Source organism: Thermobia domestica, chromosome 8 (assembly GCF_964235325.1).
Source record: "Thermobia domestica chromosome 8, izTheDome1.hap1.1, whole genome shotgun sequence".
Classification (NCBI taxonomy): Eukaryota; Metazoa; Arthropoda; class Insecta; order Zygentoma; family Lepismatidae; genus Thermobia; species Thermobia domestica.
In genome coordinates, this window is record NC_137461.1 from 147396785 (window position 1) to 147468873 (window position 72089).

The 72089-nt window shown below is 36.0% G+C and overlaps 1 protein-coding gene across 1 annotated transcript; it reads left to right on the forward strand.

Annotated features, from left to right (window-relative positions):
* The first annotated feature begins 6817 nt into the window (after positions 1 to 6817).
* Positions 6818 to 43403, forward strand: LOC145692333 (retinol-binding protein pinta-like). Its single transcript, XM_081767629.1, has 6 exons — positions 6818 to 6974; positions 7651 to 7810; positions 8571 to 8820; positions 12968 to 13078; positions 37780 to 37885; positions 43252 to 43403. Exons 1-6 carry the CDS (start codon positions 6818 to 6820, stop codon positions 43401 to 43403), a joined length of 936 nt encoding a protein of 311 aa, XP_081623755.1.
* The last annotated feature ends 28686 nt before the right edge of the window (positions 43404 to 72089 follow it).

Genomic DNA, 72089 nt, shown 5'->3' on the forward strand with positions numbered 1-72089 from the left:
GTGTTCTTGATACTCTCTAGAACGGCGGGAGTGGGTCAAAAATGACCCATTCCATTTTTATTAAATATTCGTATTCTAAACCGCTAATATCTATTGGATAATAAAACGTGACTTTCATTCAGTAAAACAAAAAAAACTTCTTTGAACTCTAGCTTAATATTTATTGATCAATGTGTTTTTTGATAATAATACAAATTTAAGAAACACTATTTTTTATGAATATATTATTACATTGGTATTATTGAATGTATTATATACAATATCAGTTTATTATATAGTAATGTTATATATCATTCTAATTCCTAGATAGGTATTATTCTTAGATAGTTTGTTCAAGCGCATGACCTAACTGAACTAAATTAACCTAATCTACACACATCTAAACTTGAAGTCTTACACAGAACAAAGTTCAGTCACTACTCTACAAGGAGAAGGGTCATACAAAAACATTGTTCACCAATAAAAACGTGACGTATTACACAAAAAATATTTTACTAAGATTGTTGTAATACGCATCTATGCATTTCTATAACTTTCCTCTCCCTATTTAGAATTTGTGGAAACACATAACCTGACATAACCTAAAATAGCATGCACAGTCGTAAACTAGCAGTAGTTCAAACCAGAAAAAGTCAGTATATAGTGATTGTTTTGTAAATAAGATTTGCTAGGTTCTAATCATGAAAGCTCTGACATGAAAAGAATGGTAAACTACCTGTTCTTTCAAACAACTCCTTTAGAGATTCTACTTCTTTGGTTGAAATATAGTTTATACAAACATAAGAGAAAGTAAGTTGTCTCCCATTTAGACCTCTAAACTTTTTGGTTTCGGCAGCTTTGAAATTTCTGTTTACGCCACAGGCTAGTAGTCAAAGAATTCTTGGTAGCGCCGGAAATTGAACTCGGGATCCCTCAATCCGTACTCAGCCGCGTTCACCACTAGACCAGCGGGGGGTCATACAGTGGCGATCACAATAAGAGCTTCGGATTTCTTCTCGCAACCCGTCTGGTATATAGGAACCTTGTCCCAACCCGTCTGATCAGCGTGGGAGCAGTAGACCAAGTTCTCCCTCCGGGGTGAGTCCTCATCCAATAGTGGATCGAATATGGCTCTGGTTTATTTATTATTATTTATTTGTGTTATAAACGTCTTCTCATGAAACATTTCAACATAGTTATACCAACACAAAAACACACTAGCTATATATTTTTACAATAGCATGGAAATTGTTTGCAAATTTTTTTGTTAAAATGATTGAAGTTATTATGAATATTTTGTTACGATGTAAGACATATAATTTGTGTTTAGTAATAATAATAATAATAATAATAATAATAATAATAATAATAATAATAATAATAATAATAATAATAATAATAATAATACCTATTTTACGACGCTTATTTGCAGAAGTATAGTTTACTGTGCTTATCTCTTCCTCTTTCAATGTTTTATCCGAATCATCATATTCGTTGTTATTCGGCAGGTACTCTTCATCTGAAGAAATATCAAGGCATTGAGCGTCAGACTCGGCCTCACTTATGTCATTGAAATTTGCAAGTATTTCATCCAGTTCCATCAGTGTCTTGCTCATAATGAGTGTTTGAAATAGCACATCAGTACGAAAATAATGAGATTCTCTTAATCAACAGACTTTCTAAAGTATTACTAAGTCCAAGTAAACTGAGAAAATTGCCGAGAAGCTGGTCTAGAACACGAGGTGGCATGGGAGAGTGTTAGGAGAAAGAACGGTCGCAAGATAAAGACGCTAGCCAGCAGTGTTGCTACAATGCAACAAAATATCACTAACAAAAGATTTGGGTCAAAATTGACCCACGCCGCCGTTCTAGTATAATTGTTTGTTATTTCAAAAATCAGAGTGTGGATAAGAGTGATACTTAGTACAAATATTTCTTCAAGAGAACGAGTAAAAGTCACAAAAATTCGATCCGATACGTAAGAAAATAGAAAAGTTGTTAAAACGTAAAGTTTGAAATGGGTCAAAAATGACCCAGCCGCCGTTCTAGTGTTAAGCGTGAATAAGTCACAAAAAGAGTCACTTTTATTTTTACTTTTTCTACATATATCTCCTGTGAATAAGTCACAAAAAGAGTCACTTTTATTTTTACTTTTTCTACATATATCTCCTCCTCCCCCTCCCCTTCGTTGCACTGTGAAAGGGAAATGAAGAAAACATCCCAGGCCCGAACGTTATCTATGTTGAAAGTTTAATCGAGATCGGTCAGGTGGTTCAAGAGTTATTAAGTTTTATGTATTTGTATAGATTTCTCCCCTCCCCGCCCCCACCCCTTAAGCTCTAGAGTTAACGTGATATAAAAATAATCTCGTATATGTTGGAAACTTGGTTAAGATCGGTCGGGTGGTTCAAAAGTAAGTAATTCACGAACATAGTCACTTTTATTTTTATATTTATTGATTTTTGTATATCTTCCCCTCCATCCCCTTTCCTACGTTGCTCCCTCAAAGTGAAATGATGAAAGTCATCCTAGTCCAAAAGCTCATTACATTGAAAATTTGATCAAGATCGGTCTTCTGGCTCAAGAGTTATTAACTTTTATTTGCTTTTTATGTCCCCATCCTCCCCCCTACCCTACGTTCTACTGTCAAAGCAAATAGCTAAAAGCACATCCAGGTCAGAACCGCATCTACGTTGAAAATTTGATTGAGATCGGTCGGGCGGTTCAAGAGATTAAGAGTCACAAACATAGTCACTTTCAATCTTTTAATATAGATTATTATTATTATTATTATTATTATTATTATTATTATTATTATTATTATTATTATTATTATTATTATTTCTGAAGATCTGATAGTTTAAATATTCAAACATTCAACTATTCAAATATCTGAAGATAATTAAACGTCATTCATCGCCGATCAATCGCCACCAAAAATTCTAAAGTAAAAAAAAAAAAAATACTTGTCCTCTATGGATCCGATTCGAGGACCTTCAGATTACTGTCCGAGTGCCTTGACCACTGAATCACGATCAATACGCGATAAAAGATTCGTCCTTAGTGTGTTCACGTAAGGTTTCTTTGCCTCCGCTTACAAAGTTCTACGTAATTTTCATTCTTTTCAAAACGTCTTTCGTATTTATTTTAAGATGATATAAGTCATAAATCTTTGGCATAGTTTATATTAACAACTCGAGTTCTTCTTATAACTTTGGTCCTCAATTTTGTTTCTTCTCCACACCCAACTACAGATATGATATTAAATGCTCATATTCTGCATTTGGTTTCAAGGCAGTTGCCATTAGATGGTCAAGGACTTATGTCCGCCACTAGACAAACGTTTGCTCGACATAGTATTGAAGCACGGGGATCACGTGGTCAGCTACAAATGGAAATGATTGAAGTGTTACCTTCTATTTATGGTTCTTTTTTAAAACAAGCATTAGAAAAAAGATCTAATGCTAAACCAGGTGTAGCGGAGATTCCAACCCAAGATACCTAATGGCTACCTCAAACGTAAGTACGATAGCCACTCACCCAACAGCACACAACACAAGTTTTTGTAACAAATGTAATAAATGGGACAAGTGGTAATACTTTTGATGTATTAACGTTAAGTGCTAAGCTATGAAGATTTATTCTGATTTCTTTCTTTATCTTTTTGCTGCTTGTTATGTGAAATGAAACAATAAAATAAATGTAAATATATACTTTATTCATACTTGCTACTTGAATAGCTTTGTTAAACATAATTAAATTACGAAGTGGATGCGTACAATATGGACTCATTTTTCATAACATCGATTCCAAGAAGGGTTAACAATGTAGACCAACGACAAAAACCTTTTTGATAGATAGTAACGTATTATTTTAGCACACAAGACGCTCCTTTTAGGTTTCAGCGTAATTTATTGAATACCTACCAAGACACACAAGTTTCTATGCCAGAAAAAATATTGTGTCAATCAAGATTTCTTTAAAAGGGTTGTCCTCACCTAGACTTGGCTATTTAAGCCTTCGTTCGGTAAACCGAAAGTTTCTATGTTTATTTTCTTTTTTTATATAAAAAAAATCAAACTTTTGTTTCCGTTCTTTCTCCCTCCGAATATCATTTCATAACACAACTCTCAAGTTAGGAAATATCGACAGTCGTGAAAGAATAGTCGAGCTTTTATAGGAACTAGGTTAGAAATCGTGGGGTCGTCAGTTCAAATCTCCTGTGAGTCAATTTAACACTTTTGAATTTAATTTGTTCTTGCAAGGTGTGTGATGACTTCTCTTTACTCAAAGTTCTCCATCTAGAGATGAGATGCAAGAATCGTGCACATGCTGACCGAGAGAAAAAGAGAGTGGAGATATCTAAAATTGAAATATAGATATTATCCGAAACATTCATCGATATTCATATTTATTTATTTATGTTTTAGTTCATTGTTTGTTTAATTTTCTTTACGAAATTAGAGTTCTGGATTACTTAGAATATAGGAAGGGATAATGAATGATATATTATGGCGTGTTACAAGAAAGAACTCGTATTCTTTTGATATTGTATATGCTTCTAATAAAAATATGCTTCTAATAAAAATATGCTTCTATACTTAATTAAGGATTAAATTATACAAACCCACGTTATGTGCAAACAAAATATGACTATTTGTCACATTTAAAACAAATGACATGTTTTCTATTGATGCAATCGTTTTCGCAAGTTGAAGCGACACACATTTCATATTTTGTTTTTTACTTTCTTAGATTATCTTTCTTTTTCTTTTTCAATTTTTCTTTTCTTTTTTTGTTTCATTTTCCAAACACACTGAAAACTAGTAATATATTCTTCAGAAAATGTTCTTATTAGCTTTTGTGTAAATGAATAATAGTAATAATGAAAATACATTTTAAAAAATAAAACTAATTTGTTGATAAAAATATTATCTCAAAACGAAAATGGATGTTAAAACACCTCGACCTGATGTTTTTTTTCATAAAGTTATACTAGAGATATTAAAACTGATAACTAACAAAAGTGAAGGTAACGTTGAAACGAATAATGTAAAAGATTCAGAGATTTTATAAAATACTGTAACCTGTAAAATAAAATTAATGTTTCACCAACATTGAATTTTCCTTGCTACGTATAATGTTAAATAGGACCTCTTTTGTGACTTTGGCATGATATCAATCGCTCTGTAAATACTAAACAACTTATTCTACCTGCTTTTCTTCGTCGCAGAGGCATAGATATTTTTCAATTTTTTTTTTTTTTTTTTTTTTTTGCTGTTTGCTACACTGCCATGTTTGGAACAAATTATTGCACTTGTAGAACGCCTTATGTAGTTCTGAACCAGCGAAGCTGAATAGTATTGTTGGTTATCTAACGCAGGATATAAAAAATGGAAGTGTGAATGCACTTTTGTTCGTGTGTATACAATATAAGGTTGACCGGATAACGATTTTTTCTCAGTGTAGCAGAAAACGGAAAGTCAGTCTCATTCGAGTTAGTTACAATATTTTATCATGCCATACATCTATTTGATGCAGCAATCAATAGCTGCTGCAGTAGCAGTACTTGTTTAACATTTACTCAAAGAACTTATTAGTGCAACTTGTTAAAGCAATGCATCAATATCATGTGATACTCGTTGGAGATTCGTCTTGTTTCAAGATTGGAATGACCAAAGGCTTAAGCTGTCGAGGAGGAACTGTCTCTTCCGTGAAGATACGATTAAACAGCCCAAATGGCTTTAAAATTTTCAGTTCCTGGAGTAGTATTGGATGACTTACGTAAGGGAAAATCAAACTCGAAAGACGGAAGGGAAAGGTTATAATTTGAATATTAATCTTGAGCTTTGCTCATTATGAGTACGAAATCATCTAAACTCGTCGAAATACTGCAGAAACCAGATTCAGAAATGGATGATAGGAGTTATGCTAAAAATGTTTTTGTCTTTGTGACTTGAGTCCACAGATCCGCATTTAATGTTAAAGCACGGACACAAAAAATAGTGCTATGGCTGTTAATTGAGAGAAATCGACCCTCAACAGTATTCAGAATAATGGAACCGCACATAAACTTTGCGTATTTCCACAAAATGTACTTAAACACGCAGATTAACAGGCTTTGTGGAGATTTATGTTGGAAAATTAAGATTTTAAGACAAATTCAAACATTCAAATACTAAGCTAAGAATGTAACACTTCAGAGTATACAATATAGTTAAAATAACTATTGAATTGCTCCTTCATAGAACAGCGCACAGCCATAGTATTTACTACATCTTAGGAAGCACATTTTGTTTATTTACACAGATTAAAACAAACAGTTTTATCATTTAAAAATAAGTGGTTCATTAACAATCGCGTACATTTCATTATGCACGGTACTTATTCCTTACAGAATTAAAAGGAAAAGTAATATTCAATTTTAAATTATAATATGAATCATTCAGTACAGATCGTTTCCATTGATGACACAACTGTAAACTTAAATATATAATTTAATATTTATTATTTCCTAAATTTCTTTCGGAAGGTAGAGTCCACTTATCACTAAACTATTTAATATTTTTAACTCACACATGCTACAATCCTATGGAGGATCTTTTATATTCGACAAAGTAGGTAGTTATCCTCTATATTATTTCATTTATTAGAATTCCCTTAAAAATATATTTTCCAAATTTACGAGATATTGCACCTATTAACTGTTTCGTATTTGTTTCGTGTTTAATCTTTTCTTTAACATTTCATTTAATTTAAAGCATAACCTTCCAAGTTTCCCACGTATTAACAAAATATGAATAATAAGCTTCTTCATGTATCTTTCTCTAGGACTAGAATGAGAACATTTTCAACTGTATATCCCGAACCATTACCAGAACCTACACAGCTTCGTCTTCTACGGGAAATTGGTGAGGATACGGAACAAGTGAGAAAGGATCTTGTTTACATCAAAGAATGGCTAGAGAAACAACCACATTTACCAAGCGATCTAAGTAAGTAAACTATTGATATACACAGAAACAAGACAACAAATTTGAACCCGAGCTTTGAACAGATATTTTGTCATGTACAGAAAAGAATTCAAATTGACTGTTCTGATGTTATGCAATAATATTCAGATTAATAGTGGTTAGTGCTAGTAGCATAGTAGCATGTGAAAATTGATGAAATTGTTCTCTGAAATGAGATTAGTTCATTTATCATTAATATAAGAGGTACAGAAAATTCAAAAACAATAAATAAATATGTAATTACAATATTAGCTTGATATGATAGTCTCATAGTCAACTGTAATTTGAAACGCATAAACTAAATAGTCCACCGCAGAAGAAAAATAATGGAAATGGAATTAACAGTAGATTGGATTTAGAAGAAAATGTCCCATTATATTATACGTGGCTCAAAATGTATTTTCTCTTCAAATATAATTAAATTTCCTACGTACACATTTACTGAGTCATAAATACAGTACATACACACCTCAAGTTATACTTTGATGACAATATTACAAATATTAGGTAAAGATGTATTAAATTTCGCAATTGTTCACGTATCCTTGCCACGTACTGTTCATTACTTAGATGAAATGTAGTAAAATCAAGGTTTTACCAAAGTAAAATGATTTAGTATATAATTGCAAACAAAATAAACTACTACTTTCAATTTTAGGTGACAATTTCCTGCTTACATTTATTAGACTATCAAAATATAGTCTTGAGAAAACAAAGAGAAAACTAGACTACAATTTTACAATGCGAGGATTGGCTCCTCATTTATTCAGTGCCAGGGACCTCTTTGACATTAAATTAAAGATGAACCTGGAGCACAAGTAAGTACTATAGTATTGGTCTTTTTATGTATTACTAAAGTAGCATTTAAATTGGAAAACTGAAGTTGAAAATTCAATTACACTCTTCTACTTTAGCACCTTAATTACATATCTTTGTAGTTTTAGGCATTTTCCGAGTGTTGATCCTCTTCATAATATTTTTATATTTGTAAGCTATATTATGTCAGTAATCAGAAGACTTATAGAACAGGTGTAGCGTTTGTCGACACGTATATTAGCGAAAACTGCAAAAGAAAGTCAGAATAACCTACCATTATGGGGTAAAAATGTGTTAATTTGGCCATCCTGGACATACGCGTCCTCAGAATACTTCATACTAGACTGATTGAATAACTTTACTAACTCGAGTAAAAGAACTATGTTACTTCATTAAATACATGAGTATGAATAGGAAAGCCTAAATGTTTTGATATTCACAACGACGAACTGGTTTTGAAATTCTAGGGGTGATCGATTGTCCTTCTCACTTGCCCTATCCTTCGAGCGGCCATGATTGTAGGAGTTGGTGCATACTTTTGAATTACTCTTGTAGAATCTCTATTATATTGCACAGAGTAAAGAATACTTCATATATTTTCAATATGATGTTCAACATTAAAATATGGCATAATGTTACTCTGAATATCAAAGCTAGGACCGATGACAATGTTTCATATTTTTCTGACCCTTCACGCAATTTTACTGTTAAGTTGTTTTTCTCTGTTTCAAATGTTTTAACATGGTTGTACTTTCGTTTCAGTTTGATACTGCCCCTGCCAAAACTAACACCAGATGGCTATTGTGTTACCATTCATAAACTAACCGATGACTTGGCTACTTTTGATCCTGTGTATTGTGGAAATTTATCATTTATGGCTTTAGATCTACTTTATGAGTTGGGAACTTTTCGAAAAGGAATGATTTGCATGTTGGATTTTTCAACTTTAACACTTTCACATATGTTGAAAGCACAATTACCTTTTATAAAAGAATATTTATCTTGTGGCCTGGTAAGAAAATTATTTTACAAGGTAAAAATTTATAAAATGCATGTAAGCTCTGTGGAGAACATAATAAGATGTGTGCATGCAATCGAGAGAGACTAAAGTAGAAATTGTCTTTTTAGAACAAGACATTTTTGTAAAAGAAAAAGTTAAATGGTAAATTGAAGTATATTCTACAAGTAATATCTGTGAGTTACTGTTAAGACTATGGGTATCACAGGTAGGAGTATGTGTGACAAACACAACAAGAATAACACAATCCTTTATTTAACAATGAATTTGTTACATATACAACACTAATTAGTAAGCAATCTGTCTCAGAAGGATAAAACTATTTATTACTATTGCCAACCAATAACAAACGTTTTGCTGTAGAAAATGGTTTTTGTCGATTTTCTCTAAAGCTATATTATATGAACATTTATCTTGAAGCATCTCATTTCGTTCAGTTCAACGGTGTCTATTAATTTACACAGGGTGTTTCAAAACAACACCGACATCGTTTGCAGGTGATTCCTGACACTAAGATAAAACGAAAAGTATGGACCAACCTGGGTGCACAAATGCTTCCTTTCGAAGTTATAGGCGGCTGAAAACATGAAAAAAATGAACTTTAAAGGTTCATAGCTCCAAAACAATAGGACGTACCGTTGTTGTTTCAAGACTTCACTTAGGAACTAATATGTGTGCTATGCAAAAATACATGTTTCAGAATCCTGCGGCATTTCCACAATAATTTTTATAGAGGTAGTTGATGAGTACTTCAAATTATATGCCCGTAGGCAAACTGTCTCTATAAAATTTGCTGCGGAAGTATCTCATGATTCTGGAACATGTATTTTTGGATAGCACACATATTAGTTTCTAAGTGAAGTCTTGACCCGCCATCGGTATGTTCTATAGTTTTGGAGCTATGGACCTTTAAAGTTCATTTTTTCATGTTTCCGGCAGCCTATAACTGCGATAGAAAGCATTTGTGCAACCTGGTTGGTCTATACTTTTCGTCTTATCTTGGTGTCAGGAATCACCTCCGAAACGTTGTCGGTGTTGTTTTGAAACACCCCGTATATGTTTCAGCTATAGACAATATTATATCGTAATTAAAGGAAAAATGTAAGTTAAAATTTAAGTTTAATTTTTGCCTCTGGATCATTATCATGTCGTGTACTGTTATCACCGTGATTTTATAATAAAAAGCTTGTTAAGTGTATATTTTAGTACTGGTTCCATTTTTATAGGAGACGTGGTTATATTTCGGCATCATTTTAAGATGCACAACAATTCATTTATCTTTCAATTTTCTTTTAAAAATTTGAAAAAATGATTTTCTCAAAACTACACATAAACGCTTACACTCATACATTTAGATTGATACAAAAGATTTATCTTTGGTATATATATCAACCTTGGGTACTTTTGTTTCTTATTAAGTGCTAATAATGTAAAATTATAAAATTTATGAGACTGAAAACCACAAAGAAAATTTCAAAATTGAATGTGGTAGATATTCATTTTAAGTGAAATTGATTAGTAATTGGTGAGAGAGCTCCTCCCTGGCTAAGCGGTTAGAGTACGCGCCTTTTGCATGGGAGACCCGGGTTCGATTCCCGGCGGCAGCTCGTATGGTTCGGATTCCACATTAATCAGTAGGTTCCGTCTTACATAGCCTCGCTGCTGAAAGAAACATTAAACTCAACTAAATGGACGAAAGCTCATTCATATTTTACTATCTTACAAAACATTATATTCTAAGTAAATTACGTACTACAGTCAACTACTTAGGTATTTGTACCGCTGACAGATATAACTCCATTAGGTTGGTCCAGTGGTTTTGCTGGTATCAGGAACGACTTCTGGACAGATAAAACTTAACTTAAACATAGCACCATAAACAAGCAACGAATTTTGATAAACCTGTGGAATACTGATTCAGGCTTTTACTGTGCAATTGAAGCACGAAAAATTTCTCCGTTTAAGATAAATCTATATTGTTTGAAGCGCAACCTTTAGTGAGCAGCTTATATCAAAGACATAATAGCTGCTTGTGTCACTACATACTATTTATGAAAAGTAAAATAAAACATTTATCATTTATGAGGTACATAAAAGTTGATACAAACTGAAACTAACAAATCTGGAACTATTCAATGAAATAAGTTTGTAAATTTTTGTCTCCTTAGTAGAACTAATCTTATTCTACGTCATTCTAATATCGAAGATTTTATTCATAACGAAAAGTAGAGTGTTGTCAAAGTTCATAAGCGTTGTTCCGTGTAAATACTTGCCACTATATTGAATAGGACGTTTATACTACTGTGTGTATTGGACAATAGCAAATAGATTACCTGTATTGTCCTCGTTGATTGTGATTACTGTTATTGGTGTAGTGTTACTGTTGATTAGTGTCGAGTAGAGTTACTGTCTCAAACAGTTTATGAAAGTCATAGAATTTGGAAAGGATTTAGAAACCAAATGTATATCTGGAGGCTGATTTAGACAACTGGGGCTGATTCGTTAGTAGTTCACACCTACATTTCCGTATGCTTTGACAACATTACTGCATTAAAGTTGAATACTGATAAGTATTGCATATACGTGAAATATAAAGATATCAATGTATACTAACAACTTTTAACTATAGTCCTTAATTTGACATATTTTACACATCGAGAAAATATTAGTTGGGTGATCATAGCAGCTGTAACTGAAGGAGTATTTTCAAGTACGTAGCGTGGTACGTAACTGAAACCTCAGTTATAAAGTGCACCTTTTCCTGCTATAATTCATAATGGAATTCTAGTAGTGCATATGTAACTTCAGAAGCATATTCCCTCTCGCATTATAGTGCATGTTTATCGGCTGATTGTTGTGTATGACGGGAAATCCATTAGCTGCATTCGGGGTGAATCAAAGTTTCATACTTTATGAAACTGCTTCTGTAACAAATCCAGCACTCAGTCAGCATCTGAAGTTCGATTACCACATCCCAAATGACTGAGATAAGTAAAGTGCAAAGTAAGACCTATTTTACGGTGTCTCTAAAGCACCAAGTAAAATATGTCAAGTCCTAAACTAAGCACCTCCCATATACCAACCTTAAACGGTCGGCAGCAGTTTCTCGTTTTATCATCTTTGCCGAAGGCAATTACTCTGCTATCATGAGTAGTCCAGCTACTTGCAGCAACGGAATATCCAGGATTGAATAACGGGACTTTGCTGTAAAATGGAGACGCGTTGGAAAGGTTTAGTTGAATCACAAGAGGAAGTTAGTGGACTATAAATGAAGGATGAGATTTAAAAAAAATGAACTTTGAAGTTTTTGATTCAATCTAATCCAAATGTTATTATACTTGTAAGTTTGTTTCATCATTTTAAGCTTTGTAATTAAATACATTTTGTGGAGGAACGTATGTGTTTAGTTGGCCACAGAACGCTGTTAAAAATGTAAATTCCCTTCTTTCTATAAATTTCCCTACTTTGGGATGCATTGTAGTAAGATCTTTAATTTTTTGACACAGCTTTCTATCGAGAATATCTTCCATTTTCTTATGGTTTCTTCTGTAATTTGATATTTTCAAGTAGTTTTTGGAAACACTTTCAGTATGCAATCATCCAATCGAAGGAACGCATCAAGCACTGTAAGCTGGATGCATATACGTACATGCACTAGTGCATGTACTATGTTTGTGAGTATCCGTGTGTTAACTGTAAGTGCAACTGGATTTTGGAGAGTTATTGATATATTCATTTATTACCACTGAGATGTTGAGAATAGTTTTGTATTTTATGTAATATTGAGATAATATTCTTTTACTTTATTTAAATATAACAATACATTCATTTCACGTGAAATGTTGTAACTCATTCCTGGCGTGGAATGATTGTATGGCAATGATGATTATAGAGGGTGGCCCAAGGTGAACTCCCCTTTAAGCTACCGAATTTTCCCTATAGTGTTTTTCCAATAGTGCTCAACATGGTTTGCCAGTACTTGCGAAGTACTTACTTTCACCCTGTATGTTCAAACTTCTTCCCACCACCAGTGTTGTATATTATTAATCAGATGTTGAGGATAGTTTTTTATTTTATGAAATATTGAGATAATATTCTTTTACTTTATTTAAATATAACAGATATTTTTTCTCTATTGTAGAATGGTTATGCTGAAAGACACAAATACCTTATTGGTTTCAACTTTAAATCATCGCAGATGCACATCTTAGATTTAATCCTTAAACTGGCACCAACAAAATTGAAAGACAAGGTACAGTATAAGTATCTCGCAAAGTGTTTCCTCAACTACGTTATTGTCAAGCACGGAAATATGGGATAGTTTCTCAAGCACCCTATCTTCCTATTTTTTTATTAACTAAGAATCCATGACAGATGTAAAAGTCTTGGTTAACATCCAGAGTGGAGGGATTTAATTTTCATATGTGATAAAATAAACGGAGTATTGCCACACATTAGCTAAAACTTTAGTATGAAATTCTAAGAATAAAGTTTGGTTCATGAGTCATTTATGTCAAAATAGCACTAAATGCTTCTCAACTATATACATACGCTTTCAATTTTGAATTTAATCATTGCTGTTTTGTTCTCGGTACTCCATTTTTGGATTATGAGGAGATAAAAGCTGAGGAGATAAAACTTTTACAAACACCCATGTAAAAGAGAGTAAATAATTGTAGGGAATATTTCATTAAAAAAAGAATATGTTGTACTTTTGTACGCATAACTAGTTCAGCAAAACACATTAAATCCTTAGGTTGTTCGTTGGTTGATTGAATCGGAGTTTATTGTCTCCTTCAGCACGGAGGCTGTAAGAGACGAGAATTTACTAAAGCATCTGGAAGCAGGAAATTATAGTAAATTCTTAATCATTGAAATAAAACAAAATGATATTTTGGGATCTCAACATAACTGAGGCATAATATTATTTTTAAAATTACTTATCTTTCTTTTGACTAAGGTCAAATCTAAATAAGGTAAATGTATTATAAGGAGGCTTTTTGGTTTTAATGACAATTAAGAAAATAAAATCATCTGATTATTTCCGTAATTATAGTGTGAAGTGCATTAGCATTTTTGCTCTTGAGTTTATATATAACATTCATTTCAGTTAAGTGCATAGCAGGTTAAAAACATGTATCAAGTACTTGAGAAAAGGTAGGCATATGAAATGCTTGGCAAATAAATCTTTAAAAATTCTATTTTACGATGCACATAATACATATTTATATTGCTGAGTGGAATTACTACAGCATTACTGATCTCAAGCTGGACTTGTTTTCTTTCCATTAATAAGTTCCGCTGAGTCCAACTCTAGCTTCAGATTGAAAGTATCAACATGCTTGATTTCAAGGCTACAGTATATTTTGAACTAAGGTATATACGTATTATGCCCCTTTTTCAAATGATTTAGTGTCTCCTTCTGTCTTACATAAATTTTGTCATCTGACTTATTACTGATGATAGAAGAAAGAAAGGAAAGAAGAACATTTTTTTTACACTTATGGTTACGAAAACTTAGATTTCTTTCCAAGACTGACAACAGAAAATTCCCTAAATATTTACAAATTCCCTTCATGTCTCGTGCATTTTCCCAATATTTTCGCCACAGTAAGAGATGGAAATTGCACAATAGTGCTTTAAGTTTGTATAGAAGGAATTCATTGTAGATGAACAAAATAGCTACAACACAGGAAATTACAGTAACTCTAAGTAGCAAATTGAATACATTAAATTTATATTTTTAATCTGGAACGACTAAAACAGAGATAGAAGTAGAGGAGATATCATAACACTTCACACAATTTCCTAGTTTTTTCATTGACAATTCGAGTGACTCTAAAACATAGTTTTGTTCGGTTATTTTCTTTGGAGCGGAAACTAATATTACATTGCTATTTATTTGTACGTTTGTACATACGTTTATTAGTATTATAGGCAACCTGAAAATATAGATAATCATTCCACAAGAATGTAGGAGATGTTTTCTCCACCACCAGTATTTAAATACGGGAAATATGAACGATAGACATATCTCGAAAACTGCTAGCTATAATTAAATTGATACATAATTATGATTGAAATGTACAAAATCCAGTTTCAAATAGATACTGGAGCAGATACGTGCACTGAGAAAAAAATTGTAGGTGGCGTACTTAAAAAGATAGGTTACAGCGTAATTCCTGTAGGTTTTTGACTTAACGTATAACTGAAAACGCATGTTTTATAATACTTTCTATATAAGTGTTCCGTCTATACGTACTTTCTGTACGAAACAATATAGGCGGTCAGGATCTCACAAACAAATGGAGGTATATGACATATAGCTAACGAAGATAGCATAAGTATATGTATGTGATATACGGAAAACTGTTAGATATCAGACATCCTGCAACGGCATGATGTAACATCTAAAGGCAGTGCCTATGTAGCATACGGATAACGTATGCTCCGTACTGATTTCTATAGTAAGCAAGAGAATACCGTATATTTGTACAATATACCGATATCCGGAGAACGGATTTTTCTCTGCGGCGTTATTCCATTATAAAACGTCAAACAGTTCCCAGATGACCATCTGGGATTTTGATGAAATTTGGCACACAAGTACCTACATCCTGCGTAAGAAAGTGTGTAATGTTTTATTTTCCTGCCACTACCTGTTTCTGAGAAATTGACCTAGAAGTTTGGCAGTCCGCATCGTGACTTGCTGAACACACTGGTTTTTGTAAGTTTGTAAAGAGCAAGAACTCGGTTACTAATTACGTTCCATGGGTCAAGCTTTTTCTGCTATAAATATACACATCGTTGTAATGCAGTAATATGTCGAAAGCGGTATTACCATTTTATATTCTGATATATATATATAAACTGTCAAAGTCAGCACTTTTTTACATTACCGTTTATAAAGATCAATTTTTTTTTTTAGCATGTCACAGATTTCCTACATAAAACAACAAATATCTGTGTTTGTGCGCAGAACCTTACAGGGTAGTGAACTATATGCACCAGTAATGATGAGTTGTTTACACTTTATTTACAGGATTTATGGGAAGTTAAAATTGGTATCATTGTTAAAACACCAACTTTTTTGCATATTTTCAGAACCCTGTTTAACTATGTTGACAGTAAAATATGAGTATGATATTTTGGATGAATATTGGTACATATGTAGCAAATAACTTGTGTGAATTTCAAAACCCTGATGTATTTTCTTCAATTTTAAATCATCGCCTTTGTCAACAGGTGTCGGTAGTCGTTTAGGTTTAGAACGGATATGAAGAATGGAAGTACAGAAGTACGTATGCGCCAGAGAATATCATTTACACTGATTGAGCACTTGAAAACGTGTATTGTAAAACTATAAGAAGAACCATTGTGCCAGATAATCAAATCAATTGTTACAAAATAGTAGAATTCTGTGGTTCAAAATTACAGTTCAGTATTAGTAATAAGAAATTGAGCGTTTAAATAAATAAAGAAACATGCACACAAAGTGAAAACGAACATAATAAACCTGTGGAATAGGATAGCCCCTATAGTCTCCCCTTGCGTAGGCTACTGCAATGCAGGGTTCCATTATCATTATAGTACACCACGAAAGGATGCACAATTGCCTGGGATTTCTCCCAATGGTGCCCGTGAACCTCGTCATGTATAACGAAAGTGTAATTTTTGGCAAAATCCAGCAAAACAATTAGCTCTGCTTTCTGAAGTGAAGTTTGTATATTACTCAGTTATGCAGCTTGAACCTTGGCTATATAATAGTGCTGTCTAAGACTATCAATTCCCTGAGTCAATGTGTCACAAAACTCATTCACAGAGAGCTGTAGAATTTATATTGTCAACCGGTCTATGTGAACCTAGTTTTTAAATTTAACACAGTCATCACCTTCAAGTAAGTGATCATCAAAACGTTTTACTAAATAATCTTGCACAGCATTCTTCCTTCCACAGTTGCCACAGTAATGTAACCTACACTGTCTGCTCGTTGCATCACACACTGCAACTTTCAGCAGTGTCTTGTAGCAGTGTCCTGATCCAAGAAGGGCATCGACCATCAGTTTCATGTTTTGATGATATTGACACACACACACACACACACTGAATGAGTGTCATTTGCCTTAACTGTAATGCACCACTTTGGCCTTAAAGCACAAAACTTTGCAAACCCAATTTGAAACTGGGTTTCTGTTAGCAGAATTCAACATATGTTTCACGTATATTCATTAGTAGTAGCCTTTTTTGAATTTGAACTGTACCTTTATCTGTATGCACATACATACATTCTTTCATTCCAGGACAGATTTGGAACACCCATCGCTATCATAAATGAAACTACGTCATTCACTGTTACCTGGGGAATTATTTTCCGAGGCTTCTGTTCTTGAAGTGATAGGATTCCTTTCTCATCTTAAGTTCTTTGCTCTTCGGACTAAATAATCTGAGACCCTAAAATTCTACACAGTTTTTCTTATACTCCAAGTTGCAGGAGTAATTGTTAAGATTTCGACTTTCTGTTTATAAGAAAATGTTTTGTGATATTTTTCTACAAGCTGCTGTATGAGCATAGACAATTTAGCATATCTGTCACATGTCCTTTTAGTAGAGAACCGTAGTGCTCGGTATTCCAAGAGCATCTTCTCCTGTACGACATTTGTTATCTGCTTCACTTTTCTCTTTGCTGTGTCCTTGTCTGTCTCTCTTACTTACATTCTTCAGTGGTAAGCAGCCTACAGATATGAGAGACACGTTTAGTTGCTCCTGGTGAACAGTGTGTGCTGTGTAGCTAGGATCATACTTATAATCATTATCACTGCTGTTTCTGGAACTGGCACATCTAACACATGTTTAGCACAACTTCTGCTCTGGCACGAGGTTAACACGAAGCTCATTGATTTTGTCCTCATCCAGAGTGGAGAGGGACTCTGAAAGTAAAATTACTTCCATTCTCCATATCCGTTCTAAACCTGAAAGACTACCGACACCTGTTGACGAAGGCGATGATTTAAAGTGGAAGAAAATACATCAGGGTTTTGAAATTCACACAAGTTATTTGTTACATAAGTAGCAATATTCATCCAAAATATCACATTCATATTCAACTCTCAACATAGATAAATAGAGCTCTGAAAATAAGCAAAAAGTTTGTTTTTTGGAATAATACCAACTTTAACCTCCCATAAATCCCGTAAATAAAATGTAAACAGCTCTGTATTACTGGTGCATATAGTTCACTACCCTGTAAGGTACTGCAAACAAACACAGGCATTTGTTGTTTTATGTAGGAAATCTGTGACATGCTAAAAAAAATGAGCTTTATAAACTTTAATGTAAAAAAAGTGCTGACTTTGATAGTTTATATATCCGAACGTGAAACGGTCATGCCACTTTCAACATACTACTTCATTACAACGATGCATATGCTTATTGCAGAAAAAGTTTGACCTATGTAACGTAATTAGTAACCGAGTTCTTGCTCATTAAAAACTTAAACAATCAGCGTGTTCGGCAAGTCATGATGCGGACTGCCTCGCTTCTAAGTTAATTTCTCAGGAGCTGGTAGAGACAGGAGAATAAAAAATTACAGGCTTTTTTACGAGGGATGTAGGTACCTGTGTGTCAAACTTCATCAAAATCCCTGATGGTCGACTGGGGATTTTTTTCTAATTTCGGTGATTATATTTCGGTCTGACCCAGCGTAGGTAAAGTAGAATATGTTTTGACTGTAAAGTATCTTAATATGTCAGATTATAGCACCGTACTTTGGTGTTAAGTTAAAGGTCCATGGCTAGTTCGATCTGCACGAAACGCCTCCTCCTAAAGTCTCAATCCTAGTTTTTCCTTCGATTTTAGAGTCGGTTCTTTTGTTCAGAGAGACTTCAACCAGACCCGTACCCTTTGTTACCTCATTTCCATATTTGGTAAAGGATTAAGGTGTTCATAAACACCACATTGTCGTGACGTCAATCGGAAGTTCTGGAAAGCACGTGTCATGTATTTCTGGCTACAGGCGAGTGCTTATCTTTTATTTCCATAATCTAATCCTTACTCTTTTCACCTCATTTTTCAAATTACTTTTTTCTTTTTTCTTTTCTTTTTTTCTTTCTTTCTTTTTTTTTCTTTTTTTTTTTTACAAAATTAAATTCTTTGAATTTTATTTACATTCAAATATAACCCTTGACAATTAAGTTCCCTGCAGGACATCGGTTTTCATCCCCATGTTTTACAACCCTAAATTTGATGTTTACTACTTGCAATGAGAGATATTAGCTAATTTTCCCTCCACGGTACACTTCTAAGGACGTAGATTTCAGAAAGGTTGATCAGAAAGGACCTCTCTTGAGGTAGTCATCTGATGTAGTATTTTATTTCAGCAGAATCGAAGTAGAAAATGAGATTTGGAATGTGGAAATGTTTAGGTAGAAAGCATCAGGACCGAACATCTTCCTGCTGAAATCAAGAGCTGGCATTGTTTATGAATGAAATAATGAATTACTCGACGATAGCTGATTCAAAACTATACAATCACTGACACATGAGGAAATACAAGGTGATATGCGTAATGTTAAGTAAAACAGGAAAAAATAAGATACCTTAAAAAATAAGAAATGCAGATCAATTATCAGGATTAATTCATTGCGGATCAAGAAATATAAAATTCTTAATTTTCACTAAATTGTTATAAAGTTTTTTTTTAAGAAAAGAAAAATATGGTTTAATTGATATGAAATTACCTAATCATAGACGACAGAAGGTGTGGCAGGAGTAAAAAATAATTGCAAAGGGTTTCTAACTGTCAGATCTCAGAAAAGTACAAAGGGTTTTAATCTTTACTTGTTCGTGTCTGCATAATCTTATAGCGTCCCATTCTCGCTAGTTGAGATGGAGGGATAGAAATGATTGACTTTCAGCACATATTTTAATTACACGAGTGTCAAATTACAGAGACGATTCATATCTAATTATGTTGATTGTCGTATCTATGACGTTCTTGAAGTCTATAAAATGATTTAATCTAGCATTACGAATTGATTGGAGACAAAGTGATTGAAGTATATGCATGTAGCAAATGAAGGAAAGACGGTGATCGTAAGTAAGGGCGTCTATCCAAAGGGTCTGGGGGTCCAGAGGACGACGAAAACAAGCTATTCCAAACATGGAAAGTAGTTTGTGTAGAAACAAGGTACTGCGTCTTCAGTGTCCCTTGGAAAACCATCCTGGTGCAATAAAGGATAGAAGTCGTAGGTGTCACACACAAACACAGAAGAGATGAAATTATACATTCGTCAGATATCTAGGAGGAGATACAAGTAAGCGTTCATGGTGTATCTTTTAGAATCAATCTAAGCGTATTATAGCGTAGTAGTTATTATAGATGGAGGTGATGGGGTAAGAAGGAGGTTTCATAGAACAAAATGTAAATGATCATGTATGGCGCTAAAAAAAATAATTAAATATAGAACGTCGTTCTGTGTGAACAGTCTATTACCTTTCTCTTGCGAAACTCTTCCTATATCTTTTCAATGTACTTATGTAAACACTCAATTCTCGTTTCAGTGTACCTTCCTATTCTGTTATATGTTTATTGTGTTCTTCGTGCCCAACATGTATATTTGCTTTGCTGAAAATTTTGGCCATGTGGTTTATTAATTGTTTGCATCTATCATCTAGTTTGTATTGGTTTATGCTTCCTATGCCTCTTCTTATTTTCTCCATGTTTTTGTTAAGCATTTTTCCCATGTGTATTTCCTATAGGTTTTATTAATTTATTTCTCCGGTTCATCTTCGCCCTTGTTTCTCTTCTCTGTTATTTGTAGTGCCGCGCAGTATATCATTGCGTGCATTTCGTTAAAAGTTTTTGCTTTTTCCGTTTCCTCTGATAGTATATTATTAATTCCCTAGGTAAATTGTCTTAGTTTTCCTGATAGTCTTGGTTTCTGTATTAAATGGTTTTTTACCTGGTCTGTTTCCCAAAATTTTGGTTTTACTTTCTCATATTCTGTTTTAAGTTAGTCCTGGTCTCTGTTCTCTATGTACTTGACATTAGTTGAGTTTCTAATAGGAATGTCCACATTTTCCGGAAAAACGGAAAACGGAAAATATATATTCCGGAAACCGCAAAATTGAAAACGGAAGACGAAAAATTTTCCGGAAAAGCGGAAGACCGAAATTTTTCCGGAAAACAGAAAATGAAAATTTAAGGGAAAACAAGGGCATAAAATTATCTTACGAAAATCAATCCAAACATGTCACATATATGTGAATCTAAGATCTACAAATAAAAATGAATGGTATGATGCATGTTCGCACATCATGCTTAAACGCCTGTGCCAATCATGTTCTTCTTTGGTACATAATTAGACCTTTATCTCAAAGAGGTTTATTACATTTTACTTTGAACACACAAGTATCTACTTTGTCAGTGTTGGCAACCTAATTATATTTTTAAATGGTTTCTGTACCATTGGAGGTATATACACCAACTTGGCATAAACATAATTCAACACTATAGGAAACATACTGTAGATGCACCCGTCTTCGAAACACCCAGGTTCGTCAGTATTGCCAAGCACTTTAAAATACATTTTTCCTGCATAATTATATAACCATTTGTTTAATTTCAACTAAACTTAGTACATACGTGACTTACAATTAATATTTTCAGATTGGGTACGATTTTTAAAGATCCCTCGTTACCAAAATTTCAAATTCGATGACACGTTACTTTTGGGCTGCTTTTAATTATCTGCAAGTTATAACTACGGGGAAGGAAACAAAAATCAGCAGTTAGGGACAGGGTTTTTCGTTCATAAACGTATATTACCAGCAACTAAACGGGTTGAATTTGTCACTGACAGACTTTCTTTTATTACTCTTAAGGGACGGTGGTGTGATATTATTGTTTTAAATGTACATGCCCCAACTGAAGATAAGGATGACGATATAAAAGACATTTTTTACGAAGAAGTGGAACGGATATTTGACCAACTCCCGCGATACCATATGAAAATTCTATTAGGGGATTTCAAAGCGAAGGTAGGACGAGAGGATATTTTCAAACCGATTATAGGGAACGAAAGTCTGCATAAGGAAAGTAATGACAACGGTGTTAGACTCGTAAATTTTGCAACATCCAAAAACCTAATCGTGAAGAGAACAAAATTCCCACATCGCGACATTCATAAATACACTTGGACATCACCAGACGGGAAAACACACAATCAAATTGATCACGTTTTAGTAGATAGAAGAAGGCAATCTAGCATAATTGATGTCCGGTCGTTTAGAGGGGCTGATTGCGACACCGACCACTACCTGGTAGCAGCGATAATACGAGAGAGGTTATCGTTGAATAAAGGTAATATTCATTGTCCGAAAACGGAGAGATTCAATTTAAAGAAATTAGAAGAGAGCCAGGTAAGAGAGCAATACCAGATTGAAGTTTCGAATAGATTCTCGGCTTTAGAAGATTCGGAGTGCACTAGTGTTGAGGATACCTGGATTGAAATTAGAGATAGCATTAATATTTCAGCAAAAGAAAAATTGGGACACGCGGAAATACGTAGGAACAAACCATGGTTCGACCAGGAATGCATAAAATTAGCAGAAAAGAGAAAACAGGCAAAATTACGCTGGCTACAAAATCCGAATGAAACAACAACACAAAATTTCGCAGATATCAGGCGGGAAACTTCCAAAACTTTTAGAACAAAGAAACGCGATTTTCTGAAAGCTAAAATTAAGGAACTTGAAGATAATAGTAAAAATAAAAACATCCGGGACATGTATAAGGGAATCAACGAATTTAAGAAAGGCTATCAACCTCGTGCTTATATAGTAAAGAAATCTGACGGTACAGTTATCACTGACACGAATAGTATCTTAAATAGATGGAAAGATTTCTTTGACGATTTGCTTAACACTCAACCGAAAACTAGTGTGCGTGGAGAAAAGGAGATACACGCCGCAGAACCGTATATTCCAGAACCCAACCGAATAGAAGTACAAACCGCTATAAAGAAATTAAAGAAACACAAATCTCCGGGTGTAGATGAAATTCCGGCTGAGTTAATTTTAGCTGGAGGCGAAAAATTGTGGAACAATATACACAAACTCATTCTCCTTATCTGGAACAAGGAAGAATTGCCACAAGAGTGGAAAGAATCAATCATTGTTCCAATTCACAAGAAAGGCGACAAAACTGACTGTAATAATTATCGAGGCATCTCTCTTCTGTCAACATCCTATAAAATTCTTTCAAATATTCTATTAGCAAGACTGACCCCATACGCAGATGAAATTATTGAAGATTATCAATGCGGATTTAGACGGAATCGATCAACTATCGACCAAATATTTACCATTCGCCAAATACTCGAAAAAAAGTGGGAATACAATACCCCGGTACATCAACTATTTATTGATTTTAGAAAGGCGTACGACTCGGTTAGGAGGGAAACATTATACAACGTCCTTACAGAACTTGGAATACCGAGAAAGCTAATTAGATTAATTAAGATATGTTTAAATGAATCCCAAAGTAAAGTCCGGGTAGGAAAAGTTTTGTCCACGAGCTTTCACGTCGAAAATGGACTGAAACAAGGAGATGCGTTATCGCCATTATTATTTAACTTCGTTCTGGAATACGCTATAAGGAAAATCAAACATAGCAACCAGGGCCTAGAATTGAACGGTATTCACCAGGTTATGGCATATGCTGATGACGTAAATTTAATAGGTGATGATAGAACAATAGAAAGAAATGCAGAGATCTTATTAAACGCTTGCAGGGACATGGGTTTAGAAGTAAATGCAGAGAAAACTAAATATATGGAAGTGCGTCGGGACCGAAATACAGCAAACTATGGATGCGTTAAAATATTAAATAATACTTTTGAAAAAGTGGATACTTTCAAATACCTAGGATCAATATTAACAGAAGAAAATCATATTCACGGAGAAATTAAATGTCGACTAAAAGCAGGGAATTCGTGTTATTATTCGGTTCAAAATCTCTTGTCGTCGCGAATTCTGTCGAGAAATTTGAAGCTTAAAATATACAAAACGATAATCATGCCTGTTGTTTTGTATGGCTGCGAAACATGGCCACTTACTCTGAGGGAAGAACATAGACCGAAAGTATTTGAGAACAAGATCCTGAGACGAATATTCGGACCCAAGAGGAACGGGAATGGGGAATGGCGGAAACTTCATAACGAGGAACTACATAATTTATATGGTTTACCCAACATTGTTAGGGTCGTGAAGTCTAGGAGGCTTAGGTGGGCGGGTCATGGAGCTAGAATGGAAGAAAGTAGAAACGCTTTCAAAGTCTTGACAGGAAGACCAATCGGAAAATGACCATTAGGAAGACCTAGGCGAAGATGGGAGGACAATATTAAGATGGATCTCGCAGATATTGGAATACAAAGTAGAAACTGGATGCAGTTAGCTAAGGATAGAAGTCAGTGGAGAGCTTTTGTGAACGCGGCATTGAACCTCCGGGTTCCATAGGCCATAGAGTTAGTTAGTTTTAGCAAGTTATAACTTTGTAACTCTTATGAGTGCACTATTTTCTTATTTTCATATATAAATTCAAAAATTACTAGTTTTATATAATACAATAAAAGTTTTCTTCATTGAGTTCAGTATTCTATCATAATGAACTATAGTTTTACTAAAACTAACATATTCGGAACTAGTTTAATTCTTGTTTTTATTACTATTCAGTCTTAAGATCTGACAACACTAAACATTTATTAAGTTTACAGTGTTGCATTATCACTGAACGTTGTTGCTGTCGCAATTAATGCTTAGGATTAAGTCGTTGCAAAAAACTTTTTCTCCTAGCTTTACCATCAGCAAAATCTGAAACAGTTTTTTCTATGTTTACCCTTGAAGTTTGTTTTCGTTCTACGTTTAATATAGCAACGTTTGCTAACCTTTGTTGTGAGGTACTACTTCTCAAGTAGTTCTTTACGAGTTTTAATTTCGAGAACGAACCTTCAGCAGCGTTACACATGTAGTAAGCACATCAGAAAAAGACGTAGAATACCCATTTTCCACTAAGAATAAAGCTATTTCCCGAATTGTTCGAAGGGTACCTATTTCAGCTCTATTATAATCTCTGAATACCAGTACTTGCCGTGGAAAATCTGAGCTTACATCACTACTGTATTCTGTAGCAAAGTCATATCCAGATTTCTGAATGTTTTCCTCTGATGTAGACAACAATGTTGCTAGCGTGAGAAAAGGTAAGCTATTGAGCACTTCAGATATTCCGTGAAAACGGGTGCTAAGTTGTGACACAATGCAATCCAGAACGATAAAATACAGTGACACGAAGTGTATCTTCCGATACATCTAGTCTACTATCCGTAGCCAGTTTATCAACATATTTCTTTGCAAACCTTTCGCGTTTCTCTTGGAATGTTCCAGAAGTACTCAATTTCGTGCAAAGGTTTTTTGTGGATTTTATAAGCTCGTCATACTTTCCCCGAAAATCTTTCATTTGCTGAAGTAATTCCTTCAGACTTTCTCTGCTATTTGCAGATCAATATCAGAAGAGCGCAAACTTTTGGAAGTTACATACATGGACATTAAGATATTTTCCCAAATGACTAGCATCAACACAAATTCAAATGTGTATCTTCTTCTTTAATGCCTCAGCTGTTCTCAATTCATCTGATTTCTCACTTGTCAAACAAATCGTGGTAAGGGACTTTTCAACATCAGCAATTCTCTCTTTCATGTAGCTAACAGCAGTATGTTTTGTTTCCTACCTAGTTAGGCCTATACATTTTTAAAAGAGATTTCGTCTTTAATTTTGAAGGCATTTCATCACCAAGAGCTAAAAGTGGACATCTAGGAGCACTTGGACTGAAAAAAGGAAAATATCTTGAAGAACGTTAAAAAAAAATAAATAAATAAAAAAAATGGAAACGTATGCAGCATCGGCAATAACAAGATTCAAATTATTCACACAACAATTAACGTACGGAGCGTTTGGAGTAGTATTACTAATAGTGACATGTTATCCACTATAAACTCCGCTCATTACTGATGCTTCATCATATCCCTGCCTTCTGCGCCGTTGTATGTCGATTTGGTTGCTGAATAAAATTTCACGAACGAGAAAGGCCCATGAGCCAAAATTTTCCGCTTCAATCTATCGCAAACGTTTTTTCTGAAGTACTCTCTTACTGTTGGGTAGTGAAAGGTAAGATCCAAGTTTTTCAGAAAAAGAAGAGGGTGGGTGGGTGGAAGGAGAAGTAGGTTTCAGTCAGTGTTTACAATCATCTGTTATGTTCTTTTTTGTTTCATCATGAACATAATGCAAATCAGCGAAATCAATTTTACTCTCCAACATAACTTGCACATTGACTTAGAAAGAGATTTAAAAAATAAATTTTAAAAAAATGTAATATCAAAGTTGGAATAGCAAACTAAAAATCCACAATGATTATTTCTTCCACATAGGAAATAAATGAAGAATATAAGTATTCAGTATCAAACGGGTTAGCAGAGACCACTGGGCTTGGGGGTCCCAAAAACAGAAAAGCATGTTACCAAAATTGCTATTTATAGTAATCTAGAATTTCACAATGATTATATTTCACACATACGAAATGAATAACAGAATGTAAGTACCTATTCAATACCGAGTAATAAACGTGTTCAGTGGGTCTCTAAACTTGGGGGCCCTAAAATAAAAAAAAATGTTACCAAAATTACTAATAGTCCAAAATTTCACAATGATTACTTCTTCCAGATAAGAAATAAATAACAGATCATAAATATTCAGTGCTGAATAATAAATAAGTTTAGAAGGCTCTCTGGGCTTTGGGACCCCAGAAACGAAAAGAATGTTAGGAAAGTTACTAGTAATCTAGAATTTCAGCACAGCAATTATTTCTCATTCATAAGAAGTGGTCTTAAAGGCTTGGGGATGGGGGAACAAAACAAAAGAAGTTACTAAAATTGCTAGCAATTTTAACATTGGCAATGATTTTTTCACACATACAAGGAGTGAATAATAATATAAGTATTCAGTACCGAGTAATGAACGGGTTCAGCGAGGCCTCTTGACTTGGGGGCCCCAAAAACAGGAAAAAATATTACTTGCTGGCAATTTTAACATAGACAATGCATTTCTCTCGCACATGAGAAATGAATAATAAAATATAAGTATTCAGTAGCCTGCTGAGTAATTAACGGGCTCGACGGAGGGGGCCCCGGTGCGTTGCACCGCTTGCACCGCCCATTGTTACGGCACTACTGGCAACCAAGATATCTCACGTATTTTTAACTCTAGGTGCTTTCATTAAATCGATATATAATTATCTATATATATTAGGCCTACCTATAGGTCTAATTATTAAAAGTGTATAGCTGCTAAATAATTAATTTTTATGTTTGGGCTAAAAATAGTTTAAATCCGCTACTTTTAAAACATAACCTGGGGAGCAAGATATACTGGAGGGTAAGCATCCCTAGGAGTGGGGTTGGGAGAGGTGATATTTTAAAATTGTCGGAAAGATCAATATTAGTGTTGAATTCATAATTTTCGGATCCCTGAGATGAATAGTGACAGTCTTCATGAAGTTCAAATTTATACCTGCAGTGGAAATGGGAAGCGTGAGTTTCTAAAAATAATCGAAAATAATCAATATTAATGTCAAATCCATAGTTTTCAGGGACGCTAAGATGAATTGTGGCACACTCGGTACTGTTTAAGAAGAAGAAGAAAAACTGTGAATGTCCCTTTTGACTTTAATCAATTTGAACTGATACACTAAAAAAAAAAAAAAAAAAAAAGGCTAGGCTATACGTCATTCAAACTGTAGGTGAGAGTATAGAGTTTTTTAAAATGTGTTTTAAAAACATAACATTTCAACATTTTTTAGCAGCACAATGACATAGGCGCGCGAGAGAGAAATATCCATTTTTTTCAACATATTCTTAAACTTTTATAAGGATTTTGTTATGACTTACTTATAATTTTAATTTGTTCTGTCTATATTTATTTATTATATTGCAAGTACACATTACTTTGTAAATCCATGAACTTCAAAAGTAGGCCTATATTTCGGGCTGCGGTAGCTCATTTGTAAAGCGCTCACCTTCGGTGCATGGGATTCCCGGTTCGATTTCTGCTTGTATCATGTGGGCATTGTGGGGTACAAACAACGTGTGTATGGGTTTTCTCGGGGTTTTCCCGTTACCTCCCATTTTTTCATTACACCAATCCTTCCATCATCATTCGTCAGGCTGAATCAATGAGTCAAAGTTGCCGAAAGAACTTTATGTTCGAATTGAAAACTATATTCAATACAGGTGAATAATATAAAGTGAACGTAAGATAGAGACATAAATGGAAACAGCAGTCTGACCCAAAGTTGCCTGAAAGCAGTTTCAAGCTTCTCTTTACTTTTACCATATCACTGTTTCCAGAGGAAGATAATGTAGCTATAACAGTCTATTTCTTTCGTCAACTCATTGACAACAAATTAAGGAATAAACTAAATGTTTGCGTTAGGTCCAGGAAAATACCTTTCTTATATATATATATATGTAAGAATATATATGTAAGAAGGTGTAAGAACAAAATAGGATAATTTGAAGAAAACAAGGTATTTAGAAAAGAGGGAAGGACGGAACGACAAGGGTAAAAAATGAAGACATATAATACGAAAGCATTGCGTCTGGTAACCTGGGTCAACGCTTGGCTCACCCGCGACCAACCGCGTGACAAAATGGACTGCAACCAATTACGGGTTAACAAAAATAAAAAAAAAAATGCTATGCAAAACCAAGCAAATTAAGTAATTCTCTTCAACATCTACTGCTATAGAAACGCAACTCAAACTTGACAATGGATAGGAGAGCACAGTAGAGACCTGCACGGGCCGAATTCTTCGGCCCGAGCCCAATCCAGCCCGAATGTACGTAGGCCCGGCCCAGCCCGGGCCGAAAAATTTTGGAGATTTTCGGCCCGAGCCCGGCCCGGCCCGATAAATTTTTAAAATTCTTGACCCAAGCCCGGCCCGGGCCCGATAAATTTTCGAAGTTTCATTTTGTAACATTTTTCACGGGCACACTTCTTCAACGTTTGCCTTTATTCTAATTATCGTATAACGAATGCCAATAATTATTAAAGAATTGCGATTAATCGGTCCCAGCTCGGCCCGACTTGAAGAGAAATCAGTGTCGGCCCGCTCAAGCCCGGCCCGGTCCAAAGAAATAATAGAGTCGGCCCGTCCAAGCCCGGCTCGTGCAGGTCTCTAAGCACAGGTCGAACAACTCAGCGTAGAAACATTCCTTCTGCCACATCTACTTGACCACTTGCTTAATCACGTATTTTTTCTGTTTACGGGGAATCCCTGATTATGCGTGTCTCTGAGGGCAGACCCCTGGCAGGAGTTAAAAGAACTTTAGATTTCACACAGTTCAGTGATCGCTTGTTGAAATCTCGTAAGGTAATAGTCATACGTAAAAAATGGGGAAGTCGAACATTTGGAAGCATTTCAAACGTGAGAAGAATGTTTTAACTTCAAAATGTATATACTGGTTTTCCGTAATTAAGTCTGAAAACAGTACTGGTGGTCTATGGTACCACATGAGAGCAAGACATCCCCCTATAATAGAAGAAAATATACTGACAGCACGGCCACACTTTCTCAAAATGAAAACGTTGATGATGTCACAGAAGTTGCTGAAGTGCGAAGACCTCCAGATTAGGGATGGACACATTTTCCGGAAAAACGAAAAACGGAAAATATATTTTTTTGAATACGGAAAATTGAAAATGGAAGACGGAACTTTTTACGGAAAAGCGGAAGACGGAAAATTTTCCAGAAAAACGGAAGACGGAAAATTATCCGGAAACCCGAAAATCATTTTTCCGGAAATGGCCATCCCTAGTAGTGCTGTCGAAATCGGTTTTTGAAAAAACCGAAAACCGGTTTTTGAAAAAAGTGAAATTTCATAAAACCGAAATGTCGGTTTTGAAAACCGCTTTTGCGGTTTCGGTTTTGAAAACCGCTTTTGCGGTTTCGGTTTTGAAAACCGCTTTTTCGGTTTCGGTTTTGAAAACCGCTTTTGCGGTTTCGGTTTTGAAAACCGCATTTGTGGTTTCGGTTTTGAAAACCGCATTTGCGGTTTCGGTTTTGAAAACCGCTTTTGCGGTTTCGGTTTCGAAAACCGCATTTGCGGTTTCGGTTTTGAAAACCGCATTTGCGGTTTCGGTTTTGAAAATCGCTTTTGTTGTTTCGGTTTTGAAAACCGCAAATGTCAAAAATTCTACAGCACTAATATCAAGTAACGACGAGAAAACAGCAAAGAATCTTTCCCCACACCGGCTCTCAGTTGCCAGATGGAGGGAAATTTCCCTCGGCGGCTTAGGGAAAAATGATCAAAATTTGCAGAAGGAAAAGAAGGTATTTTTTCTTAAAATGTCCTAAAGTGTAGGGAAATTCTATACTTTTACAATTGGCAGAATAAAAAAAAAATAAGTTGCAATTTCTCAAAGAGGCACGGCTATCGTTATTGGGAAGTAAAAAGATACAGAATAAAATATGATCGGTGTTTCCGTCTAGTATAAACTATTGCAGGTGTCTGGGACTTGCGATAAGAAGCCAGTCGACACATGCAAAACCACAACATTCACATTTATCGGAGTGGCAACAAATCAACAATAAAATTGTGTATTGCGATAGAGATTTTCTTTCTTTCTTTTTTCTTTCTTTATATTAAGAAAGGGTGGTGGTGCCTTTTTGTTAACAAAAGAAAGAGTGGCAGTACTATTTTTAAAAATATGGGGAAAGAGTAATAATAATATAAAAGATGTCAGTCTAAGTGGATGATATTTCAAATTGAATTTCATGAGTTGCATGTGTAGTGATCTTAAATAGGGATATACCTTATTTCTATTGAGTGTTGGCTTATTACCCTATTTTAGCGGGTACCACCCGATTTTCAGCTTATGTATTCGTCCCCCACTTAAACATCTTAATCACGAAAAACCACCCGCTTTTTGAGATTAGAGAAAAATCTAAGAGGACTTAATTGATAAAGTGTTGGTATGGTATATTCAACGTAAACCGCTACACCTTTGACAATCTCAATCGCGATTGAGTTAAATTTGGACTCGCGCTCAGGCTCAAGCTCTGGGCTATCTGAGCAGTGCGCGTGTGGAGAATCATTTGCTAATAAGAGATCTGCTCTAATGCACAATGGTTTTCTTTGTATAGTTCATGTGTTTTCTATGTAATGTATTGGAGGTTCTATACGAATGAGTATTCGTTTGTAGATGTTGTAACAAACATACTTGAATTATTCATACCTTCACAAGCTACAAGAATGCCGAACGACAATTTCAAGTGTAACTTTAAAGACTCTTATAGAAGCGAATTTACGTTTCTTAGCCAGGGCAGAACTCAGTTTGAAGCAAAATGTACACTCTGGAAAACTGTTTCGTTTGAAAAGTAGGATGCAGGGAAGCAAATTGGACCTCCCCTGATTTTTATATATTTTGTAAACTAGATCACGAGGAACACGAATCTGAAGGCGTTTTGACATTCCGACCTCCGGAACTCGAGATATTAAAACTTAAAGTTTAATATAGACGTTATATGAAAAAAACACAATATTCTCTATACGAAACATATTATGTCCTGAGAGATATATAAAGGTAACCAAGAAAGTTCTGTCGCTTTTTGTGGAATTCTGTGTAAAATTGACCCTCATACCGTGAGTTTAATGCGAATGGAGATAAGGCGAAGGTCAGTTGTTGGTGTGGATATATCCGACATTCTACCTGGTTGTGGAAGTTCAGTTACAACGTAAACGTATGTAAGGACGGAGTGAATATGGAACCTCCACAGAGCGTCATAGGGGCGTGTATGCTGTACGAGTTCCAACTTGGATCAAACGCCACTGTAGCGGGGCGGAAGATACCTCAGGGCTTTGGTGAGGGTGTCGTGATTACGCAGACAATGCAAGAGTGGTTTAGCAAGTTTAAGAACGGTGACGAAACACTCACGAAAGACGCACCACACGTGCCGGAAGACCAACATATGTACAAAATGAGGATCTTCAGGTAGCAATTGAGCCGAATAGACATGTGAGGAACTGGTGCTAACATTCAATGTTAGTCGAGAAACCATTCGCCAGCACCTTCATCAATTTGGGAAGCACTACAAGTTGGGTCTATGTGTCCCAGATGATTTGTTTCCGGGCCAGAAAGTCCTCCTGTGTGTTTCGTGGACTGCTCACGACATCGTGCATCGGGAACTGCTACCGGGCGGTCAGAGAAGAACATCAATGCAACTGTCTACTGTCAGCAGTTGAGCCTTGTTCAAGAAAAACTCAAAACCCTGCAGCCAACACTTCTCAATCGCTAAGGGGTTCCCCCATTACGGGACAACGCTATGCCCCACATAGCTAGAATGAGCCGGAACACCATCCTACACCTTGAATGGGAAACACTATTGCATCCGCCATACTGTCCGGACATTATACCGTCCGGTTATCACCTGTTCCTTTCCTTGGACACTCACTTTAGAGGACTCCAGTTCAACTCCGTAGTAGAGGTGCTAAATGCACTTGATACCTTCTTCGCTTCACGGCAAACCAAGTTCTACCGCGAAGGAATCCATGCCCATCCCGAACGTTGGCAGGTCATTGATACTGATGGGTACTATTTTTGATCTTCCAGGTACGTCTTTGGTGACATATCTATGCTCTAAGTGATAGGTCAAAAAGCGACAGAACTTTCTTCGTTACTTTTATACATATTACATAAAACTACTGTATAAGTTCTAGTATCTCGAGATCGGGAAATCGGAATGTCAAAATTCGTTCAGATAATTGCTAATTTTGGTCCAGTTTACAAAATATATAAAAATCAAATAGTGCCCTTTTTGCTTCCTGGTTACTTTATGTTCGAATATCTCGAGTTCCGAAATTCGGAATGTCATTTACAAAATATATAAAAATCAGTTGGGGTATAGTTTGCTTCCGTTTTCACTTGATGTTCGAATATCTCGAGTTCCGAAATTCGGAATGTCAAAATTCCTTCAGATACGTGTTCCTTGTGGTCTACTTTACAAAATATATAAAAATCAGGTGGGGTCCAGTTTGCTTCCATAGTCAATTTATGTTCGAATATCTCGAGTTCCGACATTCGAAATGTCAAAATTCCTTCAGATTCGTGTTCCTGGTGGTCTAATTTACAACATATATGAAAATCAGGTGGGGTCCAGTTTGCTTCCCTGCAGCCGAAAGGTACATTGAAAGTGTCGTCAAAGAAATAACTAAAAAAAAAAAAAAGCTAAGGATCGAACGTCAATATTTGTCACCCTAATTTAGCTGTGACTTGTACAACCATCGAATTATCCCTTTCGCACTGTGCTGGACATATTACCATAATAGTCTTGGAGCAAATAAAAAAAGTTAAAACACACATATAAATCAATACATTTGTCTCGATCGATAGATGCTTTCACAATTGTTAAAAGGTTTAATTAAAAACAGCAAACATTGTTTCTGCTTTGAAAAGGACAATCCCTTATAAAACCGCAAACACGGTTTCGGGCGGCTTTCGCTTTCGAAAAGAGCTTTTTCGGTTTCAGTTTGGAAAACCGCATTTGCGGTTTCGGTTTCGAAAACCGCTTTTGCGGTTTCGGTTTTGAAAACCGCATCTGCGGTTTCGGTTTTGAAAACCGCATCTGCGGTTTCGGTTTTGAAAACCGCTTTTGCGGTTTCGGTTTTGAAAACCGCATTTGCGGTTTTCGGTTTTCAGAAAATCGGTTTTCTCGAAAACCGAAAACCGCAAATGTCACAAAAATTCAACAGCACTAATCCCTAGGTTCTAATTTCTTTACCCTTTAGATTATGTCGTTTAAAAAATTAGTTCACAAGTAGCTCAGAAAATAGGGTAATAGGTCAGAGGACCCCTCATTGGAACTACCTGGAAATGTAATTGAAGTACAAGACTTTCTCTGACGAGTATATCAAAGTAGCAATTTTATATTGCATGTTTCCGAATTAAATGAATTATGTATCTGATCATACTAGCCAACTAGGCAACAGTTTTGTACTATTGGCGGCAGATATGTTTGTTTTATACCCTTTTGTGCAGAAATGAAATAAGTATTATGACTTTTTTATGTACTGCAATGTATGAGCGCTTATGGGCTAACAAAATGTAAAATAAGACTTCTTTACTTTTAATTATACAGATATACAGAAACACAAAGTGGATTCGAGCAGCTTTCTTCGAATGACTTATCTGAAATAACTTGGTGTTCCTAGAGTTAATGCATTTCACACTAAACTTACGGTACTTATATTGGGTTATTTTTTATTTAATTGTGCCAGAAAGAAATAAGAAGTCTTCTTGTGGTTCATTTGCATTACTTAAATTTGTAGTGAAAAAAGCGAGTGGTGATTTTAAAAATAAAATTGTGTCTCGGAAAATGAAATGAAATGAAATGAAATTTTTAGGTTTATGCCGGTTAGGCTAAAGGAGACGGTGATGATGAGAAATGAATGAAATGAAGAAAGTGGGAGGAAGCGGGAGAACCCCGAGAAAACCCACGAGCACGGTGTTTGTCCACCACAAAGTCCACACGGGGCGAGCTGGGATCGAACCAGGGACCCCAAGCACCGAAGTTGAACGATCTACCATTGAGCCACCGCGCGATCCTGAAGTTGTGTCTCGGGTTTCCCAAGATCTCAAATTACCATATTGTTTTATTTTCAAATGGAAAATTTATTATGATTTTCTTCAATACAAGTCATTTGAATTATATCATACACAACCGAAGAAATTAAAGTGTTTTAATTTCTTTCAGTCTAGTGTCTCATGATTATGCCCTTTAGGTTAAGGGAAACGTACGATTAACGCAAGTGAAGATGGGAGACTTCGTGGAATAAGAGTGTGGGAGAAAGTATTAATACTCCGAGAAAACCTACGGACACAATGTTGTCCATCAGAAGCGCACCAATAACCTCATACACCAGAAGTAAACACTCTACCACTTAGTGAAGGTGCTCCCCCTAATGTGATTTACTTAGCAAAAGCAGGTACAGAAGAATATCTTTTAATAGAATATTTTATCTGTAGTTTTATTCCCTTTTTCATAAGTCTTCTGAGTATTTAAAGAAATACAACTTTTATCTTGAATGGCTCAGATACAGAGTTTTGCCCTTGTAATCCAAAAATGGAATACTGAGAACGGGAAATCTATGGATAAATTCTAAATTGAAAGCATGTGTACATAGCTGAGGAATTTTCAGTTCTTCTTTAACGTAGATTGTTAATGAGAAACTTTTATTCTTAAAATTTCATAGCAAAATTTACCTAACAAGTGACAGAAGTAAATTTATTTTATCACATTTAAAAATCATAAGCTATAATTCTTACTGTTACACAATATTTTTACCACTTCAACGATTGCCAGTTCCAGGTCAATAGCAAGATAAAATACCACAGGAAGTGTCCCTCATTTTAATCCTTGAGGAACACATACGTAAAGAAATAATTCGATATTATTTTCATTATATAAGTTTAGCTTACATGTTAACTATCAACTACACAGCATGGCCTTGAATTCTGTCAGGCTTGATAATGTGCAAAGACTTAATAATGCGGCAATTTTCTGTGATTACCTATGGCAACAGGATATTCAATGAGAAAGTTGTAGAAGACGTTTGAGGCCGGTCATTGTGGGCGAGATTTTTCCCCTATTCTTAATCTTTCACACAAGGCAAGTGCCGGAAAGGTATCTGACATGAAAACGTTCCAGACCGTAGTATGATCGCTGAAGGACATCATCCCTCATACATAACAGGCTTGACATGTCGAAGGCTAAACAATGCAATTACAAAAATAACCTGTTACCAGTATATAGACAATAGTAGAAGGTGTACTTCACGAATCCAGATGTAACCGGTCTACAGTTTGTCCTTACGTGCTGATTGTACATAATGATATTGAGTATGTATAAAGATCGAATCCCTGTTTTAGCAAATTTCGGGGTGGAAAGCGAGCGAAAGTGGTTGAAATGACGTTGAAACGTACCGATAACAATGAAGATTCAAAGAAACGGGTGAAACTGTTGACCGTATCAAGTCATCGAAGATGTATGAATGCACGAAACAATTTTTGAATTCTCTTTGTGCAAGGATTCAACATAACCATCTGTAAAAGTCAAGTAAAAAATCCCGGACTATATCACGTATTTTGTGTGAAGATGTATATGTTAGTCCTTACTAAAGGTACACACAAGTCATTTGTCATCGATGAAACTGAAGAGATAGGCGATTAAATGTTTGACAAATAATGTTCAATAGTTTATGGCAGTTGCTGATTGGTCCAGTGTTAGTCTGGACTTCAATCCAATTGATTATTCTCTGTGGAAAACGTTTGACACGAGAGCGCGTCGAAAATGGCGCCACAAAATCGACATTTTAAAGAAATCCATCAAGTCAATTGTCAAGCAAATTACAATGAACATGAGTCGTGTAGCTATTCGAGTGGCCTCAAAGTCTAAACCTTTGGTTACCTCATGTAACACTCAATTCGAATAAAAGTATGTTCATTTTTTCTGTACTTTCAGAATGTATGAGTTACTTGGTTATCACAGTTTTCTTTCATAGTTACTTGCGTTGAAAGTACTAAAAAACCTATGTCAGTACTGTGTAATTTAATATATATTTCTCCAAACATCACACCACTTAATGATGATGCTATCAGCATTAAACGAAACTACTCTGGACTGTGCAGTGGAATTGGACTACACTGATTGCTCACTGAATTTTGATCACCTACCTAATACTGTGTTACTTCATCCTTTGCTCGAAGGATGGCCTTGATACGGCGCGCCATAGATTCTGCAGTTACTGGCATGTTTGCACAAAGATTTGACACCACATATTCCTTATAACATCCGACAATGAGCCCACAGATGTCAGTACAGGAGTCGTGTCGCAAAGACGTAGTTCCACGGTATCACATAGATGTTCTATAGAATTAAGATCCAGTGAGTCAGGAGGCCAATTCATATTCTGCACCTCCGTGAAGTGTTCCTTAAGTCAAGCAAGTACAGTCGTGGCTCGGTAGCACCATGCATTATAGTCCTGGAAGTGACGTCTCCATGTGGATGAAAGTGTTGTATTGTAAGGTGTACGTGACCCCCTAACACCTGCAGATACACAACAGATGTTACACTGTGGTCCTTGCATACCAACGATCCCAGTCCATTCCAACAGAATCATCCATACAGCTACCGCACCTGCCTGTACAGTTCGCATCATGCATTGAAGGTTCATAGTTTCGTACTGTTGGTGACGCAAACGCGCGTACCCGTCCGAATGATGTAGCACAAACCGTGATTTATCAGACCAATGTACCCTTCTCCATCCATCTGTTGTGGACTCCTGTGTCCAAGCTCGACGAAGGCAACGGTGACGAGTCTTGAGGAGGAGACGTCGTCTGCTGCGGAACTTTATGCTTGCCAGTGTAGGCAGCATAGTTACGTGGGATATGGATCTTGAGCATTCACGATTGTATTTGTCACAGTAATTCCCGCACTCTGATAGTTCGTTTGGCTGTCACGAGTAGTAAGACGCGATGTCCGTGTAGAATGCGGAAAATTCCTGCCTACTTCCCATTGTAACGGTATGCTGTCTGCCAACATGTAGCGTCGAGTGTGTTCTTTCTCTCTCTGTTACTCCCAGTCGGGGTGGTCATGTTACCATCTCGGCTGCTTCCCATCCCTACTTGTGCGGAGAAGTGGTCACAACTCAGTGCGCATTCAGTGTAAATATGAAAAATCGTGATGATGAAATATATTTTGTGTAGTTATCAAGAGGTAGAAGTAAATATTTGTAAATTATACCTTCCTGTGAAAGTAACACTAAAAAAATATAATACTCTTTTATTAGGTAAAAGTATATGGAGAAGATTATGAAGAAATGTTCAAAATTGTTCCTAGGGAAATATTTCCAAAAGAAATGGGTGGCGAGGAAGCTTCTGTGAGGGAACTGAATGGTAAGTCTATTTTGTTTGTCTTATAATGGCTAAGTACGAGGATTGTATTTTCAACCTGCACAAAGCCACCCAAGGAGAACCACGTAAGATAAGCGAAGCAGGGATACAACAAAGCTGGTCATTGGTCATCGTTCATTCTTCGCACCGCTAGATAGACTTTAAAATTTCATTATTGTATAGTAGCGAGCCGTGGAAATATATTAAATGAATCGAAACGCCTACCGAATATGAATTACAATTAAAGATTGAATGAATAAGTATTACGGTTGGAACTTTATAAGAGTTGGGTGTGTACACTAGTGAAGCAGAGAGTTTAATAAATGACGTAACTGAGGTAGCTGACGAAAGTAGCCAATTATATTTACTAATACTTCCTAGTCCCGCTAATATTTACTAATAACTCTTACTTTATAAAAACATTAAAGTTAGTATTATATGCACGAATGAATGATAGTTGTTCCAGGTTTGTGGGTGTAAAAGTTTTTTAATTTCAAGTCTGCTTCCAGTAATAATCCCTAATAACTTTTACGCTGTTAGAGCACTAACATTAGTATTATCTGCACTAACGAATAACGCTTGTCTTAAGTTTGTAGGACAGTGCAACAGTTGGTAAAATTTAATTTGGCTCCTCATTAATAATCTCTATTTATCTTTCCGATAAAAGAGCACGGTTATCACTGTCGCGTATACTAACGAATGATATACTTGCTCTATGATTGTTGAGCAATTAGTGTAAAAGTTGGTTAATTTCAAGTAACTACTAATAACCACTAAAATCTCTTCCGTCATTAGAGTATTAATATTAGTTTTATGTGCTCTACCGAATTACACTATTCCAAATTTTTAGGACAGTTAGTGCAAAGTTTGGTAAACTTTAAGTTCTATCGGCATTATTAATTACTAATAGCTCTTAGGGTATTAGAATACTAACTTAGTATCAGAACATTAATGTAAACTAACAATACACTAACGAATGATACTTGTCCTATATTCTTGGAACAATTAATGTAAGAGTTGATAAACCTGAAGTTGATTCCAATTAATAAAAGCTAATAACTTTATACTATTATGACACTAGTTTTAGTGTTAGAGGACTAATGAACGACATATGACCCACATTTGTTGGACAATTAGTATAAAAGTTCGTAAATCTTAAGTTGGCCACCACTAATTATTGCTACCTACTCTTACACAATTAGAGCACTAACGTTATATTATGTGTACTAACGTTTCACTAATGAATGCCCCTTCTCGAATGGTTATGGGTCAAACAGTGTAAAAGTTGGTAAAGTTCAAGTTGGCCTTCCTACTAATAATCAGTAATAACTCTTAAGCTATAAGAGCAACAACGCTAGTATTTGAACGCTAATGGGCACTAACAATGCACTATCGAGCAATTAGTGTGTAAGTTGGTAAATCTCAAGTTGATCTACATTTCTCTTATGTGGTAACCATCGCCATATCTCTTATGCCATTAGAGCACTAACGTTAGTGCTTTAGCACTTACGAATAGAATTTCTGCCACGTTTGAAAAATTAGTGTAAAAGTTGGTAAATCTCAAGTTAGCACCCACTAATAATCGCTAGTAACTCTTACAATATTACAGCAATAAAGTTAGTATTAGAGCACTAATGTACACTAACAATACACTCACTAATGGCAGTAGTCATACGTTTGTGGGACAATTTGTGTAAATATTCATAAATCTTAAGCTGGCCCACACTAATAATTGTTAATAACTTTTATACCTTTAGAGCACTAATGTATATTAACGATGCTCTAACCACCTGCAAAGTTACGTTAAGTTTTCTGAATGTGAGGTTTCTAACGAGATACGTACTCTTCAAGGCCAAAGAGAAACAAACTAACTTAGGATCGAATCCCCATGCCGTAAACGTCACCAATATCTAGTGGCCCACTTGCCAGTAAATGTCGATCGTCGCTACAGCGACGCGTAGAAGGATTGTCACTAGTGTTCCACTGGCGTCAGGGTTTCGTCGAGTCGAAAGAGAAATCTAGAGTCGGGGTGTTGAAGTTACCACCGCGTATCGAGGGGGACTTCGTTTTAGTCTGCGTTCCTTCGATCCATCGCGGAAAATCGCGAAGGAACCAACACGAACTATCGCCAGTCATGTGAATGCGGTTATTATATATTATTTCTTTCCTGACGAGTTTTTCCTAAATTGAACTCCAGGGGTCAAGTGTAAATCCCAACCTCTACATCATGAAGTGAAAAATCTTGAGATGAGTAAATATAATTGTATAAATTTGGATGGTACCTGTCGCCGGTCATTTGAAAGTGAATATGGGAGAACCAAGAAAAATGATAGTAAATAGAAGTGCGTCATTTTGTTATAAAATTATATGGCGAACGGATTTTATTTGATCCCAACTAGTTATCGTCGAATATACACGGTTAATGGAGCACTCTGATTAGCCAAATTAAAAAGACCTCAACGATTTATTCCTCTACAAGCCGCATTTTCTGCAGAGCGTCCGTGGCCAAGGCGGAAGAGCCCGCGATTAGCATTCAAAAGGTTGGTGGTTTTCGCTCACCACGGGTACTTTTTTTTTAACTTTTTAGTGTTTTTTAGATTCACCTTAATGTGAACGAATTACTCACTTAAATGATTTAACATATTTTGGGGATTAATTTTGTTGTTCATTGGCGTAATCTTTCCTTCCATAGAAGGAAAGATTTAAGGGAAGCGAGGAATAGGAAGAAGAAGAACACAGTTGATCGATGATTTGAAAGATAGGAGAAAATATTGGGAGTTAAAAGAGGAAGCTGAAGATCGAGAAAAGTGGAAGAAACATTTCCAGGCCCAAAGTTAAATATTAAAAATAAAAATAAAAATCTTCATTAGTCCCAGGACCTGCCGAAAGGCAGAATACTTAATAATAATAATAATAATAATAATAATAATAATAATAATAATAATAATAATAATAATAATAGTAATAGTAATAATAATTGGCGTTTCATCACGTCTCTGCCGCTGGTAGTATAATTTTCGAAACGGATGTGGGGCCACCGCGGATCGTCGCTGCGTGGAAACCAATTTTTGGCGAGATTAGTTACCCATCGGTGGTCCATCGACACTTACGGCATAGGGATAGTAACCGTGCTTAAGATTACCAAACTATAAATTTTTAAAAGGTAATATTTTTATATTTCACAAAGAGATGTTTATTTCTCTTTAAAACTCTTGCAGAGACAACTAGAAAATATAATTTGTACAAACTAATATTTTAGAGGGCCTTTCGGCTTTCTTCCACCTTTGATAGCCATAAAAAGTAAATATATTCATAAAAGTAAAAAAAAAGAATGAATATGAAGTTCAAGTTTGAACTTAACACATCAGTAAGATGCATATGAAACATATTGTAACAAGTCACATAAATCTCTCTACAAACAAAGCATAGTTGTCGATATTCTGCCAATTAAGACGTTTCTTCGAACTTGCCATAATAATTTTGGTACACGTACATGGTACTACAAGAACCCACTACACGAATGCTTTGTAATAATCTTACTAATTCTTAACTTTATGAAAACAAGAAGTATAATGGTTCACTGGCAGAGTAACAAAAGCCGTGCTTTGTTTGCGGGGTTCTTTATGGCACTTGCTACAATATGTTACATATGCATCTTACAAAGATAACACGTTTAAGTTTCAAGTTTATATACATAAGATATATTGTCTTTCATCAACACTTTTAATTTTTAAATGACTAACGTAGGCGGTAAATGCTTGTCTTTACTCACCACTTTTCCTTCACGCTTACAACTACTGTGTTTTATTTCTTTGGAAATTGGACATTACAAGAATATTTACAAATAGTTAAAAATAATATTACGGTAAATAAATATTAATAGTCAAAAATAAATTGCTTGAAGATCAAACAATATTCTGTACTTTCCTTATAAGGATGACTTTCCCTAGTTTCTTAATGTCTCGTAAAGAATATGTCCGAGTGAAAGAGGACTTTCTGGTAATCCTATGCAGTAAAAATATTTGAGTTAATTCAGCACAAGCTCTTTGTGTTACTTTGTTTGTGTTAAAGTTTGGAACATTCCAGATTTTACTTCAACTTCATCGAATTTTGAAGTAAATTGTTAAGTGATAGTTCTTAAAACAGGTTCATTACATGGTCTTTACGGGTTGTAATAAATCGAGAACTAGTGTAAGAACATCAAAAGTAAATGGTAGCATTTCTACTAATGAAGCTAAATTTGGCCATAATATTCTATACTATCAGACCTTTCTTTGTGGAAGATTACAGAGCGTAGTGAATTATAAGTTACTTGATATAAATATCAAATACACATCTCCAAGCTTCCCTAATAGCTAACAATAAAAACTCATATATAGTCTCAATGCCAATTTCTTAGATATTTAAGATATTTATTGCATCCATGCTAACAATGTGCATAGTGAAAATTACAATATAGCTGTCTCCGTGATACAAAGGTTTTTTAAAATGTCTTTTATATATTTGCTACACCATGGTTCTGAGCATCTGCAATATTTTGTTCCTCGCTAACAAATAATATTGTTATCAGCATTATTACCTTATTACCTTATCAGCATTATTATCTCAGCATTATTTCACTATGCGAGCTGGAGTGTTGCTAACAACACAGGTTGTATATTGAAACAACACCATATGGCTGTTTATATTTCTGATCTCCTTTGTTCATTCACCTTACTCTTTAACATCACCGTGGTGTTACTTTTATACTGTTCAACACCATATCTGTATCAAATCTCTAACATAGGATCTGTATTAACAGCAATACCGGATTCTTTGCGCTGAAATAAGATGTTAAAAAGTAGGAGTGACAATTAGATCACTAACTGAAGTTCTATTGAGTTCTATTAACATAAATTTTTCTTGTGTTGGCATGCTGTGCCAAATGATAGATTTGGAACTTCAGAGGAAGTGGAAATCACATACAAAAGGTTAGCCAGCGAGGGAAATAGTCAATATATTTAGCACTTCGGTTCAACTTGGTTTCTACCATTCCATTTTGATTGAAATATGCATCCTAAATGAGGAATGCAGTCTATACACATCATCGTTCAAATAGTTCATGTGTACCTATTTCTCCGGTGTTCAACAAATAATAATGCAAATGCACTTGTGAATGGACTGTATAATGTTGTATATATGGAAAATCCTTTGGTGTTACATTAACCTGGAACTCATATCGAAATGTAGCTAATCGATTTGAATCTTCATTCCTTTCTGCTCATATTGTACTTTTATGGTAATTATAGTTTTATAGTTAATTATCAGTCAATCTGAATGTTAACTCTGTGACTGATATTAGCTAACTCCTATATTGTGATTGCTTACAGAACGATGGTTCAACTTGATGATGGAGAACCGAGACTGGCTAATAGAATTTGGAAGAAAGACATCAGATGAAAAGAAGCGTCCAGGGATGGCCAGGACTTGCACTGAAGTTTTTGGCATGGAGGGGAGCTTTCGACAGTTAACTGTCGATTGATTGCTTGATTCCTTTAGTCCATCATAAGAATGTTAAACTTTGAGTTACTTTTTGTACTTGTGTGTGTGTGAGTGTTTCTTCATGTCTTTCATTGATTTTTCCTGAAAATTAAAGGACAACGTACATCGTGCGAGTTTAATTCATTCAATCTGCATTAAGATGAGGTGGTGGTATAGTGTGACCCGCTATACAAGTTTGTCTAGATGATATACAGGCTTTGGTTCCCGAGTTACAGTCCATCAAATGTAGGGTGGGGACAGTGAAACATTATCATTACAATTTTGATAAAGATTTCCTTCAAAAATCACTGAAGGATCATTTCCCTTTTTTCGCAATTAAGAAACTTATGCTGACAGCAAGTTTCTCATCTAGAAATACATATCTGTCGTAAAGCGTTTATAACGAACAAGAATATTAGTATTATATACAACTGTTTTCTCATAGTGTAATCTGTAATATTGTATAAGAACTTAATAAACGTTTGAGTATTTATTTATGGTTAAAATTCTGATTTAAGTGTGTAATGTGCTATTTACCCAATTAGGTGAAGTCTTATTTTGCATCAATTCCCAATTTATTTGGTTTTTGTATTCGATCCAACCTTACGATACTTTACATATGATTTAAAATAAATTATGAACTGGTAATGGAATTTTGAAATCTGTTACCATTGGCATTTATGTACTGATTGGGTTTAGCGTCCTATCTCACAAGGGAGGGTCACGAAGTGTCTCCGCTGAGATCCGAACGACACAATTGTTTTTGTATTTGATATGTTATAACTAGACGAATCCCAAAGTTATACGTGCCACCGGGCGGAATATCGTGAGTTAGAACATATTTTGTAATCTAAAAGCTACAAAGCTGGCAGAATAGTTTGAAACGGGTCATTTGTTCGGAAACTGTTGGCTAAATGAAAAGCTCGGCGAACACGTACCCCATCATTTTCAAGGACACTTTTTTGGGATAAAAAAAGTTTACCCCGAGGTCTCCGCAGGGTCCTAGACGGGGTCCAACTCAACATTTTTAAATGACAAGGGGGACAAGTAGCACATCGTTTGAAAGCTGTTGTAAAATAAATGTAAACACAAACTTAATTGAAAAGTCAATGGTCACCCCTATAAATCAGAAACTGTGAGACAAATGTGAAAACAGGAAATATAATGTGACATTATTTTGAAAGTACAACGATTTAAGTTAAAACATCTTGTCCCAGGGCCCTCTCAGGGTTCAAGGTGAGGCTCAATTAAAAAAGTTTCAAATGGCAAGATGAACTAAGTAGCACATCGTTTGGAAGCTGTTGTTAAATGAAAGAAAAAGGAGTAACTCTCGACTTTCTATCACAACCTTGTGCAAAATGGCAGCGGTTCAAAACGTAAACAAAAGCTTTATTTAAAATATATGGCTATCTTGAACCCAACCTATGTCATTCATAAGAGTACAAATATAAATCTCTGTTTTTCTCAATTATGCATTTAGAATTGAATTGAATTGCTCTTTATTTCAGCAGGCGAGGTTCAGTTTCCTATTTAGAAGCAATAGGAAGACTAAAGAACAATTGAATTTCGATTCGCTTCAACTATTATTTCATTCCGTAACAACAAGTAAGTTATATGTTTTGTTCTTAATGTACGTTCGTCACGGTTCTCTTGAGTCTCGATATCATTTACATGAGTATAAAACGAATATGCGATAAACACACAACTCTGACCTATTTATGCTGCTAAACAAAAGTTGAATACCTTCGGGTATTTTTCTAATTTTGTCATACGTAGTTCATATATAAAGGACTTGCTCCACCAGTCAGGTTGGGTGCTATATTGTAACGTATTCGTGATGGTTACATTTGTATGCCATTCGTTGGTTTGATCGCAATATTTCAAGCAATACAAATATACAAAAAAAAAATCATTTACAAGATTGGAGAGAAGTACCAAACCACGTGTAAATCATTGCAGTACATGGAGCTGCACAACCTTTGTAGTTTGTCACAATACTCCAAGAAATACCATATTTATATAAAAACTCATTTTTCACGCTGGTAGCGATATTGGATTACAGATGATACTCTCTGATATTTTGTGTCTATCTACTATTTACCATAAACGTAAATACCACATTCCGCTTCTCCAACACCAGTGGTTTGAGCTGGACATGTGTACGATACATAGTGCAGCATTTTGAACTCAATATGTCGCGTTTTAGAACATTTCGCATCTTTTCGTCACCTACTGATCAACATTCATGCCAAATTTGGTTTTCCTAACTTCAGCAGTTTGGTATGCCTATTCTTTCGATATAGGTTTTAAGCGGCCGTCTTGGATTCAAGGTGGCCATAGATTTTCAATTAAACTTTTGTTTACATTTTGAACCGCCGCCATTTAGCACAGGATTGTTGTAGAACGTCGAGACTTGCTCCATCTTCTTTCATTTAACAACAGCTTTCAAATGATGTGCTACTTAATCCCCCTTGCCATTTCGACAGCAAGTTGATGGAGATGCTGTCGAAATGTTTCTCCACTCACACTGAATTGTAGTCCCAGTTCCTCCACATGTCTGGACACTGTTCGTCTCAATTGCTGAGTGAAGATCTTCATTCTGTACATATGGTGTATATTCGAGTCTTTCGTCACTGTTCTTAAACTTACTAAACTATCGTTGCACTGGTCGCGTAGTCACTACACTCTCCCCAAAGGCCTGGCATATCTTCCGCCCCACTGCATTGGGGTTTGACCCGAGATTAAACTTGTACATCATACACTCGCTTATGACGCTCTGTGAAGGTCCCGTGTTCACTCTGTCTACACAAGTTCACGGTATAGCTGGACTGTCACAACCAGGTAGTATTTTGCATATACTCACATCAACTACTGTCCTTTGCATTGAAATCATCTCCATTTGCATTGAAGTCACGGTACAAGGGCCAATTGAAGACATACTTCCACAGAAAGCGACAGAACTTGGTTAACTTTATATATACGCATGTACCGTTAATAGGCAAGAGTGGTTTTCGGAATCAAATCTAGAAATTCTCATATGTGCACGTAAGTTGATTTTTTAATTTATTTTACTCAAAAATGAAGATCAGACTTAAAATCTATTAATAGTTCTGGAATCACGAATAGGGTAATACAATTATCAATATATTTTTGTTTTGATGACAATTATCAAATAGAAAATTCGTAAACAAATAATGTATTAGTTTATTAGATTTTAGTGTTTCTTTCAGCGACGAGAGTATATATCTCTCGGATCTAAAGTTAAATGAGGAATCCAAACTACTAGAGATCGCACCAAATAACGAATCAAGTCTCCCAAAGACGCGTAGCCAATCTAATCATATTCCCATAAAGAATCTCAACAAATAAAAAAGAATATGTATTTGAGTATAGAAGAGTATGCTGTTCAAGGCAACCAATAGGACGAACTTTCAGCTATCACCAGTGGTGAGTGTAGGTACCTCTGTGGCAGTGTTGGGCTAAAAAAAAAATGGACCGTGTAGTTCTCAGCCTTGATTGTAAGAACTATAGTATATACTTATATTGGTGCTCACGGCGTCATTAACTTGATCCTTCACCAACGAATTTCGAGGTGCTTTGTTTTGCATCTTTTGTGCGTGTTTTGTGTCGCTTTGTGCGGTTATTCTCACATTTTGTGCGTCACCGGACGTGGGTCAAAATGGGCCTAAAATATGGTGGAACAAGTTATTGCTGTTCCGCCATTAACGAATTTCGAGGTCGCTTCCTTCACATCGTTTTGCGCCGTTTTGTGCGTCTACTTCCACGTTTTGTGCGTCAAGGGAAGTGGGTTAAAATGAGTCTGCAAGGTGGGACGAGAATGACCCACTGTTTTGCCACCAACGAATTTTGAGGCCGCTTCTTTCGCATCGTTTAGTGCCAGTTTCTTGCCGTTTTGAGCGCGTATTTTCACGTTTTGTGCGTCACCGGAAGTGGGTCAAAATGGGCTTTCAAAGTTTGACGAAACTGACCCACTGCTCCGCCACTACCGAATTTCGAGGTCCTTCCTTTCGCATCCACTAGTGAATGTTTCGTGCCGTTTCGTGCCCCTATTTCCATGTTTTGTGCGCCACCAGAAGTGCGTCAAAATGCGCCTCCAAAATGTGACGAAAATATCCACTGTTCCGCCACTATCGAATATCTAGGTCGTTTCTTTCGCATCATTTATGCCTATTTTTTGTTAAGTTTTCTGCGCCTACTTCCTCGTCTTGCGCGTCACCGGAAGTGAGTTGAACGGGCCTTCAAAGTGGGAGCTAAATGAGTCACTGCTCCGCCACTTCCGAATTTCGAGGTTGTTCCTTTCGCATTAGCTAGTGCCTGGTTTGTGCCGTTTAGTGCCCCTATTTCCAAGTTTTGTGCGTCATCAGAAGTGTGTCAAAATGGGCCTCCAAGGTGTGAGGAAAATGACCCACTGTTCCGACACTATGCAATTTCTAGGCCATTACTTTCGCATCGCTTAATGACTTTCTTTTAGTTTTCTGCACCTATTTCTCGTTTTGTGCATCGTCAGAGATGAGTTAAACGGGACTTTAAAGTGGGAGTTAAATGATTCACTGTTCCACCACTATCGAATTTCTAGGTCGTTTGTTTCGCATCGTTTAATGCCTGTTTTGTATGTTTTGTGCGTGACCGGAAGTGGGTCAAAATGAACCTACGAATATAACGAAACAAGTTAATGCTGTTCCAGCACCAACGAATTTGGAGGACATTTCCTTCACATCGTTTAGTGTGTATTTTGTACCGTTCTATTCGCCTGCTTCCACGTTTTGAGCATCAACAGAAATGCGTTAAAATGGTCCATCAAGGTGTGAGGAAAAATACTAATTGTTCCGCCACTATCGAATATGGAGATCGTTTCTTTCGCATCTTATAGTGCCTGTTTTGTACCGTTTTGTGCGCCTGTTTCCACTTTAGTGCGAGAACGAAAATGGGTCAAAATTGCCTACAAGTATAGCGGAATAAGTTAATACCGTTCCGTCACCATCGAATCTCGAGGTCATTTCCTTCACATTTTTGTGCGTGATTTGTGTCGCTTTATGCGTCAGTGGAAGTGGGTCAAAATGGGCCTTGAAAGTGGAATGAATATATATTTTTCTTACATATTTGTAGGTCCTCTTTGACCCTTTTTCGGTGGCGCACAAAACGTGAAAATATGCGCAAAAACGATACAAAACATGCACTAAACAATTCGAAAGACGCGACCTAGAACTTTGATACTAGTGGGACAATGGATTTTTTCTTCCCACATTGAAAGCCCATTTTGATCCACTACAATTGATTCTCAAAATGTGGAAATAGGCTTACAAAAAGGTAGAAAACACGCACACGTGTGAAGGAAATGACCCCAAAATCGTTCCTGACGGAACAGCATTACCTTGTTCCGCCATAGTTGTAAGATAACATTGACCCATTTCCGGTGAGGCACAAAACGTACAAAACAGGTACTAAACAATGCGAAAGAAACGACATCGAAATTCGATAGTGGCGGAAAAGTGATTCATTTAACTCCCACTTTGAAGGCCCGGTAATCTCAGTTCCGGTGACGCACAAGACGAAGAAATAGGAGCAGAAAACTAAAAAATACGCACTAAACCATGCGAAAGAAACGACCTAGAAATTCGATAGTGGCGTACCAGTGACTCATTTTCCTCACCCATTTTGACACACTTCCGGTAACGCACAAAACATCGAAATAGGGGCACGAAACGGCACAAAATATTCACTAGTCGATGCGAAAGGAACGACCTCGAAATTCGGTAGTGGGGGAGTTGTTGGTAGCAGATTGTGAACAATGCAGGGAATATACCATTGATCCATTTTCTGACTAATTTTGCGCACACGCAAGAAACGTCTTAAATTGTTCCAAACGGAATGGACTCATGAATAAACCCAATGAGTTTTGCAATCGTATATGCTGGAACATGATATTTATTCAGAATAATTTGCAAAGCCGTACATGACAGAGCAACAACAATTAAGAATAGTGTTGTTAACTTTTCGAATTTTATAATAAAGGTTAAAATTCCTCACTAAACTCGAGATTTTTATAAATACTCCAAATTGCTTTCGAAGATTAATGACTTCACAACAACACATTTAATACATGAAATATTAAGCAACATCATTGTTGGGCAAATTTCAATTGAATTAACCATTAATCTGAAAATTTGATTGCAGTTGGCCATTAATAAATAAAAATCAATTGCAATTAATCAATGGATTGAAAGTAACTGCAACGGAACGTAATTTCAATTGAATTCAGACATTCAATTGCAATTGAAATTAATTAGCAATTAATTCAATTGCAATTGATTTCCACAGTAATTACTTTCAATTGATTGATCTATTGGAATTCATTTTCACTGATTAATTTTCAACGCTGTAGTTCAGAGAGGAGGTAGGTCAATGAAAACTTTGGCCACGACCAACTGACCCACCACTCATTGTGACCCACGATCTACCGTAATCCACTCTGATTCACGACACAGCGCGGCCTATTTTTGAAAAGGGAAAAAGGAAAAAGAAAAAAAGAAAGAGATAAAAAAAAGAAACAAAGCTTCGTTCGTAACAAAAGAGGGGGAAGCCCTGTATCGTGCAAATGAGATGCATGGAATAAGTCGTGCGTCGGAACCCTTCACCCCTGGTGGGGGGGATATTCATGAAACTATCGGCTTATGTCTAATTATATAGGAATATATAAGCCATTTCTTACTTTCGAACATACAAGGTTCAATCGAAATGAGAAGACTTTTATATCGGACTTCCGAAGAAAAATAAATTAAAATAAAATAAATACATGACCGTGTTTATATATATAGAATTCCCAGTTACGACCCCCTTTTCAGTTTTATTAAAAATAGAAGAAGAAGTAAAGATGAAGAAAGGAAAAGGAAGATAGGATAGGAGGAGAGGAAAAGGGGGAAAATAAGGTAAGAAAAGAGGGAAACTGTTATTGGATATTTTTTGAGAAATATGGTAAAGGAAAGTGAATAATTATCGAATTGGGATTATTTCCAAGAGCTATTGGGTGAGTATTCGGTATTAAGGTGATCAAAGGTAGACACATGTTAACCCATACCCCCCAGACCTAGATCCATTTTACCCCAAGTACCTAATTATTCCAATCTAGCTCTGAGATAGATGAGAAAGTTTAATTTAACAGTTTATTCAATATTTCCGAAAGTTCTTGACTAGTATCCAGTACTTGAAGTTTAAATGATGAAGTTAACGGCATGTTAGAATTGACCACAGAGAAGAACAAAAAAAATTCGAAGTAACACACATGTTTGTCGAAGATTTTCACTTTCGAAGTTCTCCCATGATGATCGTTCGTTCAGGCTATTTCTGTCCCTTTTACTTCCTTTATAGAGCCAACTTAAACTGAGTTAGTATTGACTTCTCAATGACTTTAATTGTTAACTACCATTAATTACAGTGAGTCACACATGTATGTCGAAAGAATTGGTACACTTAATACTAAACCTACATTTCACTCACACTCACATTCATACAGGACAATGTATACTTCGGGTTGCATTTAGTTGAATTAAACTAACCTAACTACATTTCTCTAGACATTTATTACATTTCAAGAAAACGTAATTTGATAGAACAGGAAAAATTTCGATACATGAAAAGAAAATAATAATAGTAATAATATGGTTCATACGCATGCACAGAAATTTGTTACTTTTCAACAATATTGAATAACATTATTTCTTTTCGTAGATACATTAAGAGTTGGACTACGTTACAAAAAAAATCGACAAAACGAAAGAAGAAGAGGGAAAAACAAAGGTCAACATTGAACATATTTAAGATTCAGTACGAACTTTCAATACATATCAATGTGAAAGTATATATATATATATATATATATATATATATATATATATATATATATATATATATATATATATATATATATATATAATCGGTTAATCATTTGGAAAAAAATGGCAGCATCTTTATTGAGTCTCTATCCCAAAAGGGGAGATTTCGACAATTTTATGAGACCTTTTCTCACGTCGATAACTCCTTTATCAACTCTCGTTATGCACTAACATTGGCGTCCATGATAGTAGTTAGTCGTTTTTCTTAACTACAGACAAAATAGTTGCTTCACATTATATATATTTTCCATTTAGTAACTTAACGCACTTGGTATGAAAATTCACAATTTCTTGAGGTTTAAAATATCGAATCTAGTCCCAAACATTGAGAACATATTTCCATTATACTATACGATATCTCAATGGAGCGAGGTCTCTGGACCTATGCTAGGTCCTGTATTTATGTTACGAAATTATTAATCAAATTTAGTTCAAATTAAGATCACTGAATTTTATTTCTGGTCTAGATCGTGGAGCCAAGAGATTCGAGTCACTGAAGTGGCGAATGACAAATAGTTATGTTCTAGTTATAGTGGGAGGATTTGGAGCACACTGTTTCATAATTCACTGATTTCGCTATGGTTTCACAAAATAACTTTGGATACGGATTAGGATTATTTTTACGACCTGTTACTTGTTCTATTTACATGTCAAGTTTAACATAGTATTAAAAATTTAATAGTTACGAACATTAATAATTAAGGTGTTATTTATTACAAGTTACGCAATAATGCTCTACAATCACAAATAGTTGGTCAATATCGGGTGTCGAAAATCTATGGTAACCTAAAACAACCAGGGTATATACCGAGTCCTTTACATACATATTCGCTCATATATATATATATATATATATATATATATATATATATATATATATATATATATATATATATATATATATATATTACTCAATATAATAAATTTTACTTTAATATCAATCTTAGTATTTCGTCGACACTTAATTTTCTACATAACCTTTTCATATTCAATAAGTATTCACATTTTCTTGGCTCAGAACCAAACAAAACCCTGACTAACAAATTTCTTTTCTTTTAATAAGGTTGCAACATTGAAATGTATATATAAACCAGATAATCAAGAATAATTCCATTTACTAAGATCCACGTATAGAGAAATGGTTGATATTATTTAATAAGTTGACACAAGAAGTGGAAATACCACAAATAGAACAGGCACGTAACTTTTCAAACTATGTAAGCATACATATATAAATGTATATACAGAGAAAGAAAAAATCAAGATTTTTTGACATTAGTGGGCCCAAACTACTAATACATACACACCATATAACCAATCAATAGAAAGACACCAGAAGTCAGTAATAAATGGGTATAGTTTGTACGATCGATGAACAATAATCAACCTTCTGGGAATATGAAATCGTAGTGTACCCTCTCGTCAGTCCCTCTCATGGTAGGTTGAGTATCGTGAAAGTCGGTTCCGAGTTGTTCTGTAATACCGGAAATACCTCCACTAATTGTATCCCTCAATGTCTCAGTTAGTACATACGATCGAAATAAGTGATATGAATATTGTATGCTTTCATAAATTTCAGAACCGGGGGGAGGTTCAAAAAATTTAAAAACAAAAAACCTTAAAGTAAGAAGGAAGAAAGAGACAAGATAGAGAAAGTGGCGCCAACGAAAGAAGGAAGATTAAGGTACTACTCACTACAGAGACGAGTGATCGAATTTAAATATATAACAACTCACAGCCAAAAATATTCACATATGCCTAAGAGGGTGGTTTACTTAAATACGTAAACTCAAAAGTTATCTCCAAACCAGAACGAGTCCGTGCCTACAAGGGAATTTTCAGAATGTAAAAAGCTTTAAGGAAATCCCCCTCCTCGCTGTATCCGGTTGAGTTCTTGTAGACCCCGACCATACCGGAAGGTTGGTGCAGACTCTTAATTTGGAATTTCAAAAAATCAACCGATCTCTCAGAAAACTAAGAAAGTCCAGAATAGTAATGAAACTAGAGTAAATAATAGCTAAGATATCCCTAACTAGTAATTTGCCAAAATTAAAAAAAATAAATAAACTAAATTTTGGATCGGTGATTTCAGTGGCCAAACATCACCGATGGCTACCCTGCGCAGACACGCCAAGGTCTGGGATGTCGATTAATTTCCATCATCATCTAACTAAACTAAGAAAAAAAACGAATATACTTAAGAGGACCAGGGGTTGACATCCGAGTACGCAATGGACGTAGATATTAAATTATTAGTGGTTGATTGAATTGGATAGCTACATTCGATCTATTAGCTATATGAACACTGTACGGTAAATAATGTAAGCAACGTAGAAAAAAATCTCGGAATGTCAATGAATGTTAAAGGTACAATGACCAAACCTGTACTTTCCGATGATCACAGGATATAGCAGTTATTTTTCTTAATTATCATTTCCGTAAACCTTCAAAAGTAATTCCTACATGATACTACCCTATCTGATGAAATTCTTAAGAACTGGGGCTGTTAATATGAGATACTTAAATGTGAAGTGACATATAATTCCCAACTACACATTACTATCCAACGACAGGGATAGGAGGATTCCACCAATCAGGGCGGAGTCCTTCAGCCGCGGAAATTACAAAGCAAATAGAAATTGAAGAAATCCAGATATAAAAGGATCTGAAAGTGACTATGGACTAGTGAGAGGGGGTGAGGGGAGGTTTAGTTACCTGGCTAAATTCTACATTGGTCTGAAATTGCAAAAATTTATATCCAATGGTGGAACTATGTTTCGGTATGACGTCAGAATGGTAAACCTTGTAACTATTCAACCTGTATACGCGAAAATGGAATTTACAATTAATCAAAATATAAGTAAATATGTTATTCCGTGAAAATATGATTCCTAATGAGACCTTTCGATTCATTACATTTAATTTGAGGTACAGAGGATAAATACATCGTGTAATAAACCGAAATCGAATTTTAAAAAATCACTAGGTATAGGGTGAGTAAAAAACAAGTTGCCATTACTCTCAACTGTAATGGTACATTACACTTTGATCCCCCACCCACCATGAACCACTCTCATCTACTGTGACCCACAGACCCACCAAAATCCATTGTCATCAACTCTGACTCATGATTCGTGCCCTCTTCTCTACTGACTGAAGAGTTTAAACTTGTAATATACTAGGCTATAAAATTATCATTCATCGGAGTTCAAATTTCTACAGTCTATCGCTCAAGCTCCGCTCTATTAGAAAAACGGTGGAACTACCTTAGTAAATAAAATCGTAAAGTGTTTGTTATGAACCAAATTAAGATGAATTAATTTATATAGATAATTATTATAATTATAATTGATTATTATTTTCTTGTTGAATTATAGATACTTTTCAGTGGAAACAAGAATAAAATTCGAATGTCGCGAATCATCGTAAATAGACCAACGTAAAGAAGAAAGTGTAACATTTTCTTATACTTAAGCGTACCGTAATAACTTAAAATTTCCATATAATTAAACTTACAGTACAAATTTTATGTCTATTTTATTGACAACTATGTGGCTTGATTTCCTTGTCCTCTGAGCGCTAAACACAAGTTTCAGCAATTATGACTGTATAATAGAAAGCAGTTGATTTTATAATGCCAAACACTGTATTTTTGGTTTCTCAACTAATATCGATCGTTTGCGATTATTTTTACAAATTAAACCACTACCAATTTCTCATACGTAGAAACCCGACCCCCCATAAAAGAGATTTTTAAAAAATTGAAGACAAATTCTGTTTATTTTTAGCACCAGAAATTGAAGTTGAGTTTCGTGTCGAGCCGAGTTTGATAAGTAGCTCACTCTTTCAGCGCGTTTTAACTCGTTTTAAAATTATGATCTGATTATACTAAGAAGCGAAAGTCATGAGAAATAGTGGTGCCCACAACAGGGGTGCATTTTGTCTCGTACTTTTAGTGCATCTCGAGGGATACTTTTACTGCATCTCGTCTCTTCTCGATAGTTTTTATAACGAGACAGCGTCAAATACTTTGAGCACCGGCGTCATTAACTTGCTCCGTCATTAACGAATTTCGAAATGGTTTCTTTTGCTTCGTTTTGCGTGTTTTGTACCATTTTGTGCGCCTATTCCCACGTTTTGTGCGTCACCGGAAATGGTTCAAAGTGGGCCTACAAATATGGCGGAACAAGTTAATGTTGCACCGCCACCAACGAATTTCGAGGTCGTTTCCCTCACATCGCCTAGTGCCTCTTTTGTGCGGCTATTTTTACGTTTCGTTTGTCACCGGAAGTGAGTAAAAATGGTCCCCTGAGGTGTGACGCAAATGACCAATAGTTCCAGCACTAACAAATTTCGAAGTTGTTTCTTTCGCATCGCCTATTGCCTATTTTGTGCGGTTTTGAGCGCCTATTTCCACGTTTCATGCGCCACTGGAAATGTCTCAAAATGGGCCTCCAAGATTGGACGAAAAAACACTGTTCCGCCACTATCGAATTTAGAGGTCGCTTACTTCGCACTGCTTAGTGCCCTTTTTGTGCCATTTTGCGTCCGTATTTCCATGTTTTGTGCGTCACAGGTAGTGGGTCAACATGGGCTTCGAAGATGGGACGAAAATGACCAACAGTTCCGCCACTATCGAATTTCCTTTACGTTTCTTTCGCATCCTTTAGTGCCTGTTTTGTGCGCCCATTTCGACGTTTTGTGCGTCATCGGACGAAAGTGAAAAAGGGCGTCCAAGGAGGTACAAAAAGATCCACTGTTCCGCTACCAACGAATTTCGAGGTTCATTCTTTCGCATCGTTTTGTGTGTGTTTCGTGCTGTTTTGTACGCTTATTCTAAGTTTTGTGTGTCACTGGAAGTGAGTCAAAATGGGCCTACAAATATTTCGGAACAAGCTAATGCTGTTCCACCACCAACAAATTTTGAGATCGTTTCCTTTAAATCTCCTAGTGCCTGTTTTGGGGGATTTTGTGCGCCTATTTCCACGTTTTGTGAAAGAAAACGGTAAAAAAAAAGTAGTAGTAAACGAAGAAGTGGAACTGCATGTAGTGTAAACGAAGTCGAGAGTGTAGAGGAGAGGAGTCGCTAAAAATTAATTTTCTTTTAACGAGGGCGATTACTAAACAACACCTACTAATTGAAATCATGATTATTTTCCAATAAAGTAAAATTCAATAAACTTTCTTGTTATTGTTCATCCCTCAATGCATACTCATCTCATGGTTAATTATCCCATATCGGACTTCCGAAGAAACTTATCGAAACAACTTATCGACCGCGCCAATAGCGACTACTCTCAGTCATTTCTACGTTTTCTTTCATTCAGAAATAGAAAAGAAAGAGAAGAAAGTAGAAGGGTAAAAGAAGGAGATAGAAAAAGGAAGAAAAAAAGAAGAAAGCAAACAAATAGGGTATTTTAATAAGAAACAGATTACTGGATAATTTCGGAAATATAGTAAGAAGTCGGGAAAATCGTTGAAAGATGAATCATTCTAAGTGTTATTAACGACTACTCAATTTTGGAATGCTTCGGAATAGACACATGTTCTCTCATACCACCCAGACCTAGCTCCAGGCACCACGTTCGTGGGGTTGCCCAGACCTAGACCAGGAAATGAGAAAATCGAAATCATTCTCTGTAATGTTATTCCAACCGGTGACTGATAACCATCCAGCATCTGAACTCTGTTCTCTCGGATCGACCACACATATGAATTAGCTAAGAAAGAAAAAAAAATCAAACTTGTAAACTCAATATAAATTTATGTATCGTATCAATAAGGGTTTCAACTTCCTGGAAGAAAGATGTCGTATTTAGGCTCATCCTGTTATTTTCGTCTCACTCCTAGAGCCGATTTAAACTGTTAGTAGCGGTCCTTCATGACCTAGGTTATTTACCTTACCACATATATTAAAACATGACACATATATTATACACATTTATATGACAAAGAATATTACTAAAATTACTTAAATTAAATCTATCATGTATTCACTCACTCAGGACAGTGTATATATTTCTAAAGGAAACCAACTAGCTACCAAGGTACAAAAGTTTATTACATTCATAGTGAAAAGAAAAAAAATTAATTATAAAAAAAATATTAAAAGCACAAGTTCTTGGTTATATATCAATAGAATACATAGGGTTATACTTTAGTAAGTCATTATACATTTGATCATATTGACAAATGGAAAGAAAGGGAAAAAAATAATTACATATATTATATCTTACGCATGCTAAAGCGAAATTATGATTTGCGACATACGCAAAGAAGACACTTATTTTACTTTAAAAAAATGGACAAAGAAAAGAAAAGGAAAAAAACTCTTGGGTGTAATAGAACTTATGAGTCTCTACTTCACATCGAGCAATAAAATATTAATAATTCCGAGCGTTCAAATCACAAATCGCGCACTACTCGTAGCGTCCAAAATATTTCCCTCCATTTAACTTAGTTTGTGTTTATATATATAACTGTTGATTTATAAAAACCATTCATCAACTATATTTAGTTTGTGACTATTAGCAGTTTATAGCTGCACTCGCATACTGTAACATTTATACCCATCTAGGGATTTTGAAAATCACTTTCCGCCAGAGGATGCTTCTCCTCTTAGTCAGTACGTTTACAAATTTATTAATCAGATAATTTTGAGTTACTTGTTCATCACTGGGACACGTCACGAGACCTTTCATTTATCCAGGATCACTTTTGTGTATGTATATATATTTTGGATTTGAGATGGTCTTCCACAGGTGTAAGAAGTATAATGATTTAAATTAAGGACAAACACTGGTCAAGTCATAGGATACATATGCAGGTGAGAGGGATTAAAGGTACACTTTCCACAATGGTCTTAGGTTGGTAGTTCAGGGATAATATTCATTATGATGTGGGTTACATTTAGACCTGCCGTTACTTCTTAATACATGCCATTAAATAATTACATAGGTTATGATTTACATCTATTCAGAAGAAAGGAAAGTTATTTGAGTGCACGGCGGTATTCTTGACAAAAATCTATATTCTTATATTCGTCGGAAAACTTACTGGTAAACTATAGCAACCAATACACGTTTGGGGGACAGACACGAGCGCTCTTACATATATCCATATAATACATTTAATATCATACTTTACTTTAACATCATATTCACATACTAAGTACATGTACATTTCGACGTATTCATTTATCTCTCTCTATATATATATATTCATATTTAATAATCGCGCACACATTTTAAGTAATAACCCCAACAATAATTTCAGAAAAGGTTGCAAACATTGTACAAGAAAAACAAATGACTTCCGACATTACATTAAAAAAAATTGATCTTTTTACCTGATACTGCGCGTCTATAAATTTTAACTTTCATATAGTCAATTCGTGCTTAAATAATAAAAAAAACTTTGTGAGGCAGGCACGTAACACAGAACATTCCTAAAGATATAAATAGATAAACCAAAATACAATTTCTGGGCCCAGGTTAACTACAAGATAAACGAAAACCAAAACAGAAAGGAAAGTGACCAATGGATTAAAAAAAAACTTAGAGGGACGACGGTGAAAGAACGTAATTGAAGTGTCGTCAAATATGAAGTCGTTATTCATTTTGGCAATAGGTCAAAATGTGATGGAGGACCCAATCATTATCTACTCTATCCATGAATTGTGTCTTGCAACATCTCAGCTGGTAATTTCAGATCAGAGTTGTACGTTAAATAAATTATAAGCGACAAGTTCAAAATCTGGGAGGGAGGAAGGTTGAAAAATTTAAAAAAACTTGAAGAAATGAAGACAGAGAGAGAGATAGAGAAGAAGGAAGACGAAGAATAGGGGCGCCAAAGACTTAAGTGAGAAATAACTAACGCTACAAAGATAGAAGTCGAAATTCGCTCTCAACAAATCCATAGCCAAAATATTCTTAATATGCAAAAGGGTGGTCTACTCAAATACGTAGACTCAAGGGGAAACACCTGGTGCCAAGAAGCAAGTCTGTGTCTTGTAAATAATAACTTCACAAGTTATTGCTTGTAAAATTATTATTTAGTAACCGTATCCGGCCCAAACCAACAGGCGAAAGAGAGAAAGGGGGGAGGGCAAGATGTCATTGCCCTAAATTTTGATATTTCTAAAACAGTAAAAAAAATTATCCGACCTCTCCGAAAATTGAGACAGGATCTAGAGGAAAGTACCAAAATTAGACCGAAGACAATGAAATAAGAGAGACCCTAATTTTGGATTTGCCAAAATAATAAAAAAATTAAATAAACTGGATTTTGGATCGGTGATTTCTGGTTGCGAAACATGGTCGCTTACTCTGAGGGAAGAACATAGACTGAAAGTATTTGAGAACAGGATCCTGAGAACAATATTCGGACCCAAGAGGAACGAGAATGGGGAATGGCGGAAGCTTCATAACGAGGAACTACATAGTTTATACGGTTTACCCAACATTGTTAGGGTCGTCAAGTCTAGGAGGCTTAGGTGGGCAGGTCATGTAGCTAGAATGGAAGAAAGTAGAAACGCTTTGAAAGTCTTAACTGGTAGACCCATAGGAAAACGACCATTAGGAAGACCTAGGCGCAGATGGGAGGATAATATTAAGATGGATCTCGCAGAGATAGGAATACAAAGTAGAAACTGGATCCAATTAGCTAAGGATAGAAGTCAGTGGAGAGCTTTTGTGAACGCGGCACTGAACCTCCGGGTTCCATAGGCCATAGAGTTAGTTTAGTTAGTTTTAGATTTCTATTGCCAAACTTCACCGATAGCTCCCCTTCGCAGAATGCGCTAAATTCTGAGGCATCGATTAATTTCCATCACTATCTAGTTTGAAAACTGAGAAAAGAAAACGAAAATATTCAAGGGGGGAGGGGTCGATGCCCGGGTACGGTAATAAATTTCAATAACTAATTGTTTTGTTTCCGTAACCCTGTCAGAGCTGTCGCCTTCATGAATACTGTAAGCTAGCCAGAGTAGGTAACGTGAAGGAAAGAAAAAAAAATCTCACGGAGCAGGATATTCTATTTTAAAACCGACCGAAAAATATAATTCACTACAGCCCCGTTATGTAACAACTATTGTGTTTACATAATTGATTATTAAATATGTCCAGTCAGCGATTATATGATGCTACAAATATTATTAAACGAGATTATTATGAGCGAATACGACTGCAATAACAAATTAAGCTATTAAGCACTAACATAGTCCAGCAATATCTCACCCACATGTTCGCAGGATGCTCCGGTGTAGGGGCCAGAAACCGAGATGTGGATAGCTACACATAATCCTTAAATATATATATATATATATATCTATTCTTTTTACCGAAACGTGACTAATCATAAACTGGGCTTATATCTATCTATATATATCTATGTATATGGGTGTCCTCTCATTCATTTCGTTTCACAATATATTCATACTATCATTTTATTCTTTTATTACGACGTCGTATTTCATAAACACCCTATTTCTTTAATTACACCCAGACTATATGCACACTTCGTCATATACTTCTAAATCTATAAATCATTGCCAACATTTCATGTCTCGGCCACCACACAAAACATCCCTCGAACTCAAGACTCCCTTACCACGCAAACCATACTATGTTATACTTCGTAGCTTCATGTAAAAAAAAGAGAAATATGTATGTTCACAGAAAGTAGAGTTCTCCACGATATTATTTAATTTTATAAAATTCTGACAACAATGAAATTATTCTGCAGCCACAGAAGGAAAGAAAAAAAATGAACATTTAATATAATTTCAAAGCAAAAAACTAGCATCATATCGCCTGACTTCTGTTAAGAATTTACGTATTGTTTATTTACTTAAATATTTCGATTTCTAGACTAAGTAGAATGTTGTAATTTTCAGAAAATATTAATTTTGGATCACTTAACCTAACTGTATATGCATTTGGGCTGGGAATTATATTTACTAGGTTTTATTTCGAAAAGAAAGGTCAATTCCATGGAAACTAAATTACTAAAAGCATCGACATAAGAATGACGGTTAGTACTGAACTTTGACACTAGGGGGCTAGCGACGATATGATCAACCCTTGAACCACCGAATGTGATCTTGTACACGGAAATTTTGATACTATGAAACTCTCATTTTCTGATATTACTATAGATCGAATATGTTGCGTTTAGCTATTGATCGAATACGAATGATACACTGTCCATACTTCATTATTTCACACACTCTTCCATCACTTAACTACAATCACTACTAATACTACATTACAAACACATACATGCCACATCCATAACTACAAACTACATTAATACATGTTATAATACATATTAATCACTACTACTTACTCACATAAACAACATTCAGATTTTACCATTTTCTTTAAAAATCGGCTCTATCGGTTTACGAAAGGAAAGGGAAAGAAAGGAACAGAGCCAATTGGCCCTTGTATTCACTAAATCACATTCTTAATTCAACCTGTTTAGTTAATACCCAAACTATTTATTGGAAAAATATATGCCCCTTTCCTGAAGGGAAAAGAACCTTATGACAACTATACTTTCAACCCATCCCTGCTGGAAGCCGTACCCCCAAGTTGGGAGTAGACAGGAGCCCTCCTGAAACTTTACACGTGCATTATGATCACTATTCTAACTACAAAGAAATTAAATACCGCCATGTTACTACTAAATAAGTACAAAAAGAAATCACATCCACTACATACACGAACACAAACGGCAGTGGGGCAGGCCTTACGTAACTCTTAAAAGAATAATTTTTTCTGGATGAGAATATTTTAAGGGAAAAACACTGCTCTTCCGAAACTGTTTATAGATCTTTATGAACAACTAACGAACTGATGCACTTCGCTTGGTAGTATTATATTCCCAAAATCAATAAACGATGAAAAGTTTAAAATTATTAAACACTCATATACTTCGTGATTTCTACTTCGTGATTTCTCCTTGTAAATATTCTATTTAAGATCAAGATTAACAATACGATACAACCACGAAAAACAACACGTCCTACGCAAACGGATTTTTCAGTGGCTTCAGAATATAAAAACCTTCAAAGTGATAATATCAAGCTTATTCAAGGTGATGGTGTCAAAACATATAAGTTAAAATCTTTCACGGTGTTTATTTTAAATTGAAAAAACATATTTTCCAGCATAAACAGTGCCTTGCTAAAAACAGTTTTTGTGATACTATAAAACCAGGCATTTTTAAAAATTATGATGATTCGACCTACACCTGCTAAGAGTGTGGTATGGTACATTTATTCTGCGTCCAGAGGAACCACCCAGGACTAACAGCGGTGATGGAAGGCCTGTGTTTGTGAGTATAAGCTTTGCGCTGATGAACTTTTGCATGACATAAATGTCGTGAAAGGAGGACTACGTGACATTATAAACACACGAGAGTATCAGGGATTTCTCCTTGATAGACCCCTACCATTGTACTACCTATATTTCACATCATGATTTTGTAAATATTGTTTGTATCTATATCGTTTGCATTTATGGTGACGGTTTTAATAAATACCACAAATATATGACACTTGTCATTTTATTAGAATTCTGATTACTTAACGTGACAATTGATTGTTGCTATATTCAGTAACAACATTAGTATCATATTATGGCTCCCCCAGAGGAATCTCTCTCGTGTGGTTCTTAGTGTTTGTGTTCCTCTTTTCACACATATAAGGCACTTTTTTTGCTTTGTTAACTCCATTGTGGTCATTTCATTTCTCACATTCTCTTGTCATGCCCACGACTCGCAGTCAGGCTTCTTTCATTCCCTTAAACACACCTCAAGCTCAAAATTCAAACAATATGGCAGGCATTTCTTCCATCATTCCCGATATATACAGTGCGTCCAAGGAACAAAGCGCGGATTTATTTTTACAAAATTTTTTGAAGATCGCACTGGTCAATAACTGGGATGACTCAAAATGCATAAAGATTTTCGAAAAGTCCCTTTCTGGACCCGCTCAACATTGGTTCTCCACCCAAAATCTGTCTACCCTTCCCTGGTCAACCGTCCAACAAAAATTCTTAAAACAATTTGGCGACGAGCAGGTTCCACTATCTCGCATTCATCGGTATAGGGCTCGAGTTCAACTCCCTAATGAACCACTTTCTCATTACGTTTTCGAAAAGAAATTTCTGGCAGATCAGGCATACACGCAATTAGATTTTCAGGAGTTTCTTTTAGAATGCGTGTCGAGTATGACACCCGAGAACATACGTTGGTTTGGAACTCGCACCATATCTGACTATCCCACATTTATTGATGAGGTTACAACCTTAGAACGCACTCAGCTCATGGCCCAAAAGCGAGAAACGGACTCTTCCTTTTCACGCCAAACTTCAGATGTCCCAACTTCTAGCGCCATTCAAGAACTAACTCATCAAGTTTCACAGTTACAGCTTCATCTCAACACCCTTTCAAATTCTCAACCTACCTCTGTTCATTTCGCTCCTACCCGTTCTCGTTCTCCTAGTCCTCACAATCACAACACCCTCTCTCCTAACCATAAATCCCTTCCCTTTCCACAGTCCCTCTCATCCCATCCGCCGTCCTCCTGTCTCCAACATTCTCATTCCACCAATCCGACCTCTTCTTCTTCTAACTCGTGTACTCATTGCTCCACACACCCATCTCATTGTTGTCAATGTACCGCCTCCTCTCATTGTCAAACTGTCCCTCAGTCTTCCCCAACCCGTAACACTCCACGAAATGATCACAATAACGGCTCTCGTAAAGGCAAGAACAATAAGCGTTTTAATACTAAGCATTCTTCCCAACCGCAAAACGTCTATACTACACAACAGCCAACCATACCCATTCCCCCATATCCATTCTATCATCCCTTTTTTCAATATCCTACCCCTACCCACCTACCCTCTCTCCCCTCCCCTTCCCCTGTCTCCACAAATCCTCGTACCAATAAACCAAAAAACGCCCAAAATTAGCGCGAGAGTGCACCAGTCTCCTCGCGCTTAATTCTTCCTTATCCCCTTCTTCCCCTCCCTCTTCCTCAGATTACCTCCAATTACCGTTGCATTTCAAAGGCAAATTACCTTACGTAAAAGCCCGTTGCATGACCAAGGATGTTTTCTTTTGCCTCGACTCTGGTGCTGAAGTCAGTCTCTATCCAGCCGACCAACTCGACCCTTCGGTTCGTACTTTTAAGCTTCACACGGTTCTAAATGGTCTTTCATCATCTCCGGTACATCTCTCCCGTGCTACCATCCTCAACTTGAATTTTAATGGTCATCAATACTCTGTACTTTTTCGTTTGGTTCCTTTCAAAAACTTTCCTGCTATCCTTTCCAGTAAATTTCTTCAAGACCATCAAGCAACCCTTGATTTTGACAAAGGCATCCTATCATTACGTCATCTAGGTCGCATGCCTCCAGCCGATAATGCAGTACACAGCGTTAATACAAACACATTTCACTTTTTCAAAAAACATCCCACTCCTCACATTGTTTTTCACGCACGTAGGAGACTTGTCATACCACCCCGTTCAGCTAAAGCAGTTCCTCTCAAGGTTAACGGTCACTTTCCAAATACATCCTTCCGGCTACATACTCCTATCTTACGAAACTTAAGTAACTGCTATATGACGCATGCTGTTGTTTCCATAGATAACCTTGTTTTGCCACTTGCAAACGTCTCGTCTCGTCCCCAGATTATAAAGGCCAATGCTTCCATTGTTATTGGTTCCATATTTTCACCACCGGAACAAAACACTAACGCTTACACCATCAGACAGGTTCATTTTCCCACGGACGAGGACGCTTCACTACACAAAGCACAACGCCTTAAGGAAATCGGTCATCTCATTGACATTAACAAATTTCACTTTTCTCCTGACATGGACGAACATCAAACTGCTCAAATGAAGGCGCTACTTTCTGAATATGCTTTTCTTTTTCAATGGCACGACAATGATTTTACAAAAATACCCACATTTTCGGCCACGTTAGACTTAGAATCAGACGTTCCCTTTCAGTCCCCCCAATTCGTCATTCCACACAGACTTAGACCGCGAGCAAGAGAACTCGTCCTGCGCCTCATTAATCAAGGAGTGTTTGAACAATCAGATTCTCAGTATAGAAATAACATATTATTTGTTTTAAAACCAAATTCCAAAACTGAGCTAAGGGCCGTTTTTGATCTCAGGGGCCTTAATTCCCGTTCCAGAACAATAGCTTCTCCTTTAGAAGATATACAGGACGTTCTAGAGTCTCTTTCTGACTCAGTTTGGTTCAATTCCTTTGATTTACACTCCAGTTTCTATCAATTAGACTTAGATCCCAAGGACAGACCGGCCACTGCGTTCTTCATTAAGGGTCTTTCTCTCCCTTTCAATCACCTTCAGTTGACATCTTTTCCTCAGGGTTTCAAAAATGCCTCCATTTTACTTCAACAAGCTCTTCAAACCATTTATAGGGACATCTTCCCCAACAATATTACATCATTCGTTGACGACATGTATGTCCACGCAGATTCATTCGATCAGATGATGATTGTGCTTCGTGCCTTCTTTCAGCAAGCCGCCAAACATTCTCTGCTCTTAGCATTAAAAAATCAGTTTTCGGATCAAAAAGAATTAAATGTTTAGGCCATATTACTGACAATCACACTCTACAACCTGAATAAGATTTCACCTTTAGCTCAGGCACCCAGACCGGCCACTCTCAAAAGCTCAAAAGCTGGTTAGCCAGTGCAAATTTTTTCCGACGTTTTTTCAAAAATTTTTCCATCATTCTTGCACCCCTTTATCAGGCTCTGTCAAACAATCCTAAAAAGCTCATCTGGACTCCTGAGCGCGTTCAAGCGTTTGAAACAATGCAGAAACTTCTAACCTCACCCCCCGTACTTGCTCTATATTCCACCCGCAATACACACCACATTCTCATGACAGACGCCGCATCAGTTGGCGTAGGGGCGGCGTTATTACAGAAAGATCTCACTACTAACGTTGTGCAACCTGTTTGCTATGTCTCTTCCAGACATCCCAAAACCGTTTCCCCTCTTTCAATCTTCCATCAAGAATTATATGCAGTGTACTTTTCTCTCCGGAAATTAGAAAAATATTTGTTAGGCCACCATTTCACCCTAGTTACTGACAATATTTCTCTTCTTGCTGTTCGGAAAACAATTGTTCCATCCCCAAAAATTTTGAGATGGTTAAATTACATTAATACATTTGACTTTACAATCAAACATGCAAAAAGCCATCAGAACCCCATAGCTGATTATCTTAGTAGGCATCCTGCTCCTCTTACGCAAGACACGATAGACATGGACAATGAAGTTGTGCCTGATTCTGTACTTCTAACTATCGATAACAACTTGGACCTATCTCGCCTACAGGGTGAAGATAAATTCTTCTCCAAAATTATCGAGACTCTCAACAAACGAGACGAGACAGATCCTTCATTCCAACGTCTCAACAAACAATACGTTATTCAGAAAGGCATACTTTACAAAAAACTGTACCGAGTACCTAACTCTCGATTACTGCTCTGCGTACCCGACAGTCTTAAACCAGCTTTATTCGATGAGTATCATGACTCAATGACTCACATAGGTTTTACCAAGATGTATTGGATGTTGCGATACAAGTATTTCTTTCCGCGCCTAAAATCATGGCTAGCTCAGAAACTTAAATCATGTAAAGGATGCGCCATCTTTAAACGCAATTACATGCCTAATAACCCCACAATTCAGTGTTTTCCTCAGTCAGGCCTATTTGAAACATTTTCTTTGGACCTAGCAGGCAAACTAATACCCAACGATCCCGAACGTTTTCAATACTTTTATGCAGCTACGGATCACTGTACTGGATTCACCATTACTCATCCCATTACAACTCCAAACAGCGACAACTTCATCAATTTCATCACAAACCATATCATTCTTCCATATAATACTCCTCGCACAATCTACTTAGATCTTCAGAGTTCACACCGGTCTACAGTATCGTTAAACTTCCTTAAGTCTCTTAACATAACAGTTAAGTACGGCCTACCCTATCAACATCGTTCTCTAGGCACAGTCAAACAACAATTAGGCTCCTTGCAAACGAGTCTCAAATTTCTGTGCCAAGACAACCAGAAATTTTGGCCTCGCTTCCTTGGGCATGCCACAGCGGCTCTGAATAAATCACCCTTAACTTCCATTGGTCTATCTCCTCATTTTCTCCTCTATGGCGTTCATCCCACTTTACCATTAGACAATTTGCTACATGTTCAACAAGAAACTTTGAATACTAATGATCGCCTACTTGCACTCAAAGAAATGAGGGACCTCGTTGAATTTCGAAAACACCAAGTTTTCACTGATCTGAAGAAGCGCATTGAGAAGGTCAAAAATCCAACACAGTTCTTCCCTGACAGTTTAGTTATGGTCTTAGATACCTCAACAAAACCTAACACTTGTAAGCCATTATCCCGTCTTTATAAGGGACCCTACAAAGTGATTTCGAATGTCTCGGCTGATGAGTATCTTCTAGATATTGATGGGAAGCCAACGGTCATTGCTAAGACCCGTTTGAAACTGTACATCCCACCTACAAACCCAGACCCCGAATTTGAGTATAAGTACAAGCGCTTTCTCAGTACCTCTAGATAGGATCTGACCACACATTACTTCAAAACCCAACTACCAATTACATTTCACGTTATGTTTTGATTATCTAATTTAACGTTCCTAGTGAAACATGATCCCTTTCTGTGGTACCACACTGGCAAAACTTCCGACTTTGTCTCTCGTTATGCCATAATTACAGATACAGGTAGGCAACACACGTTACAGGCAATATTTCTCCCGTGCGGCATTTTTTTTTCCGGCAGTTCCTTATTATTGCATATGCTTCGTCTCCTGTTTTTAGGCAACCCGCTGTACATGCACTATTTCTCCCGTGCAACGACTCCTAGTTACGCTCATAACAAACTCTACGCTTTTCCTTCTCCCCATAAGCAATATACCGGCATCATTCATTATTCACGTCATTTTTCTTTCCTAGGCGCGCAAGGAAAGACTCTCCATCTCATTTCCTTATTGCGTTCTTTTTTGGGAATGGCTGGTCCGACCCCACTTGATATCACTAAGGTCGCTAGGACGAAATGCTTTCTCTCATCCATACACAATTTTTTTTGGTACTTACCTCATACTCTGTCCTCCGCCATTTTCATTCCTCGTTCCACATATCTTAACAAATCCTCTCATTATGATGATAATAAAACACAAAACCACCACCACACATTCGCGAACGGCACACATTAAATTGCCATTGCCACTCGCGTCTCCATTTTTTTCTCACCACCCGTATACAAGCTCCTTTTGCTCATAACTGGCAACCTCACGCAGTTTCTCCCGAATCTTTTGTCTTCCAGGTCAACTTACGGTACCCTGGCCAGGAATAAACTACGTCTCACTAAAATATATATATTTTCTTTCTGTCCTACTTAATGCAAATTCACTCTTCATTTCTATACTTCTTCTAATATAACGGAATCTTTCGCTATCCACGACCATACTTCCGTACACACCACATACAGTAATAGTAAACATGATCATAATAATAATAATAATAATAATAATAATAATAATAATAATAATAATAATAATAATAATAATAATAATAATAATAAACATAAGGGTCTCGCCTTTTCACACACCCCGGAATATCCGCATCTCCCTAAAGATTGATCGGGTGCCTTCTTCATTTCAGTACGCCATTATACGTATTTTTACGTTATCCCTTTTGTTCCTTGTTCGTTCCTTTTGCAATAGCATTACTCTTCTTCCTACTTTTCTCTTCTCCCTTTTTTCTTTCTTTTAGTCTTTTTTTTTAAAAATGTTTTCACAATGGTCTTTAACAAGTAATTCAGTGCCTCCTGTCATGTAATTTCTTTTCCGCATCCGGCCTGTTTTCACAAACGCACCTGGGCTACCCATCATCTTGCTACCCGTTTCCATGGATGATGCCTACCAAGTCGCAGTTTTTTTTCTGGATGATGGACCTCACGACTTCCAGACCACAAGATGCTGTCCATTTTTGGCTCAAGGACCAAGCCTTCCAGATAGCAGACTTCCAGGAAATAGCCCTTGACTCTCGACGTGCTGCACCACCACGATCAGGATTTCCCGAGTTCCAGCCTTCCTGGATATACCATTGGGATCACGCTCGACATCTACACGGACCCAGCAGTTTTAGTGATTTTTTTCTCGTGTGTGTGTTTACTAGTGCCTCCTTCCTCTAGTGTTTTTTTTCTTTCTTTTGTGCACCAGCCACATAGTTATAAAGGTCTTAAACGATAAAAAATTTTAAGGGATTCCATGTCACTGGTTCTCATGAACAGTTGACCATTGCACTTTATTAAAAGGGGGATTATTATATTCCCAAAATCAATAAACGATGAAAAGTTTAAAATTATTAAACACTCATATACTTCGTGATTTCTACTTCGTGATTTCTCCTTGTAAATATTCTATTTAAGATCAAGATTAACAATACGATACAACCACGAAAAACAACACGTCCTACGCAAACGGATTTTTCAGTGGCTTCAAAATATAAAAACCTTCAAAGTGATAATATCAAGCTTATTCAAGGTGATGGTGTCAAAACATATAAGTTAAAATCTTTCAAGGTGTCTATTTTAAATTGAAAAAACATATTTTCAGCATAAACAGTGCCTTGCTAAAAACAGTTTTTGTGATACTATAAAACCAGGCATTTTTAAAAATTATGATCATTCGACCTACACCTGCTAAGAGTGTGGTATGGTACATTTATTCTGCGTCCAGAGGAACCACCCAGGACTGACAGCGGTGATGGAAGGCCTGTGTTTGTGAGTATAAGCTTTGCGCTGATGAACTTTTGCATGACATAAATGTCGTGAAAGGAGGACTACGTGACATTATAAACACACGAGAGTATCAGGGATTTCTCCTTGATAGACCCCTACCATTGTACTACCTATATTTCACATCATGATTTTGTAAATATTGTTTGTATCTATATCGTTTGCATTTATGGTGACGGTTTTAATAAATACCACAAATATATGACACTTGTCATTTTATTAGAATTCTGATTACTTAACGTGACAATTGATTGTTGCTACATTTAGTATCATATTATTAGTAACATATTAGTAGAAACTGTCCACCACTAATTACATCTGCAAAAACATGGCGTCACTGAATTACACTTCCTATTTTAGCTCTACAGTCCGGTTTTTTACTATGAAATTTAGTCAATTATGGCTCCGTGGCTTCCTTTATGATATTTATTCAATCATTACACTAGTTTTACATTCTTAATGCAGCTTTTCTAGCTAATTTCTACTTTCCAGAACTGGGAAAATCTGGGTCCTCTGTCTTCGGCAAAACTCTAGGCATGAGTCGTAGTAATCGTGGCGTGGGTGAATCCTCCAATCAAAACAAAGCATTTTTGGCGGTGGGGCTTTGAAACGAATAAAATTTGGTAAAATCTGGATTAAACTAGATTTCAGAAGGACCTAGATATCTAAAAGAGAGGTGAAGGGTGGTCCTGAAAATTCTGTCGAATTTTAGATTGGTTATTTATTGGAAAAGTTCCGTCCAATGGTGGACCTATATTTTCAGATCGCACTGACACCGTAAGAATTGTAATAATCCATTTACATATCCATATACAAGACTTATAACTAATTTAATATATAAAGATATTGATTCCCAAAACTATGATTCCTAATGAATATTTTACAGCTTTCCATGTTAATTTGAAATAGAATAACAAACAAAATTACGAATTATATGAACAGCCAGAAATTTTTTGTTAAACGTCAAGTACAGTCGGTGCAAAAAATTTCGGGCACCCTCCTATTAAAAACATCATCACATTAGACTGTAATGGCATATTACATTTGTGTGTCACCGGAAGTGAGTCAAAATGGGCCTCCAAGGTTGGACGAAAACACCACTGTTCCGCCACTATCGAATTTCGAGGTAGTTAATTTCACATCGTTTAATGCTTCTTTTGTGTCGTTTTGTTTGTCTATTTCGACGTTTTTTGCGTGACTGGAATAGGGTGAAAGTGCTCCTCCCAGATGGCACGAAAATGACCCACTGTTGTGCCACTATCGAATTTAGAGGTCGTTAATTTCTCATCGTTTAGTTTCCAAGTTTTGTGTCGTTTGTGCGCCTATATCCACGTTTTGTGCGTCACCGGAAGTGTGTTAATGTTATCCTACAAATATGGTGGAGCAGGTTAATGCTGTTACATCAAGAATGATTTCGAAGTCGTTTCATTCACATCATTGTGTGCGGGTTTCTACCGTTTTGTAAATCTTTTCCCACGTTTTGTGAATCAAAGGTAGTGTGTCAAAATGGGCGTTGAAAGTGGGAAGATAAATGATCCACTGGCCCATCAGTATCGAATTTCGATATCGCTTCTTTCTCATTGTTTAGTGCCTGTTTTGCACCGTTTCTGCGCATATTTTCACGTACTGTGCACCACCGGAAGTGGGCTGAAGAAGACCTACAAATATAGCAGAAAAAGACATTTTCATTCTACATTCAAGGCACATTTTGACTCTCTTTTAGTGATGCACAAAACGTCGAAATAGCCAAACAAAAGGGTAAAAAACAGGCATTAAGTGATGTGCAATTATCAACCTCGAAATTTGATAGTTGCGGAACTCTTGGTTATTTTCGTCCCACTTTGGAAGCCCATTTTGACCCATTTCGTGATTCACAAAACG

Coding starts and splice junctions, on each gene's coding strand:
- LOC145692333 (XM_081767629.1), top strand. CDS start 6,818: ATGAGAACATTTTCAACTGTATATCCCGAACCATTACCAGAACCTACA. Junction 8,821..12,967: donor AATATTTATCTTGTGGCCTG/GTAAGAAAATTA, acceptor TCTCTATTGTAG/AATGGTTATGCTGAAAGACA. Junction 13,079..37,779: donor CAACAAAATTGAAAGACAAG/GTACAGTATAAG, acceptor CTCTTTTATTAG/GTAAAAGTATATGGAGAAGA.